We start from the raw sequence: 60,948 nt of genomic DNA, 5'->3' as shown, positions 1-60,948 counted from the left end.
CCTAATTTTTTCAAGCTAGGGTTTTGTTGGGTGAATCTGCTCATTTCTAATTGGTATTATTCTCTGAAAGGACTTGTATTTCAACTTCCTCTGCTCTGCTCAATCATTCACCACTCACTGTCTACTTCCTGTCTTCCAAAAATGACACAACCTCTCTTGTCTGCTGTTGTCTCCTTTCCTTTCCTGGATTTTTCTCCCTATGGGTTTATATAATTTTGAATATTATTTTAATAGAAAATTCAAGTCGAAGAGGAGAGAAATACATGTGGTCAATCTGCCAGCTCTAAACAGAAGCCCCAGGGAAATGAGGGGAGAGTTGTTGCTTTTACATACTAGGAAAAGCTATTTAAAAATTTTAAGTGGAATCACTCCACATAAATGAGGGAGAGATAAGTCAGAGGTCCCCCTCCCATCAAACCCAGATGAACTCAGAGAGAGCACAGGCAGAATAAAGCCCTGGCTAAAGAGGGAGAGGTCAGAGGTAAGGACTCTGGTCTCAATACCTGTTCTGGGTCCTTCTGCCACAACGTGGAGCGAACAGGAGCTGTGAGGGAATTGTCTTATTTCCCACCATGAGTTAGCATGTTTCTTTTGCACATTCTCTCACTTAACAAAGGTTCCTTGAGAACTTTCTTCCTAAAATGATTGTGTGTGGGATACAGAAATCAACAAAATTGTTTCTACACTCACTGAGCTAATGGGGAAGCTGCTAGCAGAGTAGTTGTCACATCACATGTCCTTTCTTTTTTAAAAAATCTTTATTATTGAACACATGCCCTTTCAAAGGCTCTGTCCCATCTTGTAAGTCCTTCAGAGCTGAGAGGGTCTCCTATCATTCCCCAACCTCATCTCTTCAATATCAAAAACCACTTATCTCATGGAGTTTTTGCATGAGGATGGTCAAAGAAAGCACACCTAAATGGTGAGCAGGTAGGCATTGCCCCTACAATCCAACCACGTTCCAACTCAAACCTCCCTTCTCAACTCCTTGGCCTCAGCAGAAAACTTGAAGGATGAACTTTCTCTAGGCCAATGACAATTCATATCCTTGTGTTTAATAAATATTGTCCAGGCCTCAAATTCAAAGAGAAAAATCTGAATTATCAGATGGAACTCTTGATGGACACATTCTCATTTTTAACTTCTCTTTCCCCCTGCATTTCTACTTGTCCTTTCTTCATTTAAAAGATTCCCTTTAAGCATCATCCCAAATGCTCACATTGAGGCAAATATATCTGCTGGCTTTCTCCCTGGCTATGAGTCCTCCATGTAAAGGTTATATGGCAAATGTTTTCTATCCCAAATGTCAAGACAACCATGGACTTCCCTGAGGGGACTGTTTTTCAAAAACTCCGTGAAATCGGGTTGGCAGGTCAAGAAAGACATCATGCTGCTGCCACACATATCCTTTGAAAAACCCCAGGAAATGGCATACTCACAGCAACACAGGAACACCCCAATGTGGGGCTCCTGGGGACTCAGGCATCACAGGTGCAGGTACACACCTACCCACTCCCAGCCCGACCGTAGCCCTCCCACCATCAGCTCATTTCTCCTGACAAAGAAAATCTCCAGATGTACACCCCTCACTCAAAAGGAAAAAGTGGGCTTAACAAACCTTCTGTGGGAAAAGCTCACACACCTTTGTACCCTTATTCTCTGGAGATATCAAGCTCCACCATGCAAATGTAATAGTAACGTCGGTTTCCTGCAAATGCCCTTTCCTCTGTGGAATTTGTAAGTGCTGTACCCACCATGGGGCAAATCTGGCCCAGTAATTCAGATTAGTAGGCAGATTCTGGCAGCCTTTTCCTAAGTCCTTCCTCTCCCTTCTTAGTAAGGGGAAAAGAGGAAGACAGGAAAGAGAAGAGGGGATGTGAGAAAGTTGTTCACCTGTCCACCCCTTCCCCCGTCCCTCTGCCCTGCTCAGAGGTTTTGGCTCTTTCCTGTTAACCTGCTCTCCGTTCCTCAGTGATCTGAAAAGGGGAGGACAAAAGTCATACTGGAAGGTTCTACAGAGAAAATCAACAAGAATAAAAGAAAACCTGCTGCCCAAGGGGCTGTGTGAAAATGAGGACAATGTGGTACATTGTACAGGAGGGGAGCCTGGAGAAGAGAAGTGAAAAAGACAAATGTAGGACTTTTAGTCCAGTACTTTTCTGGATTGAGTGAAAAATTCCTACAAGTTTCCTCAGGGAAACAACAATGGAAGATAATAAGTGATGTTATCATGCTTTGCTTCCGTCTATGTACTTGAACCTCCTTAAATGACTGAGATATACAAGAGAAGATTTGAGTTTTTATGGGCACCACAATTCTTTAACTATGAGACATGGCAGAAGCTTTCTAAGCCTGCCAGAGAGTAGCTCTATACGTATTTGAGCTATCTAACCATCTCTTCTGCAGCCTCCAATGATATTTGGTCCCATTCAGCTACTTCCTGTGAATTGTCCTTCTAGGCTATCTTTCCCCTCTTTCCTCATGAAATGTACTCTTGACATTGTATGGTTTCCATCCAAATGGAGGCTTGACCAGTGAATGGAGAATCCTGTTTGAGCCAATGAAAACATAAGGACACTTTGATATACACTTGATATTATTTACCTGCCTTTCCAGCTTTATCCACTCCTGTCTAGGCACCTGGAGGCCGACTTGAATGGCCTAATAGTACTCCCTGCCTTCCGGCTTCCAGTTGAGTTGGGCCAGTGGAGAGCATCTGAAGATCCAGAGATAGGAGTAAGGCAGGTCATTTATTCTCTAAATTTGCTTCCTACCTTCTAGGAGTGGCCCTCAATGGAAGGCACAGCCTCAGCCAGGAGACCCTGTCCACACAGCACTCCTTCTGCATTCTGATAACCATGCCTCCTCTTGATCATTCTTGATTCACTAGCTCTGGAATTTAGTACTATTCCTTCTGAGACTTTCCTGCTCCTTACCCACATTCTCATAAATAGTCTCTTTATTAGACTCTTTTCAAACTACCCAATTAAGAGTCTACCATTTGTTTCTCACTGAGACCTTTATTGACATACTTGGCAGAATGAAATTTAGTGTACCTAGAAGGTAAAAATCAAATAATGTGCTATTTATTAAGCACATTAAATAAAAATAAACATAGGCTGACAAAAAAAGGTCTTGTTAGACTTAACATATATAAGAAAGCATTAAATTATAACAATAAATTATATCAATAATATGGGCTTCCTATACTTAAGAATCCTATGATTTCCATCACTGTATTACAAGAAAGACTATTTAAAATGTTGTACAGTCGTCTTTCTTTTTACACTTCTATTAAAAACTCCAAAGCAATGCTTGCAACAAAGGAGCTGATAAAGATATAATGATAACCTTAATAGACTGAGATGAAAAAGATCTGGCTGGAATAAGTAAAGATTATAAAGAAACTAAAAATGAAATAAAAGAATTAAGGTCTGCATTAGAAGCAGTAAAGAGCAGAATTGTCACTGAATAAAACCAAGTTGGTGGTTGTAAAGAATTAACTTGAGTCGCTGAATGATAGCACAGAGGAAATATATGCCAGAATCTGCTTAAAACTAGCTGAGACCTAAGTGAGGTTTCTATACAGGCCACACCACACACAAGACAAATATTCAATAAGCAACGCTTTCTAATATATCAGCATAGTTATTTAGAAAATATAATAGGAATAAGGGCAATTTATATTAAAAACAATAATTATATTTGTTACTTAATATATGTGTTTATATTACAATTTGTTTACATTTCAGCTGCAACAAATTGATTTATGGGATTGTATTAAAAACTATAAAGTTTATTTACTTGTAACCAATAAGTGGAATGACATGTTATTTTAGTGAATAGGAAAACTCAATATTGTAAAAAAAAAATCAAATAATGTGGAAGTTTAACTGCAGTAATAATCAAAATCCTAATCAGACGTTTGTTTGGTGTAGAGTGGAGAGGGAAAGGACTTTTTAAAGGATTCTGAAAAAACTAAAGGAGTTCATCACCACCAAACCAATATTATATGAAATGCTGAAAGATATCCTTTAAGAAGAGAAAGAAGAAGAAAAAGGTAAAGATAAAAATTATGAACAACAAATACATGTCAAAAGTGAATCTAAAAATCAAGTGAATAAATAATGTGATGAACAGAATAAACTGGTGAATATAATAGAATCAGGGGAATAAAAAGGGAGTGGACTGACAATTCTTGGGGGAAAAGTGGTGTGGGGGGTACAGGAAGAGACTGGACAAAAATCATACACCTATGGATGAGGACAGTGGGGCGGGGGTAAGGGCATAGGGTGGGGTGGGAACCAGGTGGAGCGGAGCTATGGGGGGGAAAAGAGGAACAACTGTAATAATCTGAACAATAAAGATTTAATTTTTTAAAAAAAGGAATACGTGAACTAGAATAGATATTTCAAAAATAGCAATCTGTATAAGCACGTAGTAAAATGAAACCATGAGACAGTGGAGAAAAGAGAGATCATTTAATCATTGGTGCTGAAACAAGTGCATGATTTTTTTTTAACTGTGTTCAATTTTACCTCATGTTGCATCAAAACCAATTCCAAATGGATTCAAGGACTACACTTTTTTCAATTATACCATAATAAGCTAGAAAAAATAATTAATACGTATAAGATCTTGGATTGAGAATGAAATTTCTACATAAAAGCAACGAGGAAAGTCATAAATGGTTTGTTAATTTAAAATAGTGTCTTCTCTACAACAAAAGACAGAGTAACAGTAGACTGCTGTAACAGATTCGACAACATCACAACTTAAAAAACAAAGCACTTGCCCTAACTGGTTTGGCTCAGAGGATGAAGTGGCTGCCTGCGGACTGAGGGTCCTGAGCTTGATTCCAGTCAAGGGCACATGCCTGGGTTGCAGCCTCAACCCCCAGGAGGGGGCATGCAAGAGGCAGCTGATCAATGATTCTCTCTCTCATCATGTTTCCCTCTCTCTCTCTCTCTCTCTCTCCCCCTCCCTCCCTCCCTCTCCCTTCTTCTTTGATATCTATATATATTTTATGTGCTCTCACCTAAGAGTCCAAGGTGTGCCATTCAGGTTCACCCAGGTTCTTTCCAATTCCTTGCTCTGCCATCTTCTAAAACACTGGTACTTCTTGTATGGTTGGAGCAGGACCTGAGCCACATCTTTATCTCCAGCTAGTAAGCAGAGAGAAGAGTATGAATAAAGCACTCCCATTGTCTTAAAGACCTGGGCAGACAATGGTAACCATCTCTCCTGCTCACATCCCATTGGCAGAATTAGTCACATAGTTCCATTTAACTCCTAAGAGGTTTGGAAGTTATTATGAGGAATCAAATTAAGAGAAGCAAAAACAAACAAAAAACAACAAGTATCATAGACATGCTTGTTGTGGCAATTTTTTTAAAAGAAAAGCATGGTGTGGTCAATAGTGCTTTCATTAAATAAATGTGCTAAGCTTTTTTAAAAAGCAGATTAGATATATTTGAAGAAATAATTACTAAATTAACTTTGGTTAATATTATTTAGAAATATCTATGAGTATACATTTTATAAATTGATTTAATATTGCATGTATAAATACTTTGCTTTTGATTTTGCATTTACAAAGCACATTTACTTATAAAATCACATTATTCTGACAATAAACCCATGGGATTTTTTAGATAGGCATTAATTCCCCAAATAGATTGTAAATTCTTTGAAAGCAGGGACTGAAATGTAGTTTTGGTTTCCCACAAATAATTTACATGCAATCATCACATATCTGGTGAACACAGTTAAATCTAATCAATGCCTCTCTGATTTCTAATACATTTGAACAAAATATATACTCTTTCTTTAAAAATCTCTCTCCAGCTTAAAAGTAGTTATTTTTTCACAAGTGATTTTGAAATCCTGAAATTTAAGTTTCTAGAAAGGAAACAACATGTGTAAAGATCACTTAATTGGATACCTAGAGACCCAGCTACCCAGCTCTGCCCTGACATAGTCATTTAATTTTGGGCAGAGGAAGAGGCATATTTGAACAGGTAAATATTGACTGCCTACCAAGTGAGAGACACTGTTTGATAATTTACATGTGCTACAGTCTCATTAGTCTTTTGAGACAATGCCCCAAAATGATCCTTTTTCTGTGTAACACAATGCCTGAAAGAATGATCATTTACTATGGGCTATATTTTGTATCAGGCACTATGCCAGTTATTTTACTTTTTCCTTTAAATAATTAACCAATTCTCCCAGCATTTCTGTGGCATATTCTCACAGCAAGCTCTCCTGCCAGAGGCAGAGTGCCAATGGGATACCCATCGAGACTGCTCTGCCTCAATGGCCTTTAAGATCCACAGCAGGAAGAGGGGCCTGAATGAAGAGGCAGTCTCACCAGCCTTTCCCACAGCCTGTGTTATATGGGTATAGGGGGCTTATGCACTCTACTCCCCAGAGTAAAAGTGGCGAGCAGCAGCTCCCTGGGGCTTCCAATCAGTGTCTTGGACGGAGGCAGGAACCACAGGCCAAGGTCCACCATTGTAAGAGCCTGTGAGGGATCTGCAGCCTTTTGCTCTCCTTTCACCCTTTCATTACCACCTCATTTGTGCAAATTGTCTTATACACTTAGGCTCTACCAGAGCCTGCTGGAAACATCCAAATAAATCACTGAAGAAAATAAAACAAAAACAAAAAGAAAGAAAAGAAAACTCGACATAGATTGGGGTAACCAAGAACATTTTGAAACCCAAGCCAGGATCATGGCAAAAGTCCTGCCACTGTAGCTGGCCTGACCTGCATATAAAAGGAAAAGAACAACTAAGTTCAAGTGGAGACAACTATCCCTTCCCCAGAAACTAGGCAACAGCTTTAAGAGTGATAATAGCAGCAAATGCCTGTGTGGTGTTCCCTTTAAGTGACAGATACATTCGTTTAAGCCTGCATACCACCGTTAGTCTGATTTTTAAATGAGGACACGTGTACTATGGTCACAGGTATCCTATGGCAGAGCCAGGTTCAAATGCAGGCAGTGTGGCTGGAGTCCAAGCTCTTCACTACTGACTTCACCCTTATTACAAGGATTTACCAAGAACTTTAATGACAGACGTTCACACCAGTTGCATAGGGTGCTTATTGTGAGAATTCCTGGGAGAGATTACTCTGCAAACCTATTCACCTCACACACACGACGGACTTGGAGAAGTGTGCCTCTCAGGGATGAGAGCTCAGTTTCTGTGTATGCTGGACCAACCCTGCGCTCATTCATTCAGATGTCTTCACAAAGTGCTCTTATGCAAATCTCTCAACTTTCCTGTGGCTCCATGGAAGGAAACTTTTCAGCTCAGCAGGGGTGGTGGGAGCTAATTTCCCTAAAGGTCTTACCTCTTTTCTATAAATCCTCTTCCTCTGTTCCCCTTGCCCCTTGGTCCTTTAAATCCCTCTTGGGCCCCTACCTCTATTATAGCCACGCTACACCCATGATTTACAGCAGAAAACTCCAGTAGAGCCCTTAAGATGTAGGGAGTATGTGAGCTTGTCTCTGACAACATGTAAGGATAATGGGTAATGGGTTTGTGGAGGTGAGTATGAGAATGATCAACCAGAGGTGTGTTGTGGGGATGAAAGTGTACACAATACACACAGTGGGTGATGGAAATAACTAAAGGAGGATAAAGCAGGTGAGTTCCCAGACCTTATTAAAAATGACTCGGGCCTGAAAACCAAGTAGCCTAACAGTCTTTACTCTCACGCCTCTCCTCTCTCCACCCAGTTCCTTCCATCTCTCTCTCACCTTTAACTCTCTTCTATTTGGGTGATCAGGGTAGGAATCTAGGACCAGATGCTCAATTCCTTTAAGTAGACTAACTCCTTCCTTAATGTTCTTTTAGCCCTCAGAACCCTCACCATACCATGAAGTTAGAATGTTAACATATAGCTACTTCTTACGTAAACAGAGAAATCTATTTGGAAACCGAAACATAAAGTCCATTGACCTCAGTGAGATTGGGCATTGAGCTCTTCCCAAATTCAAACCTGCTAATTTAAATGATGATACTCCATTTTTAAGACACTTCTCAGTGCGGAGACAATGAGACATGTGTTTCACATGCAAACTCTCCTGATGTTGGAGTTGGAAACACTGAGTGTCACATCGGAGAAGTTAAATGTCAGCCCCACACTGTCCTCCTGCCTTCCCACAGAGAATGATGCTGCAAATCCCAAATAATGTCTGAAACATTACTATTCTTTCCGTTTGTGGTCATGATTGATTTCCGTCTAAGTGATGGTGCCAGTCTCATTTCACTGGCCTCAGAGTACTGTCGAGTTTGTTTTCAGAGGAAACTTTTCAAAGTATGCAATAGGCCCTGATAACCAAAACACACACACACACACACACACACACACAAACAACAACAACAAAACCAACACCAGAATGTTGATGGCCAGAGAGAGAAGCAAGTTGCATTAGTGTCGCATTGGCATCCTGCTTTAGAGATCAGGGGGAATATGACAAGCGTGACTCCCATTACTGGGACAGCATATTGCATTCAGCTCTGATGAGGCAGAGCTGTGAAAGTGTATCCTGAGGTATTTTCACTTCATGCATTTGGCATTGCTACCAGTTATTGCATTTAAGATACATTGGTCTGTTTACTCCTCCTGATTCCTCTCAGAGAAAATGTTAACCGTGGAAAAAGAATATTTGATGTTACAAATTATCTAGCTTGCTGGTCTCATTTCCCTTTTAGTATGCAATTATTTGTTTAGCTTCCCTTAGCAAATGTAATTTCAAGGGCATTTCAAGGAATATAAATAATATGAAAAGGAAGTAGAGCCCTAAAGAATTTTTCTTACTCCTTTTTTTTCCTTGTATTCAGAAACAGCACTGAATCATGAATATGTATGAACCAACAAAATCAGGTTAGCTAAGAAATTGGAAATTGCACTCTACTAGAACATTTGTCTTGCTCTAGAGATCTTTGTTACAGATTTGAAGGACTAATAAAAAATCACCAGCATGACTGGAACAGATATCTTTTATGGACTTGGGTTGTTAATAGTCTTTTTAGCTTCTCCTAAGTACGTAAGCAGATTCCTCACTTTCCCTCAATACCTGAAATTACGTTAACACTGTCCAAAATATGCACTAACAAGATATATTTTTTAAATGCCATAAATTGGAAAGGGGATAGTAAAGGCTTTTGACAAAGCAGAAGAAAATTTAAAAGCAGTAAAGAGAGATAGATGTCAGATAGATAAATAGATCAATAAATAAACAGAAGGTACTCGGATATAAATAAAGATAGATTTTAGACAGATCAATAGTAGCATGAAATAGACAGAAATAATTAGTTAATCATCATTTTCTTCTTAAGGCAAAAGGTAACCCCTTTCCCCAGCAAAAATTACCAGGATCACAAGAAGCACAGAATAGAAAATACACTCAAAATTCTGCTCCTGTTTACCTTGATGGTGTGCCCGGAAGTGCTTTCCCTGAGAATTCATATGCAATGTTCTTTCTTTCTAAGCCCTTACAAGTCACTCCCGGTGGAGGCTAAAATTGATCAATTTTGCAGAGACCAAAATAGATAAGAAACAGCAGCTAACAAGCTTCCTAGTATCACTGGGATAGCTGGTTGTTGCCATCCTCTTAAACTGCATGAGTAGGTGCAAATGGGGCACCTGCCCCCAGCCTCGCCCTCTCTCTGCCAATCTCAGTTGGAGCACACCCCTGCTGGGCATGCCCCCTTCCATTCAGATAAGGCCATTTTGCCATCTGCTTCCTCAATTCCTGGTGTTACCCACAATTTATTTTCCTCTCATTAATGAATGATGATACAGGATGAGAGGCAGAATCGAGTACTATAGGACAATGCTGTGCACTTTCTCCATTAATCACAAAGAAGCAGCTTCCGTGCTGGTTTAATGCCAGCTGCCCGGTTGTGTAAAGCCTGTAAACTGTAAACTTGAGCAATCTTGTTGAACATTGAGCTAGAGTTTAACTCCTCCATATAAGTAGGGTATATATTCTCTTTCTCTCAAGATTGTTGTGAGGTAGGAATGAGTAATTCACATGAAAGTACCTAAAAGACTAGGTGTACATGGTAAGGAGTAACTAAATAGTTATTACACCACTGGTTTAACTCCTCAAACATGTTTTGAGCCTTTTCCATGTATATGTTATGTGATATTACGAGAATATAGAAAAATAAGACAAGACACTGACCTTTCCAAAAGCTCCTACTTTAGCCAAAAATAAATACCTATTCTCCACAATGCATAATCAAATGTGTCAAGAAAGGCATATGGGGGAATTCTTGAAGATGGCAACCAGCAGGAAGGTAGGGAGGGAGAGTGTGTGAGAGCACGAGGGAGTGATAGAAGAATGTGTGGACATGTGTGGTATGTGTGTGTATGAGCTAGGGACAGTTAGATTCTGCAGGTCTTCTAAGGGGCTGCTAAACTGGGCAGTCTTAGACGGCGGAGCCCTGCTCCCAGCGTGGACACTCCTGGGTGGCCAGCACAGGCACAGAGACCACGCCATCTTGAGAAACAGAGCTGCTTGAGACTAGGATCCTGGCCTCAGCACCACCCATTCTGGTCTCAGATGCAAACCAGGACCCTGCAGCCACTGGGGACAGGGACCTGCGACCACAGCTACAGACTCACGGACACCAAGAATCCAGACATCCCTGCTGCAGATCTCTGTGAGTAACAGAGCCCATCCCCCTCCCCGCAGGCTCGCAGGCAGCACCATAGTAACTGATAGACCCACCCCTTACCTGGGCCTCAGTGCTGATACAGAAAACTTAGCCTAAAAGCGCATGAATACCGGGAACTTGTCCCGCGCAGCACGGGCTACAGAACCCTTAGCCTGGGATCTAACGCACAAAAACTGGGAACTGGTCCCCCGCAGCACCGGCTACAGGAACCTTAGCCTGGGAGCTAACGTGCAAACACCAGGAACTTGTTCCCTGCAGCACAAGCCCCAGGACCCTGATTCTCCAGGCAGGAGGCAGCACCAAGCACCAGTGACCTGACTGTGTTTCTTATCACCTGTGCCTGGGATCCTTGATTCCCTGTGCATTCACACTAAGAGCCAGTGACTCCAATTCTTGGTGCATATGCACACGGGGACCCTGATTCTCAATGTGAGGCCACACGAAGCAACAGAGACACTGATACTGGATTCTTGGGGAACTCTGACTCCTGGCACACACTAGGGGGCTCTGATTTTCAACACACTGTGGGGGGCCTCTGTTTCAGCAAGGGCAGGTGGGGTCCTTGATTTAAATGCGCACATGAGGCCACATTGAGTGCTGGTAATGCTGACTCTGAGCAAGCCTGGTTACCACAACCACACATCTTAGTGTCAGAGCTCTTCAGTGACACTAGGGTGGTGCGAAGCTCCCACTGCACACAGCCCAGGCCCACACAACTCGACGCTTGCACCATCGGGAGATAATCAAAATGAAGAGACGACACAACCCCCAGAGGAAAGAAAATGAGGAGTCGTCAAGAAAGGAAATTAATGAAATTGAAGCATGCAACATGACAGAAAAAGAATTCAGAGTAATGGTTGTACAATTCATTCCCTGGGTGGATAAGAAAATCAACAACTTATGCAGGAATCAGGAAGAAATGAAAAGTGATATAGCTACAATCAAAAACACCATGGAAGGTTTCAACAGTAGACTAGAAGAAGCAGAGGACCGAATTAGTGATTTAGAAGATAAGGTAGAGAAGCAAGCTCAATCTGAACAGCAACTGGAGAAAAATATTAAAAAGAGGAGAAGAGCCTCAGGGAGCTTTGGGACAACATGAAACGAAGTAACATACGCATAATAGGGCTGCCAGAAGGACAAGAAGAACAGCAAGGATTAGAAAATCTATTTGAAGAAATAATGGCAAAAAAATTCCCAGATATGGGGAAGAAAAAAGTTACACAAGTACAGAGAGTCCCAAGCAAGATGAACCCCAAAAGACCCACACCAAGACATGTCATAATAACGATGGCATATGTACATGACAAAGAGAGAATCTTTTTTTTTTTTAAATATATTTTATTGATTTTTCACAGAGAAGAAGGGAGAGGAATAGAGAGTTAGAAACATCGATGAGAGAGATCGATCAGCTGCCTCCTGCACGCCCCCTACTGGGGATGTGCTCGCAACCAAGGTACATGCCCTTGACCGGGAATCGAACCTGGGACCTTTCAGTCCGCAGGCCGACGCTCTATCCACTGAGCCAAACCGGTTCGGCAGACAAAGAGAGAATCTTAAAGGCAGCAAGAGAGAGACAGACAGTTACCTACAAAAGATCCCCCATCAGATTATCAAATGATTTTTCCACAGAAGCACATCAAGCTAGAAGGGAATGGAAGGAGGTATACAAAGTGTTGCAAAGCAAAGGACTGAATCCAAGAATACTTTATCCAGCGAGACTATCAATCAAAATTGAAGGGGAAATCAGGAGCTTTGCAGACAAAAAAAGGCTAGGGGAGTTTATCACAACCAATCCAGCAATGCAAGAAATGCTAAAGGGAATGCTGTGAAAAGAAGAAATATAAAGGTAAGAAAGAACACAGGCACAATAATAGAAATGACAACAAGCAAGTACCTTTCAATAATAACTTTAAATGTAAATGGACTAAATGCTCCAATCAAAAGACATCGAGTGGCTGAATGGATAAAAAGACATGACCCATATATATGCTGTCTACAAGAGACCCACCTCAGAACAAGGGACTCACACAGACTGAACATGAAGGGATGGAAAAATATCTTTCAGGCAAATGGAAATGAAAAAAAAAAAAAAAACTGGGGTAGCAATACTTATATCTGACAAAACAGACCTCAAAGTGAAGGCCATAATAAGAGATAAGGAAGGACACTTCATAATACTAAAGGGATCAATACAACAAGAGGATATAACCCTGATAAACATATATGCATCCAATGCAGGAGCACCCAAATACATAAAAAACCTCCTGGAAGACAACAAGGGAGAGATCAACAACAACACAATCATAGTAGGGAACTCAAACACACCACTGACATCACTGGATAAATCCTCTAGAAAAAAAATCAGCAAAGAAACAGCAATCCTAAATGACTCACTAGATCAGATGGACTTAATTGACATCTTCAGAACATTTCACCCCAAAGCCACAGAATATAAGTTCTTCTCAAGTGCACATGGGACATTTTCAAAAATGACCACATAGTGGGTCACAATCAAAGTCTCCCCAAATTCAAGAAGATTGAAATCATACCAAGCATCTTCTCAGACCACAATGGCATAAAATTAGAAATAAACTACAATAAAAACAATCCGAAAAACTCAAACACTTGGAAGCTGAATAGCATGCTACTAAATAATGATTGGGTTACCAGTGAGATCAAAGAAGACATTAAAAACACCCTGGAAACTAATGACAACAAAAGCACAACAATCCTAAATCTATGGGACACAATGAAAGCAGTCCTGAGAGGGAAGTTTATAGCACTACAGGCCTACCTCAAAAAAAAAAAAAACAAGAAAAAATGATAGTAAATCATCTAACTCTACAACTCAAAGAATTAGAAAGAGAGCAACAAGAAAACCCCAGAGTGAGCAGAAGGAAGGAGATAATAAAGATTAGAGCAGAAATAAATGACATAAAGACCAAAAAAAAAAAATACAAAAGATCAATGAAACCAAGAGCTGGTTCTTTGAAAGGTTTATCCTTTCAAAGAACCTCTAGCCAGGTTCACCAAGAAGCAAAGAGAGAAGACTCAAATAAACAAAATCAGAAATGAAAGAGGCGAAATAACAACAGACCCCACAGAAATTCAAAGAATTGTTAAAAATACTATGAACAACTCTACTCTAACAAACTAGACAACCTGGAGCAAATGGACACATTCCTAGAAAAATACAATCTTCCAAAACTCAATCTGGAAGATTCTAAAAATTTCAATAGGCCAATAACTATGGAAGAAATTGAAGCAGTCATCAAAAAGCTCCCAGCAAAAAAAAGCCCCAGGCCAGACGGCTTCACAGGGGAGTTTTACCAGACATTCAAGGAAGAACTAAAACCTATCCTCCTCAGAATATTCCAAAAAAATTCAAGAGGAAGGAACACTTCCCAGCTCATTCTATGAAGCCAGCATCACCTAAAGCAGATAAAGACAACACAATGAAAGAGAATTATAGGGCAATATCCCTTATGAACACAGATGCCAAAATACTCAACAAAATTCTAGCAAATTGGATCCACCAATACGTCAGAAAGATCATACACCATGACCAAGTAGGATTTATCCCAGGGATGCAAGGATGGTACAATATCCACAAATCAATAAACATGATACATCACATAAACAAATTGAAAGAAAAAACCACATGGTCATATCAATTGATGCAGAAAATGCATTTGACAAAATTCAACACCCTTTCTTGATAAAAACTCTCAGCAAGGTAGGAATAGAAGGATCCTATTTCAACATAATAAAAACCATATATAAGGAAAGACACATGGACTAAAAGTAAAAAGATGGGCAAATTGGAAGTTACAAAATAATAATGGGAATGTAAAGTACAGGCTAGGGAATATAGTTAAGAACATTACAATAACTATGTATGGCCCAAGTGGGTACTGAAAATATCAGGTGGAACACTTTATAAAGTTTATGATTATCTAACTACTATTCTGTACACCTGAAACCAACACAAAATACTATTGAAAGTAAACTGGGCAGATGAGACCAAGATGGCGGCATAGGTAAACACCGGAGATTGCTGCCGCAAACAACCACTTCAAAAATACAACTAAAAGACGGAACAGACATCACCCAGAACCGCAGGAAGGCTGGCTGAAGAGAGACTCTTCAACTAGAAGGAAAGAGAACAGCATACCGAGGCTCAGAGGAGGCGCAGTGTGGAAAATACAAAGGTGCGGAGGTGGGTGCGCAAAGCGGGCTGGTGGCTGAGGGCGCGGTTGTCGTTTTCAATCAGGAGGGAGTCTCAGACTCTGAGCTCCAGATCTGGGCAAGTCTCTAGGGACTCAGACTCAAACGAGAGAGGCGGAATTGTCTGGCATCAGTTGGAAAGTGAGGGCAGCTTTCTCTCCGAGGTTTCCAGCGGTTTCTGGAGTTCTGAGATGCAGAGCCTCTGGGAACGAGACTGAGAGCAGCCATAACTGCTCCCTCCACCCGCCCTGTTGATCCCGTGTGACCTGCCCCACCCAAGCCCAGTGCAGAGCCATTTGCCGGATAGCCTCAGGCAAAGGCTAGATTAGCACCTCTCCAGAGGACAGAAGTTTTCCCACTGCAGATACAGGTGATTCTCACAGCCAGTCGGCCTGGTGGTCAAATCCCTCTAGTATTAACTACAATAATCAAGGCTTAACTAGAACAACACTGTGCACAAAGACCACAAGGGGGTGTACCAAGAAAGCATAAAAAAAGGCGGAGACAAAAAAACATGACAGAAATGGAGGATATAGAGCTAAAAAACGCAATTTTGAGGGCTTGCAATAATGTGCTAGAAGCTGCCAATAAACTTATGAGAGCCTCACGAAATCTAATGAGACCCTCGATGCTGTGATAAAGAACCAACTAGAAATTAACCATACACTGACTGAAATAAAGAATATTATACAGACACCCAATAGCAGACCAGAGGAGTGCAAGAATCAAGTCAAAGATTTGAAATGCAAAGAAGCAAAAAACACCCAACCGGAAAAGCAAAATGAAAAAAGAATCCGAAAGTGTGAAGATAGTGTAAGGAGCCTCTGGGACAGCTTCAAGCGCACTAATATCAGAATTATAGGGGTGCCAGAAGATGAGAGACAGCAAGATATTGAAAACCTATTTGAAGAAATAATGGCAGAAAACTTCCCCCACCTGGTGAAAGAAATGGATTTACAGGTCCAGGAAGCACAGAGAACCCCAAACAAAAGGAATCCAAAGAAGCCCACACCAAGACACATCATAATTAAAATGCCAAGGGCAAAAGACAAAGAGAGAATCTTAAAAGCAACAAGAGAAAGAGACTCAAGTACCTACAAGGGAATACCCATACGACTCTCAGCTGATTTCTCAACAGAAACTTTGCAGGCTGAAGGGAATGGCAAGAAATATTCAAAGTGATGAATACCAAGAACCTACAACCAAGAGTACTTTATCCAGCAAAGCTATCATTCAGAATTGAAGGTCAGATAAAGAGCTTCACAGATAAGGAAAAGCTAAAGGAGTTCATCACCACTAAACCAGTATTATACGAAATGCTGAAAGGTATCCTTTAAGAAGAGGAAGAAGAAAAAGGTAAAGATACAAATTGTGAACAACAAACATGCATCTATCAACAAGTGAATCTAAGAATCAAGTGAATAAATAATCTGATGTACAGAATGAACTGGTGATTATAATAGAATCAGGGACATAGAAAGGGAATGGACTGACTATTCTTGGGGGTGGAAAGGAGAGTGGGAGATGCGGGAAGAGACTGGACAAAAATCGTGCACCTATGGATGAGGACAGTGGGTGGGGAGTGAGGGCGGAGGGTGGGGCGGGAACTGGGAGGAGGGGAGTTATGGGGGAAAAAAAAGAGGAACAAATGTAATCTGAACAATAAAGATTTAATTTTTAAAAAAAGCCATATATGACAAACCCACAGCCAACATCATAATCAATGGGCAGAAACTAAAACCATTTCCCCTGAGAACAGGAACAAGACAGGGATGCCCCCTCTCACCACTCCTGCTCAACATAGTACTGGAAGTACTAACCATTGTGATCAGACAAGAAGAAATTAAAGGCATCCAAATTGGAATAGAAGAAGTAAAACTGTCCTTCGGCAATGTAGCAGGACACAAAATTATTGCCAAGAAATCTGAGGCATTTCTTTACACAATAGTGAACTTAAAGAAAAGGAGACTAAGAAAGCAATCCCATTTACCATTGCACCAAAAAAATTAAGATACCTAGGAATAAAATTAACTAAGGAGGTAAAAGACTTATATGCAAAAAACTACAGGACACTGAAAAAAGAGATAGAGGAAGACATAAACAGATGGAAGAACATACCGTAGTTCATGGATTGGTAGAATCAACATCATCAAAATGTCCATACTACCCAAAGCAATCTATAGATTCAATGCAATCCCCATTAAAATACCAACGGCATATTTCACAGACCTAGAACGAACTCTGCAAAATTTCAACTGGAATAAAAAAAAAAAGCTGCAGCAATCCTGAGAAAGAAGAGCAAAGTAGGAGGGATCTCAGTATCAGATATCAAGCTGTATTACAAAGCCACTGTTCTCAAAACTGCTTGGTACTGGCACAAGAACAGACATATAGATCAATGGAATAGAATAGAGAACCCAGAAATCGACCCAAACCACTATGCCCAATTAATATTCGACAAAGGATGCAAGAGCATACAATGGAGTCAAGACAGTCTCTTTAATAAATGGTGTTGGGAAAATTGGACAGATACATGCAAAAAGATGAAACTAGACCACCAACTCACACCATACACAAAAATAAACTCAAAATGGATAAAGGACTTAAGCGTAAGACGGGAAACCATAAAAATACTAGAGGAATCCACAGGCAGCGAAATCGCAAACATATGCCGAAGGAATTTCTTCTCTGATACTGCTCCTAGGGCAATGGAAACTAAAGAGAAAATAAACAAATGGGACTACATCAAAATAAAAAGCTTTTGCACAGCAAAGGAAACCATCAACAGAACAACAAGAAAGCCCACTGCAAGGGAGATCATATTTGCCAATGATATCACTGATAAGCGTATAATCTCCAACATTTACAGGGAACTCATACAACTTAACAAAAGGAAGATAAACAATCCAATCAAAAAATGGGCAAAGGACCTAAATAGACACTTTTTAAAAGAGGACATACAGAAGGCCTAAAGACATATGAAAACATGCTCAAAGTCACTAACTACATGAGAGATACAAATCAAAACAACAATGCAGTATCATCTCACCCCTCTCAGAATGGCTATCATCAACAAACAACAAGTGTTGGAGAGGATGTGGAGAAAAAGGAACACTTGTTCACTGCTGGTGGGAATGCAGACTGGTGCAGCCACTATGGAAGACAGTATGGAGTTTCCTCAAAAAACTAAAAATGGAACTCCCATTTGACCCAGTGATCCAACTTCTTGGAATATATCCCAAGAGGCCAGAAACACCAATCAGAAAGGATGTATGCATCCCTATGTTCATAGCAGCACAATTCACCATAGCGAAGATTTGGAAACAGCCTAAGTGCCCATCAGCAGATGAGTGGATTAAAAAACAGTAGTACATCTACACAATGAAATACTACACTGCAGTAAAAAAGGAGGAATTCTTGCCATTTGCAACAGCATGGATAGAACTGGAGAGTATTATGCTAAGTGAAATAAGCCAGTCAGAGAAAGATGAATACCACATGATCTCACTCATTTGTGGAATATAGAGAACAACATAGACTGATGAACAGGGACACTTCCAAAGACAGAGAAACAGCGATCAGACTGTCAATCCCCAGAGGGAAAGTAGGGGAGGGTGAGGGGAAGGGGAAGAGATCAACCAAAGGACTTGTATGCATGCATATAAGCCAAACCAATGGACACGGACAACAGGGTGATGAGAGCATGAGGGGGGGAAGGGGTAAGGGGGGGTTAATGGGGGGATGAGGACACATTCGTAATACCTTAACCAATAAAGAAATTTTAAAAAAATAAAGTTAACAATTCTGAAAAAAAGAAAGACATATGTGTGATTTGAGTGTAAAAATAAGAAGAGAGAGAGAAGGGGCAGAAAAACTACTTTTAAAAAATGATGGCTGCATTTTTTGAAGTTTAATGAAAATCCTCACCGACTGATGCAAAAAGAACCTCAACAAAGCTGAAACAGGAACATACAAAGAAAACTATACCAAATACATCGTAGTCAAATTGTAGGGAAATTAAAGATAAAAATAAAATTTTAAAAGAATACAGAGGAAAAAATACTCATTACAGGGAAACAAACATAAGAAAAATTTCTGACTTCTGAGCAGAAAAAATCCAGGCCAAAGACTATGAATAATATCTTTAAATTTCTGAGAGAGAAAAAAACAACACACTCTCACCTAAAAGTTCTTTATTTAGTAAAAATATACTTAAAAACTGAAGACAAAATAAAGACATATTCAGATAAACAAAAGTGGAGAAAATTCATAGCCAGCAAATTCACACTACATGAAATAGTAAAGGAAGTTCTTCAGACTGAAGAGAAATCATACCAGAGGGAAAGACACATCTACAGGAATAAATGAAGAACATAAGGAATGGTAAAATTGTGGGGAAATATAATGGACTACTTTTTTTCTTTAATGTCTTTAAAATAGAAAAATAATAAGGTATTATGGGGTCAGTAATGTAGTAATATACACCAAATATTTAACAAAAGTTGTACAGAGGAAGGAGGGAAATAAATGAACATATACTATTTTAAGGCTCTCACACTAAAGATGAACTAGTATGATATCAGGTTACAATAGACTGTGAGAGGTTAGAACACATATTATAAGGCCTTGGGCAACTACTAAAAAATAAATGAATAAAACAAATGGGCTGGCTTATTTCACTTAGCCTGATACTCTCCAAGTCCCTCCATGCTATCTCAAAGGGTAAGAGATTGTTCTTTTTTACTGCTGCATAGTATTCCATGGTATAAATGTACCACAGCTTTTTTAGCCACTCATTTACTGACGGGCACTTAAGGCCAAGGTGCTTTGTAAATACCAGGGAGAGGCACTTGGCAAGTCCTGGGGCTTCACAGGATGCTTCCTGACCAAGATCATGTGCCATTAGTAGGTGAGACCCAAAACAATGGTAGAGGTTTGGGCAGTGAGTGGAGTGGGAGAGCTGTGTAAACAGATAGAACAGCATGGGAAAAGGCTGGGAGATAGTGTAACAGGACAACCAAAGGGTCTGGGCTGCCTGTCACTACTTGAGCCACTTCAGCAGAGACAGGGTTGAATCATATATGAGTGTTCATTCCTATAATGCCAGCAGTATGGGAGAGCAACAGGTCATCCACAAAAATCTGCTTTGCAGCCCCTATAAGCCAGCTGCTTATCTGTGGTAAAACAAAGATTACCTAGGGAAGTAGGGATTACAGGCATGGAGAAGTAGGAGGCTGGGGTGGAACTCCATTGTTTGGGCAACAAAGTTGTTCATCTTTCCATGATAATAGGCTGTTCTTGAATGAGAATAGATCACATTCCAAGGCTAACTCCCTGGTCCAAGACTGACTCCCAGGTCCAGGGGCATACAACTCTTAGCCAGGTCAGAATGTCCTTTCTTGAACCAACACAAAGCCATCATGGTAAACAGAGCGCAATTAATATTTCCCATAACCATAACTAATCCCCCAATATTCTATTCTCCCCTTCCCCTAACCATAGCAGCAGCCTCTGTCTCTCCTTTGATCTATTGACCTGCCTTTGACCTTCCTACACAGATTTCTTCCTAGGGCAGTGGTGTCCCTGGCTCTCTCAATCCTGGGAGAGAAAAGATGATTGGATCTCTTCACTAGCCGATCAAGCCCTCCTAGCACCATACACCAGCTGCACTCACATTCCTAGGTTCTCCTTGACCCACCAGACACACATGTACCCTTGGAGACTGTCCCTCAAAACCCCATCAATACAGGACCCTAAAAGAAGAGTCTTTACATCCATTATCCGGTTACATACCAATAATAATATAGGGTTGCCAAAACCAGTTTGGCTCAGTGGATAGAGCATCGGCCTGCAGACTGAAGGGTCCCGGGTTCAATTCCGGTCAAGGATATGTACCTGGGTTGCGGGCACATCCCCAGTGGGAGATGTGCAGGAGGCAGCTGATCGATGTTTCTCTCTCATCGATGTTTCTAGCTCTCTGTCTCTCTCCCTTCCTCTCTGTGAAAAATCAATAAAATATATTGAAAAAATAATAATAATAATAATATAGGGCTAGTCTTCAAAGGAGGGATTGGGACATTTTAGTGTTTAAATGATTGAAGTCAGTGTCTGTGGCAGATGGAATTTACACCCCTCTATCAAATAAACCACCCTAAATATCTATTCCTGACAAACAGCAAATCAAATTCCTCCCAAGGCACTAAGATGACCCTCCAAAGGTGAGAGAGTTTCTCTGGTAGGAATCCAGAAAAGTGGAGAGTGAAAGGGCGAGGGCTAGGCCCTCCACCTTGCCCCAGGGTAAGGGCTATGCCCTCCACCTTGCCCCAGGGTAAGTGCTCCATCTTACCTTGGCCACATGCTTGGCAAGGAGCTTCTTCCCAGAAGTCTAAGCCTCTGCTAGCCACACCCAGGAACAAGACACCGACTTGTGCCTGGCCAATCGGCAGAGCACAGTCCTTTCTCCTCCCCTTACTCCAACTCCCCCTATATAACCCGTCTCCACACAGAGTTATCTCTCTCTGCTCCCTGCTGCTGTGTCGGCAAGGTGGGGGAGCCAAGCTAGCTCGAATAAAGACTCTTATGCTTTTGCATCGGACATGGCTGGCTCCCTGATGTGGTTTCTTGGGGATCCTGAAATCTGGGCATAACAGAGAGTAGGGACCTAGCTGCTCTCAACATGTGAATGGAAGGTTGTCTGAATGGGCAGGGCTAGTCTCAGCCCATAGGAAAATTATGTTCATAGTGGGCAGATTCTGTGAACTTTTTATTTTTTTAGGGCATCCATTCATCCAAGGAACTAGCAAGGTTAGTCACTTGAAAGTGAAGAACTGAGGTTAACTGAAAGTGAAGAACTTGAGTCTATCCTTGCTCACATGTAGGAGCCCATTCCTACCAGGGTCCTGAGAGATTTGGTAGAGGCTGGGTAAAGGCTGAGCATAGAAGAGATTTCCCTTATGGAGTTCAAGGTCAAGTCAACCTACAGTCAATAACTCTGCTCTAAACTATAATAAAATACCACTCAACACTCCAAAGGATGGCTATATTATATTTTTTACAAAAGCATTCATAAGAATGTTTAAAAATTGGACCCCTCGTACAATGCTGGTGGAAATGTAACATAGCAAGACCACGTTGGAAAACGTTTTTGGCAGTTCCTCAACATCCTAAGCATAGAGTTACCAGATGACCCAGAAGTTCCACTTCTAGGTGTTATGCCCAGATTTCAGGATCCCCAAGAAACCACATCAGGGAGCCAGCCATGTCCGATGCAAAAGCATAAGAGTCTTTATTCGAGCTAGCTCGGCTCCCCCACCTTGCCGACGCAGCGACAGGAAGCAGAGAGAGATAACTCTGTGTGGAGACCGGTTATATAGGGGGAGTTGGAGGAAGGGGAGGAGAAAGGACTGTGCTCTGTCGATTGGCCAGGCACAAGTCTGTGTCTTGTTCCTGGGTGTGGCTAGCAGAGGCTTAGACTTCCGGGAAGAAGCTCCTTGCCAAGCACGTGGCCAAGGTAAGATGGAGCACTTACCCTGGGGCAAGGTGGAGGGCGTAGCCCTTACCCTGGGGCAAGGTGGAGGGCCTAGCCCTTACCCTGGGGCAAGGTGGAGGGCCTAGCCCTCGCCCTTTCACTAGGTACATACCCAAAAGAAATGGAAACATATTCACACAAAAACTTGTACACAATGTTCATAGTGGTGTTATTCAAAAGAGCCTCAAACTGGAAACAACCCAAATATTCATCAACTGATGAATGGGTAAACAAAATGTGGTATAGCCATATACTAGAATATAGCATACATAAAACTTTAAAATGTTATGCTAAGTGAAAGAAGCCAGTCACAAAAGACCAGATATTATAACTGCATTTATGTGAAATGTCCCTCCCCCACTCCCCGTAGGCATATCCCTGGAGGCATATCCATACAGAATGCAGATTAGTGATTTCCTGGGGCTAGGGTGGGAGTACAGGGAGGGGGCACTGGGAAAGGGAGGCAACTGTTACTAGGTATGGGTTTAAAGTCCTACAATTGGCTCCTCTCTGAGGGGGCGTGGCTAGGCCCTGGGAGGCTTGACTCTCAGGGCTGGATGAGCCAGCTTAAAGCCAGGTGGAGGCTCAGGGCCCCAGGCTGTGGTGGCTGTTACTCCTGGCAGCATGGAGGAGTGCTCTTGCCTCTGTGTCATGGGCTCTTCGCGGGGATGTCAGTGTCGTCAGAAGCGCCAGCGCCCAGCTGAGATGGCAGCGCCCAATGGCAAGCGGTGTCGTCAGGAGTGCCAGGGCCGAGCTGAGAAGGCAGCAGCAGAGGGCAAGCGGGACCCGGCCCCCACAGAAAAGCACATGGAGGCGGAGGTGTGCTGTGCGGGGAGTGGAGGAATGGCGAGTCCCATGCCGCCCCCGCACTGCTCACTGCAGGACCTGCCAGTGGAGATGCTGGTGGAGATCTTCGCCTCGCTCCCCGGCACAGATCTGCCCAGCCTGGCCCTGACCTGCACCAAATTCCACCACATCCTGCACATCGACAGCATCTGGAGATGGCGCTGCCGCGAGGAGTTTGGCCTTTGTGAAAACTTGCAGAATCTGGAGATGATAGGTTTATCTTATCGAGAAGTCTATGCGAAGCTGTTCCACCCATACAGACACATTTTGGGATTGTGGCAGCTAGATACTGAGGGCTGTAGAACACTGCTGAATGTCGTGGTGGACGGCGTATGCATTACTGGTTGGACGTTCGGGCCTTGGCTTAACACCCATGTGGATGGCCCAATGCAATTCAAGCCCGCGTTCAGAATTCACCTGTCGGAGAGGACATCAGTGACGGTGGAGTGCATGGAAGGCTTCCACAGCAGGCCCCACAACCGCCACATGCAGATTCAGAAGGACAGGTTCACCACCCAGTGCAACAAGACAGACCACCTTAAGGATTTACCAAGGCAGCTTAGGGACCAATGGGGGCGGGTGCGGGTGCAGGAGGACAGACAGCAGTATGACTGCCTGACCTACCGCCGCCTCTACCTCCCGCCCAGCCACCCTGATGACCTCATCAGGCCAGGCCTCTTCCAAGCCAACTGCAATGCCTATGGCCTATCGATTGCCATGCTCAGCTTCCATGGGAAGTATGCCAGGGTCACGAAGGTCACGGGAATAACCAAGATATTAGCGTTAGAGATCCACCTCATGCGCCGCATCCAGCTGCCAGATGGCCAGATCTTCCGCAACTTCAAAGAGCTCTCCCACGTGGTCCAGGAGATTGACGAGCAGGTAATCCGGGAGCAGCAGCAGCAGCAAGAAGACGGGACTGAGGAAAGCGAGGGCCATGGATGGCAGAGCCCTGCCCAGCAAAGTGTCAGAGAGTCCGGGGCTGCAGCTTCGGAGGAGCAGCCTGTTCCTTTTGTTCTGCCTGTGGGCGTGCACTCAAGAGACCACAACTACCCCCGAACCTGCAGGATGTGTTTCTATGGCGTGGACACTGCTACTTTTACTGTTAACTTATATGGCTTCGCCGACACCAGGCGCTACCCTGGAGTCTTCATCCTGTTCGATGAGAACCACTTCGGGTTCATCTGGTCTGAGGTGAATTACTTCATCCTGTTCTGCAGAGTCCAGAACACCTTCCAGAATGTGGAGGCACCATCCCCGCAGGCCTTCCTGGAGATGCTCAAGAATATTCAGTACCGACCCCTTGGGAGAAGCAGCTTGCATGCACTTTGAAGATTTGACCTTCTGACCAGGATACCCACCTTGGTTTGTTTTTTTAATCCTCACCCGGGGATATTTTCCCATTGATATGTAGAGAGAGTGGGGGAGAGAGGGAAAGACAGGAATACTGATGTGAGGGAAACACATCAGTTGGTTGCCTCCTGCCCAAGCCCAGACCAGGGTAGAAACTGAGGTAGAAATAAACCTTAGACCAGTAGTCTCAACCTTCCTAATGCCGCAACCCTTTAATACAGTTCCTGATGTTGTGGTGACCCCCAATTTCATTGTTACAAATTGAACATAATTAAAGCATAGTGATTAATCACAAAAACAGTATGTAATTATATATGTGTTTTCCCATGGTCTCAACCTGTGAAAGGGTCGTTCGATCCCCACCCCCACCCCCAGGGGTCATGACCCACAGGTTGAGAACCGCTACCTTAGACCTTTCCATCTGCAGGTCCAGGCTTTATCCACTGAGCCAAACCAGCTAGGGTTGAGCATGTCTTCTTAACAAGAAAGAAAGAAAAAAGAAAGAGCCTAAAATTAGATAGTGGAAAATGTTAGCTTGTACAACTCTGAATGTAATAAAAACCACTGAACTGTACATTTTAAAATGGTGGGTTTTATAGTATGTGAATTATATCTCAATAAAGCTGTTATTAAAAATAAAAAAATAAAAAACAAACGGACTAACAAAAGTAGAGAAAACAAAATAGGACAATAAAAATACTGATTATTCTAAAATAGGCTAGAAACATAGGAACAAAGAACATTGAAAACAAATAGAAAATAAATCACAAAATGGTAGATTTAAACTCTGCAATATGAATAATTGCATTAAATATAAATGTGTACATACAATAATTAAAAAACATGGACTTTCAAACTGGATAAAAGGGGAAATAGAAATATAAAAGATTCTGGGAGCCGGTCCATCCTTGCTGCTTGACACAGTCGCTGCACAGCATATGTTTCAAGGGACCTGGCATATATGGCATACTGTTCTTAATATGTTTGCTCCCCTTCTTGGCGCTATGTGTTTTAATCAAGGTCACCTCTCCAAGAAAGGTTGTTTCCCCAGGTAGGGATTTTCCCCTGAAGTTAGGGAGGGAATAAAACCCCTTAACTAAGTGCCAGGTGGGTAGTTAATCACTTTAACTAAGAACAATCACGCTTAAGCTATATAATCTTTACTCCCTGGAATGGAGATAAGAAACGCCCTAACCTTTGGAATAGAAATTGATAGGATTAAAATCAACTGGTATAAATACAGATATAACAAGACAACAGAAGACAGAACCTAGAAAACAGAACCTAGTGAGAGAACATAGCAAAAGATCCTGGACAGAACCTGTCTACAGAACTTGGCTGGAGAACCTAGACAACATGGCGAAAGAACCTGGATAGAACCTGGCAAGAGAACCTGATTAGAACCTGGTGACTGAACCTGGCTAGAGAACCTGGACAGAACCTGGTTGGAGAATCTAGCGAGGGAACATGGCTACAGAACCTGGCTGGAGAACCTGGAGAACCTAGAAAGAGAACATGGACACAGAACCTGGCTGGAGATCCTGACCAGAACTTGGCTAGAGATCCTGGCTAGGCTGCTGATCAACTGAAGGCTGTCCGTGTCATTCCTTCTTTGCCTACTCCGTCCACACCTTTGGGGACCCCTGGACCTGCTGGGGTTGGACCCCAGCAAAAAGACACAGTTAAATATAAAGATACAGGTAGTGGAAGGGGAAAGGACTAAAGAACATACACCATGCAAATGTAAACATGCAAAAGCTTGTTTGGCTATATTAGTATCAGACAAAATGAAATTTAAATCAAGGATATTACAGGAAATTAGAAAAAGATGTTTGATAATGATAAATTTGTCAATTCATAAAAAGACATAGCAAAAGTTAACAAGTATGTAACCAACAACAGAGCTTCAAATATATGTAGTCAAACCTGATCCAAATAGAAGGAAAAATGGAGAAACACACGATTATAGTTGGAGAAGTAGACAGGAAAGCAGTAAGGATATGGAAAACTGAAATAGCTCTATCAATCACTTTGACCTATGTGACATTAGTAGAATATGTCACCCAACCAGAGCAGAGAATACACATTCTTTTCCAGTACATATAGGACATTCATCAATGTGAATCATACAAACTATATCAAGTCTTTGTACTTTTGTTTCAAAGAAACAAAATTATACACAATATGCTTTCTCATCTTAGTGAAATATAAAGCAGAGAAATAACACCACAATTTTTTCTTTGAAACTATTAATTGGTAAGCCTGTGGAAAGACAAATTTTTAAAAAAGAAATGTGCTATCAAGCTACAAAAAAACCATGGAGGAACCTTAAATGCATATTGCTAAGTGAAATAAACCAATCTGAAAAGACTACATACTTAATGACTCCAAATATATGACATCCTGGAAAAAGCAAAACAATAGAGGTAGTAGAAAGGTCAGTGATTGCCAGGTGTTTAGAGGAAGGAAAGGAGAGATGAATAGGTGGAACACAGGGAAATTTTAGGGCAGTGAAACTACACTGTATGGTACCTTCAGGGTGGATATGTATCGTTACACATTTGTCAAAACCCATAGAAAGTACAATGCATAGAGTGAGCCCTAATGTAAACTGTGAACTTTAGTCAATAATAATGTATCAATATTGGCTCATCATTGTTAACAGGGGAATGACATTGATGCAAGCTGTTAATAATAGTGGAAATTGGAGGGAGTATATAGGAACTCTGTACTTAAAACTAATTTTTTATTAAACCTAAAACTTCTCAAAAATAAAGTCTGGCCCTAGCAGGTTTGGCTCAATGGATGGAGTGTTGACCTGTGAACTGAAAGGTCCCAGGTTCAATTCCTGTCAAGGACACATACCCAGATTGCAGGCTCCATCCCCAGTAGGAGGTGTGCAGGAGGCAACCAATCAATGATTCTCTATCATCATTGATGTTTCTAACTCTCTCTCCCTCTCCCTTTCTCTCTGAAATCAATAAAAAAAATATTAAAAAAATAATAAAATAAAGTCTATTTTTAAACAGTAAAGATAAAACACAAATTACTAGTATCATGAGAAAAAGAAGAAATATGATTACAAGTTTTATACATATTTAAAATAATAAGGGAATAGTATGAAAAGTTTATGCCATTAAAATTGACAGCATACATAAAATGGGCAAATTCCTTAAAAGATAGAAATTACTGGAGCTAAAACAAGAAGAAATGGAAACTATAAATAGCCCTAAATCAGTTAAGGAACTGGGATCTATAATTCAAAGCCTTCCCAGATGGCTTTATATATTCTATCAAATCTTTTTTAAATAAACATTACCAATATTACAGAAAATATTTCCAAAAATGGAAAGTGAAAGAACACTTCTCAGCTTTTTTTATATGGTTGCATAATTCTGAATTTATAAGCTGAAAAAAAGGCATTACAAGAGAAAAAATTACTGGCCAAAAATTTGAAGAAAATATTAGTAAATAATATCCAGTATTAAAGGACTTAAATGTACGACAGGAAACCATAAAAATTCTAGAAGAATACAAAGGCAACAAAATCTCAGACATATGCCGAAGCAATTTCTTCACTGATACAGCTCCTAGGGCACTTGAAACTAAAGAAAAAATGAACAAATGGGACTACATCAAAATAAAAAGCTCCTGCACAGCAAAAGAAACCATCAACAAAACAACAAGAAAACCCACTGCTTGGGAAAACATATTTGTCAACGTCATATCTGATAAGGGCCTAATCTCCAAAATTTATAGGGAACTCATACAACTTAATAAAAAGAAGATAAACAATCCAATCAAAAAATGGGCAAAGGATCTAAATAGACACCTTTCAAAACAGGACATTCAGAAAACCAAGAGTCATATGAAAACATGCTCAAAGTCACTAATCATCCGAGAGATGCAAATCAAAACAACAATGAGGTACCATCTCACACCAGTCAGACTGGCTATCATCAACAAATCAACAAACGACAAGTGCTGGAGAGGATGTGGAGAAAAAGGAACACTTGTGCACTGCTGGTGGGAATGCAGACTGGTGCAGCCACTATGGAAGACAGTATGGAGTTTCCTCAAAAAACTGGAAATGGAACTCCCATTTGACCCTGTGATCCCACTTCTAGGAATATATCCCAAGAAACCAGAAACACCAATCAGAAAGGATACGTGCACCCATATGTTCATAGCAGCACAATTCACCATAGCTAAGATCTGGAAACAGCCTAAGTGCCCATCAGTAGATGAATGGATTAGAAAACAGTGGTACATCTACACGATGGAATACTATGCTGCTGTAAAAAAGAAGGAACTCTTACCATTTGCAACAGCATGGATGGAACTGGAGAGCATTATGCTAAGTGAAATAAGCCAGTCAATGAAGGAAAAATACCACATGATCTCACTCATTCATGGATAATTAAGACCATTACAAACTTTTGAACAATAATAGATACAGAGGCAGAGCTGCCTCAAACTGATTGTCTAACTGTAGTGAGAAGGCCAGGGAGGGTTGGGGGGCAGGAGGGAGGGGGGTAAGAGATCAACCGAAGGACTTGTATGCATGCATATAAGCATAACTAATGGACATAAGACACTGGCGGGTAAGGGAGGCCAGGGGATTGTCAAGGGGGCGGGGGGGGGGGGGGGGGACACATATGTAATACCCTTTGTAATACTTTTAGCAATAAAAATAAATAAATAAATAAATAATAATATCCAGTAACATTTGATCATATGGAATTTGTACCCAGGAATGTAAAGTTGGTTTAACACTCAAAAACCAATCAACTCAATTAATCACAGTAAGAAAATAAAGGAGAAAAACCAAATGATCATCTCAATAGTTACAAAAAAAATTAACTTGACATAATTCAACAGCAGCAAACACAATTCAACTCAGTAAAGCAGCAATAGAGATTTCTCAAGCTGATAGAGGTCACCTATATTTAAAAAAAAATAAATAGAGACTGCTGAGACCGTCCGCCGCCCGCACAGGCCACTCGACTTCGCCGCTCGTCCGCCTTCGCCAACCCACACCGCCTCCTCCTCTCTATGGATGACGATATTGCTGCGCTAGTGGTCGACAAAGGCTCTGGCATGTGCAAAGCCGGCTTCGCCGGGGACGATGCCCCCAGGGCCGTCTTCCCCTCCATCGTGGGGCGCCCCCGGCACCAGGGTGTGATGGTGGGCATGGGCCAGAAGGACTCCTACGTGGGTGATGAGGCCCAGAGCAAGAGAGGCATCCTGACCCTGAAGTACCCCTTTGAGCACGGCATCGTCACCAACTGGGACGACATGGAGAAGATCTGGCATCACACTTTCTACAACAAGTTGCGTGTGGCCCCCGAGGAGCATCCTGTCCTGCTCACCGAGGCCACTCTGAACCCTAAGGCCAACCGTGAGAAGATGACCCAGATCATGTTCGAGACCTTCAACACCCCCGCCATGTACGTGGCCATCCAGGCCGTGCTGTCCCTATATGCTTCTGGCCGTACCACTGGCATCGTGATGGACTCCAGAGACGGGGTCACCCACACGGTGCCCATCTACGAGGGCTACGCCCTCCCCCACGCCATCCTGCATCTGGACCTGGCTGGCCGGAACCTGACAGACTACCTCATGAAGATCCTCACCGAGCGTGGGTACAGCTTCACCACCACAGCCGAGCGGGAAATCGTGCGTGACATCAGGAGAAGCTGTGCTACGTTGCCCTGGACTTCGAGCAGGAGATGGCCACCGCAGCCTCCAGCTCCTCCCTGGACAAGAGCTACGAGCTGCCCGACGGGCAGGTCATCACCATCGGCAACGAGCGCTTCCGCTGCCCCGAGGCCCTCTTCCAGCCCTCCTTCCTGGGCATGGAATCCTGTGGCATCCATGAAACTACCTTTAACTCCATCATGAAGTGTGACGTCGACATCCGTAAGGACCTGTACGCCAACACGGTGCTGTCTAGGGGAACCACCATGTACCCAGGCATCGCCGACAGGATGCAGAAGGAGATCACTGCTTTGGCTCCCAGCATGATGAAGATCAAGATCATCGCGCCCCCTGAGCGCAAGTACTCTGTGTGGATCGGCGGCTCCATCCTGGCCTCGCTGTCCACCTTCCAGCAGATGTGTATCAGCAAGCAGGAGTATGACGAGTCCGGCCCCTCCATCGTCCACCGCAAATGCTTCTAGGCGGACTGTTACTTAGTTGGTTACACACTTTCTTGACAAAACCTAACTTGCACAGAAAACGAGATGAGATTGGCATGGCTTTGTTTGTTTTTGTTTTTGTTTTTTTTATCTTTTTGGGGGGGCGCTTGACTCAGGATTTAAAAACTGGAACGGTGAAGGTGACAGCAGTCTGTTGAAGTGAGCATCCCCAAAGTTCTACAATGTGGCCGAGGACTTCGATTGTACATTTTCCTTTTTTTAGTAGTCATTCCAAATACGAGATGCATTGTTACAGGAAGTCTTGCTTGCCCCAAGGCCGCCCACTTCTCCCTAAGAAGGGCTAGTCCTCGCCCGAGTCCACACCGGGAGGGTGATAGCATTGCTTCTGTGTAAATTGTGTAATCCAAATTTTTTAATCTTTGCCTTAATACCTGTTTCTTTTGTTTTATTTTGAATGGCCAGCCATCGTGGCCCCCCTTTTTGTCCCCAACTTGAGATGTATGAAGGCTTTTGGTCCCCCGGGGAGTGGGTTGAGGTGTAGAGGCCGCCAAGCAGGGTTTACCTGTAAACTGACGAGACCAGTTCAATAAAGTGCACACCTTAAAGGAAAAAAAAAAATAGAGCTATTTAATGGTGAAAAACTGAATACTTTCCCTCTCAGATCAGCAACAAGACAAGAATGTTCTCACCACTACTGTTCCGCATTGTATAGGAGGTATGAGCAAGAGCAGCCAGGCAAGAAAAATAAATGAAAACATCAGATTGTAAACAAGGACATAAGCCAGTATTTATTCACAAACAACATGATTATTTGTAGAAAATCTTAAGGAATCCACATATCAAAAAAGACTACAAGCATAACTGAGTTGAGCAATTATGTTTACTAGTAAAAGATCAGCATGCAAAAATGTATTGAATTTCTATATACTAGAAATTAAAAGTTAAACTGGAAAAGAATGCTCTTAATAATAGTACCCATGATATTAAATGCAAATATTTACATTTAGATTACCAAATATGTGCAAGACCTGAACATTGAAAATTACAAAATACTGAAAGAAATTAAAGATAACAAATAAATGGAAAGATATATATCATGTTCAAGAATTGAACGTTTTAATGGTAAGATGTTATGTTCATATATTATGTATATATATTGAAGTCCTAACCCCCTATACCTCAGAATGTGACCCTATTTGGAGATAGAGCATTTAAAGAGGTAATTAGGTGGGCGAGCTGGTTTGGCTCAGTGGATGGAGCGTTGGCCTGCAGACTGAAGGGTCCTGGGTTTGATTCAGGTCAAGGGCATATACCTTGGTTGTGGGCACATCCCCAGTGGGGAGTGTGCAGGAGGCAGCTGAATTGATGTTTCTCTCTCATCAATGTTTCTAACTCTCTGTCCCTCTCCCTTTCTCTCTGTAAAAAAATCAATAAAATATATTTTTCTAAAAATAAAAAATGAAGAGGTAATTAGGTAAAATAAAGTCATATGGGTGGGCCATAATATAATACAATAGGTGTCTTTATAAAAAGGAGAAATCTGGACACAGACAGCACACCAACCCAGAGGTGATTATGTGAGGACATGAGAAGGCAGCCATATACAAGCCTAGGAAAGAGACCTAAGACAATGACCCATTGAGGAAAAACCAAGATGGCGGCATAGGTAAACACCAGAAATTGCTGCCTCCCACAAGAAATTCAAAAATACAACTAAAAGACAAAACGGACATCCTCCAGAACTATAGGAAGGCTGGCTGAGTGGAAATTCTACAACTAGAAGGAAAGAGAAAATCACACTGAGACTCAAAGGAGCTGCAGAGGTGGAATGCAGAGGTACAGAGGCGCACGAGGCAAGGGCTGTCGACTGAGGACGCGGCTGTCTTTTTGAATCGGGAGGGAGTCACAAGCCCCCGACTGCTCTGAACTCCAGTTCCAGTAAGTCTCTGGGGACCTGGACTCATGCAGGGAGAGACTGGACGGTCTGGCAGCAGGCAGAACTCAGAACTCGAGGGCGGCTTTCCCTTGGAGGTGCTTGCAGCAATTACCGGGACACTGAGACCCGGGGCCTCTTAGGGCAGGGCTGAGGATCAGCCATAGCTGTTTGCTCCACCCTGTTGATCCCCTGAGACCCTGCCTCACCCAAGCTGCAGCACAGGCTTTTGCATATGAATGCCCGGGCCCTTTGCAATCTGAAAATTACCTAACAAACTGAAGCTGGGCCAGACAGACCCAGAACTTCCAAGAGAAGGCCCAAGACCCCACAGCAGCTTGCATTGCTTCAAAGCTGGGCCTCATTTGGGCACCTCCAAAACCCAAACAAGGAAGGGGAATCTGAAGATCTCTTCTTAGCTCTTGCTGGATAGCCTCAGGAAGAGGCTAAATTAGCACCTCCTAAGAGATCCAAGAACCAGTGTACCCAGTGGTCAGAGTGGGACCACCCAGATTACAACTTCTCAGATCCATAAGGGACACACTCAGGGAGCAGACTCAGTGAGCACCAAAGCCCCACTGAAGCAAGTCTTGCCCCAGAAGGGTGTCTCCAGTACAGAAGTTCTCCCACCATAGACACAGCTGATTCTCACAGACAATTTCCTGGAGGTCAATTCCTCCCAGTGATACCTACAACAATCAAGGCTTAACTACAACAAGACTGCACACAAAGCTCACAAAGGGATGCACCAAGAGTGTCCACCTCAAGTAATTGGGGAGGCTGAGCCACTGGACCCTATAGGACACCTAGCACACAAAGCCACTCTACCAACAAAGGGAAGCATAAAAAATGCAGAGACAAAGAAACAGGACACCAATGACAGAAATGGAGGAAAGCAAACTACGCTGAGAAATATTACTGATGCCTCTGATCCAGCTCAGCATGCTGACAGGCTCTGCCCCTTTAAGAATTATCCAGCCCACCTGCCATCTTCCCTTCAGAACCTGCCTTTCTGACCTGATTTATCTGGTCAAATTTTGCCTTTCTGCCCAGTTCCTTTGGATTCTGCCTTCACCTGGACCCCCTGGTCCTCCGCTTCTTCTTTGTCCATAGACATTGTCTTTTTGGATTCCCAGGCACCCTCCCCCTACTCCATACTCTGATGCCTTGGGCAACTGCTAATTCACACCTTGCAGTAACCCCCAGGTCTGACAAAAGGTCCAAGACAGCTTATGGTGACCAGGAGAGAAGTTCAGAAAATCATAAAGTTTCAAGCGAGAACCTCTAGGTAAAACCATGCCCTGCACAAAGTACAGAGACAAAAGACCACGTTTGGATTGAGATCCAGATCTTTCTCTGATCCCAAGACCTGAGCCCCAGTGCTGGGCTCCAATTTGTCCACTCAAAGGAGACGCCTTTTATGTAAGACACTTTTTCCTAATTTGCCCAAAGGTATTATATGTACAAAAGAAGTCCCTGTTTTATGGCCAGACAGCATGACTCTGATTGACAAAGGTTGGACTTTTTTTCTTCTAGAAACAACACTGAAAACTTTAGTAGAGTACCTTAAACTGCTGTCTCTCTGGCTCAGAATTTTTGAAAATTTTTAGTTGTAAGAGGAGAGCAAATTTCGTTGATATCAGCATATCAGAAGGCAGTTTTTCTAGGTAGTATCTTCGACATGCATTGTTTCTCCTACACTCCAGAAGTACAAACAGCTTTTGCTTATTTCTACTGAACATGGTTCCTTTTTCTCAGATGTTGCCTGGATTGAACCTGACAAGCTGGCATAATTGTGCAATTCACATCAGCGAAAGTTGAACTTTGAACAGTAACTGGAGATCTGAGCAGGTAAAGGCATCTGACAAGAGTTTGTACTTGACAACACCAGCATCCCTTCTCTTTGGAATAAAGATATAACTAATTCAGTGCCTTCTCTTTCCCGGCTATTGCAATGTTGAATTCAAGTGTCAGTATGACCTGACTATTTATCTGGTAAGAACTCAATTAATTTGTGTCCAGACACATTAATTGTTCTTACTTTACATTTGACCATTGTATTTGGTCCCTGACCTCTGGTCCCACTTTCGCATGGAAATCTCCCTCTCAGTGGCAACACGTCACACACTGGCATACAACTGCTCACTGCTGATTCTGACTAGGACACTTCCCTGTCATTACAGCTACTGAATTTCCTTGAATATCTCAATGATAAGTTCAGAGAGGCTTCTTTTTTTAAGATAGAGAAAAAAAACATTATAAATCCTGACAAGCTCTTTCCATGTTATTATAATACATAAAGGATAGCTCACAGCGGTGTAACAAGCACTGAACTCCATGCAACGCACACACTAGGTGCTTCGTAAACATTTGTTAAATGTAAGTCCTAGCTCTCCGCAGAACTAGCTGGTGATCCGATCAACTCGCATCATCTCACAGGGCCTCAGTTTCCTAGTTTGTAATACTAAAAGGCTGAAAAAGATGGGTTCTAAGAATCAGAATGGGAGCTTGTGAAGTTGCCACCTCTCCTACCACAGTTCCCAGTGTTTCTCAGACAAATTAAAGACAAAGGCTAAAGAATAAGCTCCTGGCTCTCAAATGGCCTTCGGAACTTTCTTGAGAGCCATTTCCTTAAGTGGACAACTTTGGCGATCCGTCGATGTAGTCCAAGGCGATCTTCTCACATAACTCAAGCAATCTAGAGATTCCAATAGGTCCAGACAATATTATAAAAAACATCCCACCCCCATATTATTTTTTTTTAATCTTCTTCACTCAGCTCTATATAATTTTTAAAAGAAAATTCACCTTTAGGAATTGGTTTGTTTTTCAGGAACTCAGTTACTCTATGTCCCAGTAACTCCTTGAAGTATTGTAAGAGCACTGCTTGGGAAAAATCTTTAGGCCAGTTAGGCCTTTTCCACCCTCTGAGTAACATCATTGATTTTTTTAAAATAGATATTTTTCTTGATTTCAGAGAGGAAGGGAGAGGGAGAGATAGAGACATCAATGGTGAGAGAGAACCATTGATCAGCCTCTTTCTGCATGCCCCCCACAGGAAATTGAGTCCCCAATCTGGGCATGTGCTCTAACCAGGAACTTAACCTCACCCTCCTGGTTCATGGGTTGATGCTCAACCACTGAGCCACGCAAGCCAGGCAAACTCATTGATCTTTTATCATGGCTAGGGTATTGATACAAAGACAAAAATAGCGTCTAAGTAGACACACTTACAACAAAATCTTTGTAAGTATTACATTTACCAAATATTCTCTCACTAAACCTTATAAATTTAAATCTCTCCTATAGTCATTTTTATGGATAGTTTAGCTAAAATTAAAGAGGTAATTCTGAAGATTTCTTATAGAAATCTCACTAACCTGAGATTCACGGGAATCAACCTCTACTTCAACTCTAGCACTATTTAGTTATGAAACATTATGCAAAATAATATCAAAAAATTTGAAATTTGGGAGAAAATATAGAGATCATTTATACAATAAGGAATTACCTTAGAAGGAAGCCTCTTCTTCTATAGCCTATATAATGACTTCCTATGGTTAAAAGCAAACAAGACCTATTATTTCCTTCCTAATTCCAATTTTGGAAAAGTAGAGTAGAAAATCTTTCAAACTACCACTTTTGTCCTTTGATTCTAGATCTGCTTTCTGAAATACCAGGGAAAATTAGAAACAGTTTACATATTTTAAGCATTAACTATATGTATGATTACTTTACTTAATATGTATGTTTTGTTCACTAGAGCCACAAGTTATGTCCAAAATGGAGTACTAGAGACTCTTGCCTTAAATGACTAGAAAATTTTACAAAATATATAATACAAAGTTTTTGATATTGAAAAGTAGGGGAAACCAAGATGGCGGCATAGGTAAACACCAGAGATTGCTGCTGAAAGGGCGAGGGCTAGGCCCTCCATCTTGCCCCAGGGTAAGGGCTACGTCCTCCATCTTACCTTGGCCACGTGCTTGGCAAGGAGCTTCTTCCCGAAAGTCTAAGACTCTGCTAGCCACACCCAGGAACAAGACACCGACTTGCGCCTGGCCAATCGGCAGAGCACAGTCCTTTCTCCTCCCCTTACTCCAACCCCCCCTATAAAACCTGTCTCTACGCGGGGATCTGTCTCTCAGCCACTTGGTTTGCCATTGTGTTGGTGAGTCTGGTGGACGGGGAGCTCAAGCTAGCTTGAAATATAAAGGACTCTTTGCTTTTGCATCGGACTGCTGGCTCCCTGTTGGTTTCTTGGGGATCCTGAAATCTGGGCATAACAGCTGCCTCGCACAACCACTTCAAAAATACAACTAAAAGATGGAACCAACATCACCCAGAACCACAGGAAGGCTGGCTGAGTGGAAATTCTACAACTAGAAGGAAAGAGAAAAGCATACCGAGACTCAGAGAAGGCGCAGTGCGGAAGTAAAATACTAAGGTGCGGTGGTGCCTGTAGTGCAGGCTGGTGGCTGAGGGCGCGGTTGTCATTTTCAATCAGGAGGGAGTCTCAGGCTCTGAGCTCCAGTTATGGACGAGTCTCTAGGGACACAGACTCATAAGAGAGAAGCGGGACTCTCTGGCATCGGTCGGAACCCGAGGGCAGCTTTCTCTCAGAAGGGCTTGCAGTGATTACCAGGACACTGAGAAGCAGAGCCTCTGAGGGCAAGACTGAGAGCAGCCATAACTGCTAGCCCTGCCCTGTTGATCCCTTGGGACCTGCCCAGCCCAAGCCCTGCACGGAGGCTTTTGCTGGGTAGCCTCAAGCAAAGGCTAAATTAGCACCTCCCTAGATATCCAGGAGCCAGGAAACCCAGAGGTCAGAGTGGAACCATCCAATTTGCAGCTCCATGGAACCATAAAGGACACACTCAGGGGCAGACTCAGTAAGCACCAAAGCCCCATTGAAACAAGTCTTGCCCCAGAGGGGTGTCTCCAGCACAGAAGTTCTCCCACTGCAGAAACAGCTGATTCTCACAGCCAATTGGCCTGGAGGTCAATTCCTCCCAGTGATAACTACAACAATCAAGGTGTAACTACAACAAAACTGTGCACAAAGCCCACAAGGGGGTGCACCAAGAGTGTCTACCTCAGGTAATTGGGACACTTAGCACAGAAAGGCACTCTATCAACACAGCAAAGCATAAAAAATGCCGAGACAAAGAAACAGGACACAAATGACAGAAATGGAGGAAAGCAAATTGTTGGATATAGAGTTCAAAACCACACTTTTAAGGTCTTTAAAGAACTGTCTAGAAGACTCCGATAAATTTAGTAAGATCCTCGAAAAGACTGGTGAGACCGCCGATAAATGTAGTGAGATCCTCAAGAAATCTAGTGAGACCCTCGATGTTGTGATAAAGAACCAACTAGAAATTAAGCATACACTGACTGAAATAAAGAATATTATATAGACTCCCTACAGCAGACCAGAGGATCGCAAGAATCAAGTCAAAGATTTGAAATACGAAGAAGCAAAAAACACCCCACCGGAAAAGCAAAATGAAAAAAGAATCCAAAAATACGAAGATAGTGTAAGAAGCATCTGGGACAGCTTCAAGCATACCAACATCCGAATTACAGGGGTGCCAGAAGAAGAGAGAGAGCAAGATATTGAAAACGTATTTGAAGAAATAATGACAGAAAACTTCCCCTACCTGGTGAAAGAAATAGATTTACAAGTCCAGGAAGTGCAGAGAAGCCCAAACAAAATGAATCCAAAGAGGACCACACCAAGACACATCATAATTAAAATGCCAAGAGCAAAAGACAAAGAGAGAATCTTAAAAGCAGCAAGAGAAAGGCAGTCAGTTACCTACAAGGGAGTACCCATAAGATTGTCAGCTGATTTCTCAACAGAAACCTTGCAGGCCAGAAGGGAGTGGCAAGAAATATTCAAAGTGATGAATACCAAGAACCTACAACTAAGATTACTTTATCCAGCAAAGCTATCATTCAGAAGTGAAGGTCAGATAAGAGCTCCACAGATAGTGAAAAGCTAAAGGGGTTCATCACCACTAAACCAGTATTCTATGAAATGCTGAAAGGTATCCTTTAAGAAGAGGAAGAAGAAGAAAAAGGTAAAGATACAAATTATGAACAACAAATACACATCTATCAACAAGCGAATCTAAAAATCAAGTGAATAAATAATCTGATGAACAGAATAAACTGGTGATTATAATAGAATCAGGGACATTGAAAGGGAGTGAACTGACTATTCTTAAGGGGGAAAGGGGTGTGGGGGATGCGGGAAGAGACTGTACAAAAATCATGCACCTATGAAGGAGGACAGTGGGGGGGTGGTGAGGACAGAGGGTGGGGGGGGGGGAACCAAGTGGAAGGGAGCTATGGGGGGGAAAAGGAACAACTGTAATAATCTGAAAAATAAAGATTTAATTTAATTTTTAAAAAAAGAAATAGAAAGTTAGAGAGGTAGGAGCTGCAGTGAGTTGGGGGGACTTCTCAAGTCTTTGGCTGAGGATTGATCTACACATGATTGAGAGCAAATTCCCCCAAACCCAGGAGAAATCCTCTGGAAAAGTGAAAGATCAAACAATTTCCAAAGCTCTTTTTATGTTCCCACCAGACAGAGTGAACAAACCTCATAATACACAGGCATCAGGCAGAATCACAGGAAGGGTATGACTTTAGTAGCCTAATTAAACTACCCATAAAATAAACGCTATCCTAGACCTGCCCTAACAAGCTTAAAGCAACCTCCAAAAGGATCCAACTGACTTCAAGTAACTGGAAACATACCAGAACAAATCTAATGCGATTTAAAGGAATACAACCAAAGTCAACGCTCAACAACATAGAATTTACAATTCCTGGCATCTAGCCAAAATTTACCAGACAAGCAAATAATCAGGAACATATCACATCCAATCAGGAAGGGGGAAAATCAATTACTACATCTAGATAGTAACAATAGGTGATAAAAGAAGCAGATAGGGACATTGAGACAGGCATTATAAATATGCTCTATAAGTTGAATAATATAGCAGAAAACATAGGTATGATGAGGACACATAAGGAAAATATTTTTTAAAAGACCAATTTGGAAATTTTAGTAATAAAATATAAAGTAAATACATTGTATGAGATTAATAGCAGACAGAGTAGACACTGTGAAAGAAAAAAAATAATCAGTAAGCTTAAAGGCATTGCAATAGAAATAATTCCAAATGAATCACAGACAGAAAAAAAAAACTTTAAAAGTGAAGAGTGTACCAATGCCCTGTAAAACAATATCAAGTTTTCTAACGGATGTTATTGGGATATCAGAAATAGAGTAGGGTGGGAAAAAAAATATTTGGGGTTATAATGGCCAATTTTCTTCCAAATTGGATAATAACTTTAAACCCACATATCCAAAAATGCAATTCAATTTCAAGATGAATAACCATAAATAAAAGCATACTGACATACAACATAATAATATTGCCTAAAACCAGTAATGAAGAAACCATTTTACAAATATCCAGAGGAAAAAAATAAGTATATAACAAACATAGGAAGAAAGATTAAAATAATATTAGATTCTTTGCCTGACATTATTTAAGATAGAAGACAAATGGATTGATATCTTTAAAGTACTAAAAGAAAAAAACTTGTCAGCATAGAATTTTATACCTGCTGAAACTAACTTCTAAAAATGAAAACAGAATGGTACCAGCATAAAAACAGATACATAGATCAATGGAACAGAATAGAAAGCCCATAAATAATCCCACACCTGTATGGTTAATTAATATTTGATAAAGGATATATTGGGGGTAAACACAATCTATTCAATAAATGGTGTTGTGAAAATTGGACTGATATATGCAAAAAAAAAGAAAGAAAGAAAGAAAGAAAGAAAGAAAGAAAGAAAAGAAAGAAACTAGATTACCTCCTTACACCATATATAAGAATTAAATTCAAAATGAAATAAAGACTTGAAACTATAAAACTCCTAAAGGGAAACATAGGCAATAAAATCTCAGACATTTCTCTTAGCAATATTTTTTTATATATCTTCTCTGGCAAAGGAAACAAAAGAAAAAGTCAACAAATGGTACTACATAAAACTGAAAAGCTTTTGCACAAAAAATAAAATAAAATAAAAAGTTTTTGCACAGCAAAGGAAACCATCAACAAAATGAAAAGACAGTCCACTGAATTAGAGAAGATATTCTGATAAGGGGTTAATATCCAAAATTTATAAAAGAACTTATACAACTTCAACACCAAAAAAATAAAAATAAAAAATCCAATTAAAAATTGGCAAAGGACCTGAATAGACAGTTTTCCAAAGAGGACATACAGTTGGCTATTAGACATAGTAAAAGATGCTCAACATCACTAATCATGAGAGAAATGCAAATTAAAACCACAATGACATATTACTTCACACCTGTCAGAATGGTTATCATCAATAAATTAACCAACAACAAAGGTTGGTGAGATTGTGGAGAAAAAGGAACCCTCATGCACTATTGGTGGGAATGCAGATTGGTGCAATCACTATAGCAAATACTGTGGAGATGCCTGAAAAATTAAAAATGGAACTATTGTTATTTCTATTATTTGAATATTATATAATTTACCAAGTGTTTTCAAGTACTTCATCTTAGTCCAGGCTAAAGATTTAAGCTTTGGCACTATGTGGAACAAAATCCATTTGCAGAGTGGAAAAAGTGTGGGAGATTTGAATTCCTGGCAATGCAACCCCAGTGAATTATCATAGAGCAGCAGATCTTGTTCAATGGGCCATATCCTTATAACTGTACTAGAAGCCTGGTGCACGAATTCATGCACCAATAGGGTCCCTCAGCCTGGCCTGCGGGATAGGGCAGAAACTAGCTCTCCAACATCCCCCAAGGGGTCCTGGATTGCGAGAGGATGCAGGCCAGGCTGAGGGACCCCACCAGTGCTCAATCAGGGCCAGGGAGGGATGCAGAAGGTTGGCCAGCTGGGGAGGGATGCAGGAGGGCTCCAGAGCTTGTCCAGCCCATCTCGCTCACTCCCAAATGGCCGGACCTCAGCAGCAAGCTAACCTACCAGTTGGAGTATCTGCACCCTGGTTATCAGTGCACGTAATAGCAACTGATGGACCAGTCAACTATCTGTCCCTGGTGGTCATGCATGTCATAGTGAGCAGTTGAGTGGTCTTAGCATACCATTAGCATATTATGCTTTGATTGGTTGAATGGCCAACCGGACGACCAGATACTTAGCATATTAGGCTTTATGATACAGGATGCCATATGTTCAGGAAGTTCCAAGGGTACTGATTTATAATTTGTCAATCAGAACAAACCAAAACTTAATGTATATCAACAATACTAATTATTATTTATTCATTATAGATTGTATTTACATTGAGTTATTATAGAATTATATCATGCAAATCATGGAAATGGTAAACTGTTAGGCAAAGCTAATGCACAGACAGTTATTCAAATTGTATCTTGAAGTCATAAGATAAACACCCATTTTGGCCAAGTAAAAAAATAAGGTGACAATTATGCCACAGAAGAATGTGATATATCCGTGTCTATGGAATTAAAAGTCCACTCAGAGAATGGGGAAATGTACTTTTACTGAGCCAGAGAGCTATAACTTATGCCCAAGAAGGAGAAACAATGGCTCTTAAGTCACCTGTTTTGTTTTGTTTTTTACTCTATCCACAATGACATTTTCTTACTCTTATAACAGAACTCACATTTTTTGTGTCATTCAGGGAACTAGGAATAAGTTGGGGGAATCTAGATTCAGGAAAAAGTAAATGGAGTAATATAACAGAGAAGTAGGCCTTATTGAAAAAGAACATGAATGTTATCATCAAAAGACCCAAGTTCAAGTTCTAGTTCAAATTCTTATTGATTGTAAGACCGTATACAAGTAACTTATGCTCTCCAAATTTTAGTTCACTCATCTCCAAATTGAAATATCGTAGTCCCCCTCATATCCACAATTTGCTTTCCGTGGCTTCAGTTACCTACAGTCAGCCATGAACTGAAAATATTAAGTGGAAAGTTCTACAAACAAGTAATTTGTAAGTCCTAAACTGCAGGCCATTCTAAGTATTGTGATGAAAACTTGCACCAGTCTGCTCCATTCTGCCTGGGAAGTGAAGCTTTGTCCAGTGTGTCCACCCTGTATACACTCCATTAGTCACTTAGTTATCAGGTCAACTGTGGAGGTGGCATAGTGTTTGTGTTCAAATAACCCATATTTTACTTAATAATGGTCCCAAAGTGAAAGAGTAGTGATGCTGGCAATTAGAATATGGCAAAGAGAAGCCATAAGGTGCTTCCTTTAAGTGAAAAGGTACGTTTGTACTATATAGAAAAAACATAGTATATATAGGGTTCAGTACTAGCCCCAGTATCAGGCACCTTCTGGGGATCTTGGAATGTCTCCCACAGATAAGGGGGGACATCTGTAATAAGGTTGTTAGGAGAATTCACTGTAACAATGCAGGTAAAGTTCCTGCCATCTAGGAAACATGTGTTACATAATAGCAAGTAAATGGCTTCCAACCCCAAATCTGAGGACACCAGAGGCAAATCAAACGCCAAAATCCAGTGAATCACCAAACCTATTAAGAAAAGACTTATATTGTTCATTTGTTCAATCACACAAAAAAAGGATTATGCACTTTCTCTGAGCCAGGCACCCTACAGAGCTATGCAATCCCTGACTGCCACCAGTTCAGGCTTGTGGGACAGAGAGCTATCATATAGATAGATAGATAGATAGATAGATAGATAGATAGATTTTTTACAGACAGGAAGGGAGAGGGATAGAGAGTTAGAAACATCAATGAGAGAGAAACCTCAATCAGCTGCCTCCTGCACACCTCCTACTGGGGATGTGCCCGCAACCAAGGCACATGCCCTTGATGGATTCGAACCTGGGACCTTTGAGTCTGCAGGCCGACCCTCTATCCACTGAGCTAAACAGGTTAGGGCCAGAGAGCTATCTTAACACACAGAAGCCATGAAACGTTCTATAGGTGTTTTGAGATAAGCAAATCTCTTCTATCCTTTGCATCCTTCTTTTTTGAACACAGACCCCTAAAGTGTGAGAACTTGAAATCCCGCCCTCAAACCCAGCTTCCTGGGCCCCAGTCTCAGCTCCCTGTCATTGTGTGTGTAAGTAATTGTGTGTGGCTTAGTCAGGCGGCCTGGATTCTGGGAGTCAGGGAAATTATGCATAGATCTGCCATTAACACTAATGGGGGGTTACACGCACAAATCCTCCACACACCGAGGAAGGAATAGACTCTTCTCATTCATACATAATAGATCTGTGGGAAAATTAGCATGTTCGCTTTTAGGAGCTGAACTCTGAAGATGTACCTTTTATGGGAAATATGTAAATAAGGAGAGAGGATACACTGAAGGACAAGTGCTGTAATGTGCAGCTTTTCTGATGCCTGAGCACCTTGTCAATTTCGCTGCTGCACAAAGTAGGACGAGGCCGGCCTCTGCGGAGATTCCCCAGCCCGTGCATTTCCCCGGTGTGTTACCGAGTTTCCTTCGGCAGAGCTTACTTTGCCAATTTGCCATTTCTCCTAGGGAAGGGGCAGCCCGGCAGTGCAATCGATCAGTCAGCAAGGAAGTTCTATTAAGAACATTTTCCACGGAAGTGTTTCTTTGTTTCCTCGGGAGCTATTATTAGCCTGCCATATCGTTTAAGCTGTCTTCGAAATGAGGACATATGGTATTCATGGTTGACGCGCTGACCCTTCCAGTCAGATGGAGTCACCCCTAAAGGCCACAGAGATCTGTCACGCTGGGTTTTATCTGCAAAAGGGAGGGAACGTCTTCCCTGTGTCTTCCCCTTTTCTGCCTCAGCACATAGAGGAAGGCAATTATCTCCCTCCAGCTTCTCTATCAACCTCTTCTTAGCTCCTCCCCACCTGCATAGCTGCTACACTGACATTCATTGGGCCACCTGTCAGTGGCGGGCAAGGTCATGACAGAGAAAGGTGGTGCCCATCCACGTGGATGAGGGCACTCCCTTCCCACACTGGCACACTTCTCAGGCAGCCCAAGGCCAACCTCTTTCCTCCATCGCAGAGTCCAGCCCCCTCCCTGTGCTTGCACCCAAGGGCACATCCCCTGCTCCCTGTGCCCTTGGGCATTGCACCCCAGGCAGGGCTGCCCTGCAGGTCCAGCCTTCCTCCTAGCTATAGGCTCTAGATCCCTGACCAACCATTGGTTGGCTTCGTGGACCTGGAATTTGCTCTGTGTGATGTATGGGTGAGTAGGAGGGTGGAACAGGAACCTTTATTAGGGAGTCCAATCCTACTGTACTAGAGAGGGTAGTTATGACAGTCGAATTCAGGTTTTCCTTGATTCTAATAAAAGCCACTACCTTATGTAAATAACTTCCTAAGTGTGTCCAAAAAGGAAGTGGTTTTTAAATACCAAACACCACCCTGAATGCCTACCAGTTAAAAATGCTAATAATTATTACAGTGCCTGGTGTAGTTAATCATTCACTCATTCATCAGTTTGGGAACACTTCCTAATTCCAGGCATGGCTAAGGACAGAAATACTCCCAGGAAAATAAGCAACACTTTTTTGTTGAGGAGTGTGCAATCTATTGGATGAGAATTAGAAGCAAAAGGAAATTTCCAGATAGTGTGAAAATATGATGATAGCACAGGTGAGATGAGGTACCAAAATAAAGGCATTAACCCAGGCTTGGACGCTGTTTGTGCCATCTTTCACTGCACAAAACTCTTGAGAAATGCTGAACAGGAAGCAACCAAAACCAGAGTCAGCCACCAAGAAATAATTGTAGGTATATGACATTCAAAATGTGCCTAAGTTAGGGGGTGGGTTAACTCCTGAAACCCATTCTAGAACTGAGAAATTCTTTGGGGGAAGAGATGTTTTTACTTTAACATATTACATCAAACTTGGGCAGACAATCACAAGTTTACATTCTTCCTTATTTTGTCAATGTCCTTAAGACTTTAACCATTAACACAGAGATCCTATCCACTAACACAGGAAGTCCTATCACTGGAGAGAATGATTTGAACCAGCTGTGTCCAAAGGGTGGAGCACTCGTTTTAACTCTGGAGCATGCATCTGTCAAGCAGGAATGACCAGAAGATTCCCAGCCAGGGGCCAGGCAGCCACCGGAAGATGAGGTCACACAGAAAGGATGGTAGGAGATGTGTTTGAATGTGGTGCTTTACTTGATCCAGGACCACTGTGATCTGACCAAAATAGACCCTATCCTGCAGATCCCCCAAAAGCGTGCCCTGTGGCAAGGATAGATCAATAAGTATATAGGCAGATAGGAGCAGCTCTTTCCCCTGTGAAGTGCAGGATTTATCACCACCAAGACATTTCCAGAATTCCCAATCTCAAGTCTACAACCCCATCATGCCACCCCCGTGCTGTAAAAGGGGCCACCAATCCCCCAATTCCACTGAAATGTCCATGATCTGCACAGCAATGTGGCACCTGCAGACACACACAGCACCCTCTATTTATGGAGTTCCGGGGACATCTGGTCTTGGTTCCAGTACTGCCCCGTGAAATCACAGCCAAGGAGAAACCTGGGCTACCAGCTTTAAGGTCATTGTTCTTTTAAAAAATCTAAGGATTCAAATTTTTTTCGAAATAATTCTTTGCATTTTCCAGAAAATGGACGTGCCATGGGATGGATAGGAAAAAAAAGAAACAAAAGGCAAACCTCAAAGCAACTACTACAATTAGAATAAAACTGAGGATCTGATAACATGGGGACACCCATCCTCCCATTAGTCAAAGAGAAAGGATTTAAGTGTCACTCTGATAAGTTTCTCCTATCAGATGTACACCATGGATGTTGACATTTTTATAAGGAAATCAATTCAAAGCCTAGAATTATATATTTTATGTAGCTTAAAATCTTAATTAGAATGTTTTTGCTGCTATCAATTTTTATCCTGAATGACAGCATTTGGAAGGAGAGGGTTAAAGAAAAAAAAAAAACTGAGAAAGATTGAACTGGCGTTGCACATGCAAATGAATGCATTATGGTGGTGGGATTTTTTTTCCACTGAATAAATTTCCATTTACATCAGTTAGATCTAATGTAATTCTGTAACCAATGAAACTTAAATATATACATATTTTGTCAGGAAAGCCCTCACAGCTATAACCTTTTGATTAAGATCTGTTGTAAAACTTAGAATAAATTCCGGTCAATCAACTTTAGATTTGACAACTTTTATTACTCATTTACCCAGAAGTACACTTTAACTGCTATTTTACCAACACTAAATAGAAGAAGTCTCCTCCAGTTTTCCTTCTAATTCTCTGGATTTTATAACAATTCCCATAAACTGAAGAAATTTTATAAACTCCCATCATAAAAAATGAATAATGTAAATTGCCTGCTCTTGGCCAAGGACATGCTTATGTATATGTGATACATGGCTACTATATACATTTTCCCACTGGACTAGGAATCAATCACAACATTAAAAGAGTGGGGAAAATTGGTGAAGAAATAACTTATTTTAGGTTAGACAGTCACCTACTCTTCTGTCTCCGGCTCGTGTTAGCCATTGCCAGACTAGTAAACGTGGTCCTAAGCATTTGGCTTGGTCACCAAAGGAGGTGCTGAAGATTAGCATGCAAGTAAGACAGCTCAGGAATAAGCCACAGCAGCAGAGCTAATGTTCTGAGTGATCTTCCACTGTAATTACAATTTGTTTCATCAGAGTCATTACACATGGCAAATTAGTGAAGCTGAGATCAGGGGGCTTTGCATGGCAGAACTGTGACAAGATTATAAAAGAGTAATGCGATACGAAGTTATCAAATTTAGGGGAAAGATCTCATTTAAAGACAGGTTAACAATAACCATTTGTTGAGTGCCGTGTGCCACTATGTCAACTGAACTCTTAATTCTCCCAACAGCCTTACACAGTAGGCTTTTCATTTTCCATGTGACAGATGAGAAATCAAAGGGTGGAGAGGAAAAGTCCATGGCTAACTCCCACGGTTTGCAGGTCGCAGAGGGAGGACATAAGCCCAGGTTGGTTTGACAATGCAGTCCATCCAAAGGAAATCGGGAAAGAAATTAATATTATCAGCAAAAATCACAAGATTACCTTTAGCAACATGGGTCAGAAAGAACAATGCAAAGAACTTTCAAACAAGTACACTGAAATCTTCTTTAAAGATATACAAATTAGAACAATTATATTACTATCAACCTAATGATGTTTTGGTATTTATAAGGATCTTTTGCCTTGAATGGCTAACACCTAATGATTCAATTACAAAATTACATCAAATAGCTAATGGCAGTTATACCTAATATTTTATTGGATGTTACCATCTAAAAAAAACCTTTTCTTACACATTGATTGTCTCATCTGATACTTACACAAGGGTGAGATCCAAATCGTGGCATGAATCACACAGGATGTCCCCCAAAAAAAAGAAAAAGAAAAGAAAAAAAGAATTGACACCAGTAGTTCTCAAATTTTAATGTGTTAGAATCTTCTGTGTTCCTCAAAATACAGATTATGAGGTCCCTGCCCCCAAAAGCTTAGCCTTATATTTCTGTATGGTTTTGCAGAGGGTGGGCCTATGAATCTGTATTTTTTGGCATTCAGTGATTTAGAAACGTGGGGAAGGGAAATGAATCCCAGTCGTACTTGAGAACTACTGATGGGTATCAGAAGGTGAAAGGCACAAACTAACCGCACACTCTGTATGCTATAGTTCCCATGGGGAAACCAAAGGGAGGTTGGGGTCCTTCCCACCACCTTAAGGAAGTGGCCACTTTCCTTAGTGCGGCGCTATTTTCACAAGAGCTGACCTCAAACAGTGAATAATCTGTGCATATGCGTTTGCTTTAGTCCCCAAAGTTCGCATCCCATCTTTTGACTCCTCCAGGCTTTTTATTCCCAATACCCACTCAATCCCTTTCCCTTGTTTTTTCCCAATCTTCCTTTCTATTCTCCAGGCTTTCTAAGCCTTCAGTGGAACCCCACCCATTTGAAAAGGCCTTGCCATTTCATTGGGTCTTTTTTAAACTCTTTTAATAATGTTTTGTACTTTTCAGTATGTAGTAGGTCCTTCACATCCTTTGTCAAGTTTACTCCTCTGTGTTTTATCTGTTTGTTTTCATTACCAGAAGAATTTTTTAATTTCTTTTTCTGAAATTTTAGTGTTAGTATATAGGAATGCAGTGGATTTTTGTACATAATAGATGCACAGTAAATGTTATTAAGAGAAAGCCATAAAGGGGAAATATATCCCTTTAGAAAAAAAAGAGAGAGAGAGAAAGCCACATCAAGGAAATTAACCGAACAGCAAGTTGGAGGGTAGAGTGGGGAGGCACCCATCACTGCAGCCCATCTCTTAGCTTCTGCACTTGTCTGTTCCCCTTTTTACACAACAGGAACAAGATAGACATTTTCTCCTACACACCTGTTATAATGAAATCCATAGGCTCAACATGCGACATCTTTGAACTTTCATGAGGCTCTTTAAACATTAAATAAACATTATCTGCTCTGTGTGTGTGTGTGTGTGTGTGTGTGTTTAGAAGGAAACGCTGTCCTTTCCTGTCTGTGGACAGGCTTTGCCCAGACACGCTAGAAAGAAGGGCTGGAGAACCATGAACTCCCACCGTGTGTGCGATGGCTGTGTGGGTGTGATTGGCTGCTCCTTCCTTCAACACAGAGAGGCCAGGGCAGGACGTGCCACGATGGCGCGGTGTAGGGTCATTCCTGCACTCTCGGGCACACGTGGTGTTTTCCAGGTGCTCTACCATCGCCATTTATCACCCCCATGGCACCTCCAGGAAGAGAGGCAGCAGCAGAACCCTGGCCGCAGGAGTGGGATTTCAAACCCAGAGGGAAAGAGAAAGGTCATGCCAAGTCAGTGCTCAGCCATCTCCTTCCGCCAGAAGTGCAGGGTCTGTTCCTTCCAAAGCCTCTGCAGACATCTGGGTGGGGAAATACCAGGGATGAGCCACAAGAAGTCAACTCAACCTGGTTATTTCAGGAGAAAAAGCGAATGGAAACTGAACTTTGAACTCTCCCCTGAAGAACTAAAAGCCACGCTTAGATTACACACAGAAGTCACTCACAGTGTATGTCTACATGATTAATCACCAATATCTGTGCTGCTTTGTGAGCTGTGTTGCAGTTGCCCATGTTTAGTGGGCAGGCAGGGGAGCAGGGCCGCAGGTCCTGCAGGAGCCTCACTGTTCTTAGGACCGCCGCTCTGCATTCTGCAAGGTGATGGATGGGGTGTGAAGTGTATTTACATGGTTCTATAACTTGGAACACAAAGCAATGAATTCTGCCCCACCTCTGCCTCTCCCTCCCCCAAACACAGAAAGACAAAAGCAATGCAAAATTTAACCTGTTGGATTCACTAGTGAAACAGACTTGGGATTGCAAACTCAAAGAACTGGGCAGGGTTGCTTCCCTCTCTGCTGCAAGAAATACAGAAGGGAGGTGGAGAGATGAAGGCGAGAGAAAGCCTCACATCTAGTTAAGAGTGTGGGTCTGGCAATAACCAACCATAAGTATAGTCCCTGCACCAGCAACATCAGCATCACCAGGGAGCTTGTTAGAAATGCTAAACACTGGCTCCCACCCGCAGATTCTCTGCTTGTGGCATCTGGGAATCTGTGTTTAATAAGTGCGCCATGTGCTAAAGGCTGAGAAGCACTGGCCCTGGGCTGGGACAGATTGGGCTTCATCATGTTTGAGCTACATGACCTTAGATGAGTTACGTAACCTCTCCAGGTCTCCTTTGTAAACTAGGTATAATGGTAATGCCCACTTCATTGGGCTGTTGTGTGGCAAGGATTATCTATAATAATAAAAGCATAATATGCAAATCGACTGAATGGCCAAACAGCAGAATGACCATCTGGACAACCTTCCAGATGACCATCCGAGACCAAGCTATGATACCCACTGGCACCAGGCCAACCAAGGCAGGTGCGATGCGATTGGTCAGGAGCCCAGCCATTGCCCCATGATTGCCCCACAGAGGGAGTGCCGGGCCACCGACCAGTGGGCTGTGGCAGGTGGGTGGGGCCTCCCTTTTCCAGGGAAGCCTAGGTCCCGGGTGCCAGAGGGAAGCTGGTGCCTGCAGCCGGGGGAAGGAAGGCCTACTCTTGCAGGAATTTTGTGCATCGGGCCTCTAGTATAACATAATGTATGTCAAGCACTTTAATCAGGATCTGACACATCATTAGCCCTCATTAAAGTATGCAGAAAACATACAGGCAACCTCTTCTCACGTCCTTATATCTCACTTCCACCCAAGGCTCATATTCCCAACTACCTTCCAAGGTTAACTCTTGGCCCTCAGTCAACTCTAACTCACAAGAAACTCTTGGATCCTGCATAAGCCATTCAAAACCCATTCACTCACGGATCACAGGCAACCCAGAGGCATTATGCTTTAGTCCCCGCCAACTCCCTGCACCCTTCAGCAGCTCTGGACTCAGCTGTGGATTCTGCCAGTCTTAGCTTGAGATGGCAGGTAGGAGGTGGGCCCCTGATATGTATTCCCAAGAATACAGAGACTTCCAAGGAATCGCCTACGAAGTCTGGAGGTACTTGTGGAGAGAGTAGGCTGGATCTCACTTCTTATTTTAGATTAATAAATGTTGAGTCAATAAATGGCTGTCCTTCAATTTGGAAAATACAGTCACTGGTTATGGTGTCAGGAGACTGGACTGGGTTTCTTCTCTCCATTTATTGCAGAAATTTTTTTATGGCTCATTGACCCACTTAGAGGTGCCAGGGCAGCTTGGTTACTGTGGCATCCTGCCAGTGTTACATGTGTGCCAAACAAGCTCCTTCCCAGATAAAAACCATCACAATTTCTAACACAACTGTTCAAAGTACTTTGAATCATTCCTAAGAAATGCATTACAGAAAAACAACGAAAGGTTAATCTAGCCATGGATTCACTTAGTCGATTGTTAGAGAAAGTGAAAGTCAAATCTTAAGACAAATGAGCCTGGTGATCATGAACACTGAGTGTGTGGGGGGGGGGGGGCGGGCGGTTGTAAATAAAGGAAGACAGCCAGGAAGGAAAAATACAGATTCTAACAGTATAGAGGATATATACAGGGTGGGACAAAAGTAGGTTTACCATTGTTCATATGGAAAATAATACAATAATTAATACATAATACTGTACAGGAATAAACTCTGTGTTTCCTGTACTCACAACTGTAAACCTACTTTTGCCCCACTCTGTATAGATATGCAATGATATGCAAAAAAAGATGAGACTTTTTTTCCTTTCCTTCTTTTCAGTCCTGCCAAGGACAAACAGTGCTCCACGCCAATATTTCTCAAACTATCTGTGGTAAAGGACAAGTTTTGGTTCTTATGGTTTTGTTTTTGCATTTCCTATCGGTCATGGACCAACACTATAAATGCTATCAAATGAATCCTTTAAAACACAAAATAAAATAAAAGCAATAAAGTATACGGCACTGTCCTTGCAGAGAAATCTGCTCCAAAGCTTGCACCAAGGAAAGAACTAGACATGCAACAACCACTTCTAAATGGTTGTTACCTAGCCGAGGCTACCAAGGCAGCAAAGAATATGGGACAGTTGCCCAAAGCTGTGGGTGACAGTGGTCACAGAGTACAAGGCCCCCAGCTCTCAGGCCCTGCCAGGCTGCCCAGCGTCCTGAGACAAGCCTGCTGCTGTCACTAAGGAAGGTGCCTGTGGATCCCACAGCAGCTCAGCAGAGGCCTCGAAAAGGCAAGCCTCCTACTTCCTCCCACTTCCCCTTTATTCTGGTTGAACATACCATCAAGATCACACAGGGTTCTACCCGGTTTGGCTCAGTGAATAGAGTGTCGGCCTGCAGACTGAAGGGTCCCAGGTTCGATTCCGGTCAAGGGCATGTACTGTGGTTATGGGCACATCCCCAGTAGTGGGTGTGCAGGAGGCAGTTGATCGATGTTTCTCTCTCATCGATGTTTCCAACTCTCTATCCCTCTCCCTTTCTCTCTGTAAAAAATCAATAAAAAAAATATATTTTTAAAAGATCACACAGGGTCCTAGCTGAGTTGGCTCAGTGGATAGAGCATTGGCCTGAGGACTAAAGGGTCCCAGGTTCAATTCTAGTCAAGGGCACATGTTGGGTTGCAGGCTCAGACCCCAGTGGGGGGGATGCAGGAGGCAGCTGATCAATGATTCTCTCTTATCATTGATGTTCTTTCTCTCCCTCTTCCTTCGTCTCTGAAATCAATAAAAATATATTTTTTTAAAAACAGTGGGGATTCGGCTTGAGGAAGGCTGAGTATACATATTTGTTATTTATTTTCTCTCTTAATTATACTCATTTCTCTAATCTTGTGCAAACAGTGCTTGCAAGAAGTGGGGACTGAACAAAGTGGGCTTGCTATAAGATGTGAAGTCCTTCATGTGGCAAGGGCATGGCTATTAAAGGAGAAAAGCAATGCCTGGAAATATTAACATAAGAGGGACTTTGAGACCATTCTGAATCCATAATTATTGACATGGCTTAATTACTGATTTGGATGGGGGGGGGGGTCGCGTGGAGAGGAGGGGAAGACTAACCTAATACTCTAACTCTCATTTTTACCAGAGAAATCTTTTTTTTCCTCTCGATGCCCTGACATCCCTTCTTCCTGCCATTGGTGGGGCTGCTCATTTGCCTCCACTTCTGCTTCCACCCAATAACATCATTTTATTCCTCAGAGGAGCCTGCATACAGCTTCTGCCCACCACTCTCCCTTCCTTTGGGGCTTACTGTCTCTGTTCATGGCCTGGGGTTTTTCTTCTCCCAAGTATGTCTATTAAAAAGTATAACATGTGAATAAAAAGTAAATAAATATGGTAGTGGTGATAATAATGTGATATCTTTGAGAAGTCTCCCTTGATTCAATGAGCAACCTCAGACTCCAAAGAACAATAATGCCTCACTCAGAGCCCATCAGGTATAAATATATTTTATAAAACTGTCTTCATCACCTTAAATGGCTTGCTCAGTGGTTAGAGCATCTGCCTGAGGACTGAAGGGTTGCAGGTTTGATTCCCATGAAAGGCACATACCTCAGTTGCAGGCTCAATCCCTGTCCCCCATCGAGACCCATGCGGGAGAAAACCAATTGATGTGTCTCTCTCTCACACCAATGTTTCTCTCTCTCGGATGAGGATTAACAAAAATTAAACTTGTCCTCATCTGCTCAGAACATAAGCTTTATTCATTAGCTTGACCCTTGCTGGCGATAACAATCTTGGTTAATTCCTGTGCCTTCTGATTGGATTGTCATGACTGCTGCTTGGCCCTCGGTGCACACACAGGGCCCTCAGGCAGCATCCTCCCTACTTACAGGAACAGCTGCCAAGTCAGGCAGAACCAGTAGGTTCCCCCCTCAGCAGCAGCATGACCTTGCACAGGTGACTCAGAGTCGTGGAGAAATAGTTTACTTACCTATAAACTGGACATAATGATAGCACCTATCCCAGAGGATTTTTGTGAGGGTTAAACAAGATGGTGTATATAAAGAAGTTAGAGCAGTGCCTGGGACAAAGTAAGCACTAGATAAAAGTTAGCTATTATTGTCATCTGTCCTCCTGTACAAGATCCAGACTGCACCCTTTAATGGGTAACAACAACATTGGAAGAAATTGAGCTTAAGAATAAAGTATAAATGCATATTACAGTCGGCTACTATAAGCCTGCTCGTTCACTCAGCACATGATTATTCAAGGCCTACTTACTGCTGGTGACAATGTTAGGTTAATAAGCAGAGTTCTCTAATAAGAAGCTGACAACACATTGGAAGAAGCAGACCCATAAAAAACAAAATATCAGTTCTTATAACAGTTCCTGTATAATGTTTGCTAACTAAACAAAGATGTAAGGGTATGTGCCATCCCTGGGAGACCCGATTGCTTATGAAAACCTACCTGAAGTCATGGCCCCTGAGCCCTAGCTCAGATTTGAGGGAAAGTGCAGAAGGGTGAGGAAGGGAGCGTGGCTTCCCTGGGGCCTGGACCAAAAGATCCAGAGCCGGAAACGTCTGTCAATAGTAGTTGCCATGGCTGAGCCACTAGCACACACCCAGAAAGGCAACCAACAAGACACAGCGAATCCCTCCTTTAAATTAACTTCTCAGCGCATCTTTCTGCAGGTGTGCACAGCCGCGGCAGGGGCCTGGGCCGGGGCTCCCCTCTCCACGGTTGTTTAAAAAATTGAAGAGGGGAGAGCCGCATTGGTCTCTGGTAAGTCTTCTCCTCTTCAGTCTGGAGCGTCTAGTCCATCATCTCCGAGCAAACCATTCTGCGTGTTCTCTTGAAGAAACAGCCTCTGTCACCAGCAGGCTCACATGCTACGGGTACAGGATAAAGGAGACTGTCACAGCTAAGGTGGAGCCGTTCTTTTCCCTTTTTCCCCTCTTTTCTTTCTTTTGTTTTTGGGTTGCTTTTTTAAATGCTTTTTTTTTTAAGGCAGCAGAAAAGGCTCTTCTTTCCAGAGAACGTTTCTGGTTCGAGGGAGGGTTAAATAAACAGATGATAACAACACCAATCAGCCCTCTTTGCTTACAGCCTGCGGAGTCAATCCGCCTCCTGGCTGCGGAGCTACCAACCAGCAAAGGCAAACTAATTAGACACAGACAAACACTTAGGCAATCACACCTTGTGAATGTAAGCGTCTTCCTGTCACTTGGCAAGTCTCTCAGCTGCCTCTGAGCGTGAGACAACAAATCCCCTGCAAACAAGTTCCTCGCTCTCCCGTTAGTGAGACCTAACGGATCACAATGGCTGGAGGTGAAAGGTGGCAGTCTCGTCAGGTAATGACATCTCCAGCAGCCCATATTAAAACAGCGGCACTTGTTTAGACTAGCCTATTTGCACCTACCTACAGAGGGCCTTTTTAATGTAATTATTAGCCTCTGCCGCCCTGCTTAGGATTTGAAAATATCGTTCATTTTCATCTTGCTGCAGCTACCGCTGCTACCTCCTACTCAGCCTCACTCACCTCATCTTCCCACAACTAAGCGCAGAAACAGGCAAGAGCTAGAAGAGCTGAATTAACAAGAACAAGTTGGCAGGTGAGCTATGTGACAAAACACACACACACACACACACGAACTAAGAGATTTGACAATATATTCTAATCACTACCTGTCTGTGGAAATCTTGAAAAAATCTAAATGGCTTTCCTTAGAGAGACCAAAAAGCTATTGCAATAATTGACCAAACCTGGAGTTGTCAAAGCAAAGAGGTTACAGTATAATAATAGTGTGCAGCCAATAAACAACTGTATGTTGCTTTAAAAAAAATAGGAAGTGGCTAGATTCTATTGACAAGCTGGCTCAGGAGTCCTGATAACTGCTCATCATAGTGCAGAATTTGGCCTTTGACGTTTTAAGTAGCTGGAAGGGATGGTCCCACCTGACCCCACTCTGTATTATACAAACAGATGCATCACGATGTAAAAGTTTGCCTGATATATTACAGACCTGTAGGTCAAAGACCAGAATTTCTAAGTCTCCCAAACGGCTCCCGTCTCTGCCGATAAGTATCCAGGTCATGTTCGAGCAGAGCAGTGAGGCATTTCATCCACCCACTCTTCATTGTTAAGCATCTGCTGTTGCTTGGAGCTGTGTTCACTTCAAAATAACGCAGTTGACTTCCTGTCGAGATGGTTTTCAGTCTGGCTTCTCAAACCTTATTGGTGCTCTGGTTGCACCGTTGATGATGGCGGTCACCTGCAATGGTTCTCAGCACAAAGAGACACTAGCTGAGACTGTTATTAAGGATAGACTTTTGTATGAAAGAATACACATCTTCCTATATTTTTCCTTTTGTCTCTCTCTCTTCACCTTTGTCTTCTTCCCAGCCACCTCCCAGTGGAAGAGGCAGATTTTATAGAAGTCATTTTCCAGGAGAGTAATTAGGACCACAGCAGCTCCAGAAAAATGGAGTAGTCTGGGATAAATCTCCAGGGGAGAGAAGAAGAAAAGACCACCTGTGAGGACAGTGTCTAGAAGGGTGCATTTATTCCACATTTGTTGATCTACCACTTTATCCTAGGGACTGTGTGGATAATTGGGGTAAGAAGAAAATGAGAATGATTCAATCTACTAAGTCAAGAGGGCCAGAAGATGGTGTGGCTAGTGTGGCTCAGTGATTCAGCATCGACCTATGAACTAAGAGGTCATAGTTTGATTCCCGCTCCGGGCACATGCCTGGGTTGTGGATTCGATCCCCTGTAGGGGGCATGCAGGAGGTAGCTGATCGATGATGTTTCTCATCAGTGTTTCTATTTCTCTATCCCTCTCCCTTCCTCTCTCTCTAAAAATCAATAAAAACATTTTTTTAAAAAGAGGGCAAGTAGATAAACACTGTTCTCACCTCCTCTCACCACCACATCAAAATTACAACTACACTGTAGAGCAACCATCATTGAGAACGGCCTGAAGTCTAGCTTAACAGAAGTTCTATAACTAAGGAAATACCGAAGAAGCCAAATCCAGGCTGGCAGGAGGGGCCAAGATTCAGAATGAACTGGTCCCATACCACTTGTGGCAGTTTTGCTCTCTAGCTCTCTCTTTAAAGCATGGACAGAGGACCTCTGTACCAAGATGGTGGCACAAAGCAGTGCCTGCAATGCTCACCCAGGTCCTCAACTTCTGATAAAAATAATCAGGGAGGTTCACCAAAGAGCAAACATTGGTAACAGCCCTGGAAGCTCAGCGTGATGGGCAATCATGGGTCAAGGGGAAGGTTGCACTAACTGCAACTCTAAATGGGGATAGGTTAAACACCACATTCTTAGAATACACACACACACACACACACACACACACACACCACCTTCTGAATCCAAACAGTATGGAGGACCTTGAAAGTGACAGAAAAAGACTTTGATGCAAAGAAGAAGGCCACCCCTCGGCGGCCCTGGAACTGTTTTCTGAGCTGCCCTAGCAGCTCCTGCCTTTGCACAGCCATTCAAAAGATAGCAGCATGGCGGTGTCAGGGTAGGTGGCCGTACTTTGCATCTTGAGATATAGCATCTCCTGCCAAATATATATTATAAGCAAGGGAGGATTCAGGAAGAGTTGCGGAGAGGGGCACTGCCTCCTCCTCACCCTCCAGCATAGTCACACTCTGTGTGTGTGCACACACACATACACACACACAAACACACACAAACACACACACACACCCTTAGGATTGAGCACTCACACCAACAGATATGCCCTAGTTACTTGAGTCAATCAATGGAAAATACCATCACAAGGGTCAGAGACCCAAGCCACTAGGACCTCAAAAGTTCTGGAAACCACAGATTGGAGGAAGAGATGGTCAGCTGATGAAACGCTGCACAGTGTTGGTCTCTGTGTCCACCAGGCAGTAATTCCCCAACATTTTGGAATGAGCCAAGGCCAGGGACAGGATATTGTAAAGGCTGAGAAAGCGTCAGCCTGATTCACTTGTTAATTGGCCTGAAGAAGCTGCCACCCTCCCCTCCTCTGGAGCTCAGGCTGTTGCCTTAAGGTCAGCTGGCCTTCACCAGCATCAGACAACCAACCAAAGGGCAGCCTGGCCTCAGAGACACTTTCAGAGCACGTTCCAAAGCCCCCTTGGGTCAGCCCAGCCAGTGCGCTGTGTACACAAACTCTGAATTTAAAGCTCCAACCAGAAGCATGGCTAAAGTATATGATGAGGCAGAAAGAAAAATATGGTCATTGCATATTGTTTCAGAAAGTGCAGTATCTTTTAGAAATGTGTCCATCAAAAAGCCACTTGAAAGTGTCAGTAGCAGGGGTTACAAACTCAAATGCTTTTTGGAGTCCAGGAGCATAACTTAGCTGTGAGCTGTGTGAGTCAGTGAGGGGGCAGAGTCATAGGAGTGGTAAAGCAGTGAAATCTCTCCAGGTGCCTCTACAGCCAGATTTGCCTTTCGTCCTACCCATTTCTGTCTCGTGGCTTACAGGATTAGCCTTGACTATCTTTAAAGTGCAGGTATCTGAAAGGATACATTCCCAAATGCTACAGCGTGGCCAGACTCTAACTATAAAAGATATACTAGGAGCAGATGCCAGGATCCTCCTCATATTTTTAACTTCCCCTTCAAAATAAGAGCAGTAGGAAATACCAGTGGCAAATGCTTGACCCAATTGATGCTATGATTGGTCAGGGAAAGGTGGTCTCACCTGGGGAGCAAGAGGGACTTGTGCTGCATCCAGGGCTCCATATGGCCCCTCAGCCGGGAGTGCCATTAGAGCACATCAAACGCATTACCTTCCCTCAAAGAGCTGGCCGGGGGCCTTCTCATCCCATCTCACCACCTGTCCCCCTTCCCTTCTCTGTCACAGGCCTCCTTCCTCTCTTGACAATGCACTATTGCTGGCAAGCTTGGCTCTTGCCAGTCACAGCGGAGGTGGGGAGGTGTTGAGATATCAGGGGACAGCCGGCCTGACCAGCGCCTGGCACCCCTCAGCTCTCTCTGGAGGGAAGTCAGCTGTCCCTCCGGGAGAGGGTCTGCGGTATCACTGGTTCAGAACCCAAAGCTCAGTAAGGAGTTTTCATTCTTTCACGAGCCACCAGGCTGCACAGAGATGGGGGAAGCCCAGCCCATAGATGTGTGGGCAGGGTTGTGGGGGTCCCCGGGCTCATCGGGACCTTTGACAGTGCAAAGCAGGGTGCCCTGCACTTGACTCATGTCCAGACGGAAATATTTTGCATCTGCTTATGAACTTGGGTTTGGATGACAGAAAAAATCCTTTTGTTAAAACTGGGTAACTCAAGAATGAGAAACTGAGTGTGGACGGAAAAGATGAAAAGCCCTCCCTCCTTCTAGCTCTGCCTGGAGTCAGTGATGGCTTTCAGAACAGCTTTCTGAAGCCCCATCCAGAATGTCCAAACGGGAGACAGGCACATTCTGCTTTTACATCATGACCTCTCCCTCATTTACATTCATTATTTCTTCCCAGTGGAGCTCTCTGAGTAAACCTGTCACTCCTCCAGCCAGCCTTCCCCAGCAGCACAGCGCTGCCCGCCTCCGTGGCTGCAGAGAGACGCAGCAGGGCTCTTCCTGGTATACGGCGCTCAGGACTGTGGCTCCCGGTTTAAATTGCAGAATGGAAGCACCTTTGTCTCTGAGGTGGCTCAGTAGGGAGAAGACAAATCTTAACCACACTGCCCTTGTGCTTTTAAAGACTCTCCGTCCTGTTAAACATGCACAGCATATTCCAGGCCCACAGAGTAAGTGCTCAACAAATATTGTAGATTGATTAATTGATCAAGTCTCTTTTCTCCCAGCCCACATCCAGAAGGTTCTCCTTAAAGGCTTTGCTGCTTTCTGAGAACACCTGCCTCAGAAAGCCCTGCTTTACGGGAGAATCACACCGAGAAGAAACGGCGGCCCAGCAAGCAGCCAACGGAAGGCATGACTCGAAAATGACCAGAGGCCTCGAAAACCCAATTTCACTTTTATTCAGTAACGTCACTTTTTAAAAGATGAATCATTGATGTGGAAAGAGAACTTTAACTTACTCTGAATTCACCCACAGCCCCTCCTGGCGGGAGGATGTGAGACCTTCCTAAACATGTAGCAGTTGGAGTTTCACACGCCATGGTTTGCGACTTCCATTGCCAGCCCTTTCTTGTCACAAGTTGAGGGTTGTGGTCATTGATATTACCAGTTTGCCCTTCAGTTTTCCAGATTCTTGTGGTCACTTAGGGATTGAGGTATTGGCCTGTATTATATGGTGGCAATAGGGAAAATGGAAACTTAACTACTAACAAAATACAGTTAAAGCTGAACACTTTGACTTTAAATACATTTCCTTTTCAACTGGAATGCCCTCACTTGCCTCTCTGCCCTATAAACATCTCAAAGTATTGATATCTTAACTGTCTTCCCAACCCCTTCTCAAATGTATCCTCCTCCACAGGGTTGCTTCTCTCCATCAGATGTGACTTCCTCCTCCAACTGTGGTGGCAGGCTGCCAGGATCTAATCCTGGTTCTACACCATCTTGACTCTTGCACCCTGAGAAAGTTATTTGAACTCTATGTGCCCAATTTCCTCATCTGTAAAATCCTATTTAATAAAGAGTTAATATGCTAATAGTCGTGACACCCTCACAAAGTAACAACCAATCAGCAGGAGGCTGTGTGAGAGGCAGGCGCG

The 60,948-nt window shown here is 42.6% G+C and overlaps 2 pseudogenes; both read left to right on the top strand.

Moving 5' to 3' along the window:
* Positions 1 to 23,082: 23,082 nt before the first annotated feature.
* Positions 23,083 to 24,636, top strand: LOC139002436 (F-box only protein 31 pseudogene; annotated as a pseudogene).
* Positions 24,637 to 29,712: 5,076 nt separating this feature from the next.
* On the top strand, positions 29,713 to 30,913 carry LOC139001891 (actin, cytoplasmic 1 pseudogene; annotated as a pseudogene).
* Positions 30,914 to 60,948: the final 30,035 nt, after the last annotated feature.

Source organism: Myotis yumanensis, unplaced genomic scaffold, assembly GCF_028538775.1.
Source record: "Myotis yumanensis isolate MYYU_CA2020_CCGP unplaced genomic scaffold, mMyoYum1.0.hap1 SCAF_2, whole genome shotgun sequence".
Taxonomy (NCBI): domain Eukaryota; kingdom Metazoa; phylum Chordata; class Mammalia; order Chiroptera; family Vespertilionidae; genus Myotis; species Myotis yumanensis.
Note: the sequence above shows the minus strand (reverse complement) of the source record. Positions and strands in the feature narration are given on the sequence as shown.